Consider the following 52,500-nt stretch of genomic DNA (forward strand, 5'->3'; position numbering starts at 1 on the left):
CGGACCATTGTCCCGTCGGCTATAAGTGTGTCGGAGAAAAGACCTGCACTCGATACAAGCGCGAGACCCACACAGGGCGCATCTCTCTCTCTCTCTCTCTCTCTCTCTCTCTCTCGTGCACGCCACACACACAGGAATAGCCTAGCCAGGCTACACAGTACACAGGGCGACATGTTTGTGATAGCAGCGCTATAGCGAGACAGGACCTTATAATCTTGAGTTTCATTAAATAACTCTGTCTCGAGCGAGCGAAGTGAGCGAGCGAACACACACACACACACACACACACACACACACACACACACACACACACACACTGCACTGTTGATTCCGATGCGGTTTGATCAACATTATTCAAGTGAAATGCGTAACGGCAATATTGGGCTAATATAGGCTACCAATATGTACGACACAGGGATTTACCGACGGAATGAAGGTTATATATCTTATCATCTGATCAGCTATCGATACAGTCGACATACAGACAGACAGACAGATAGACAGCAGTGCTGTGAGCAGTGTGCTCTCATTGGCTGTAATACAGGCCTTATCGGGGCGCAGTCGCAACCCAGTTCATACTGTATGATATCCAGTCGGCGACAGAGTGAAATATCAAACATGCTAGATATTCAGAAATGGTCGGGGAGGCGTCGGCGAGCGCTTTTATCGGCGCTGGTTCTTCTCGCAGCTCCTTTCACACACAGCGAGCAAAACCTCGCCGATCAAAGCCCGATCTTGAGTCAGATCGGGGGTTTTGTCGGCAAGCGCCAAAATGCTCCCCGACAGCATAATCGGAGCAAATATCGGGCAGTGTGTCCGAGCCATAAGTCTACTCTGCACCCCTACACCAGCATGCCTATAAGAGCATGTAGACCAGACTGGTATAGTGTCGTTATTTATTTGCGGAGCTTTGTACAGGTGATTAGGACATGGTGATGAATGTAATGGTGGAATTGATGGTTGAACTGAACAGGAAAGGAAAGGTAGTAACAATCAATACCAAACAAAGGCGTAAATATAGCTAGGGAATGAACAAATTTTATGTATATCATTTTTGCACCATTGCATTATCGTAGGCCTAGGCTTATTTACAAACCGACACTGTTTATTATTCAATCTATTAAAGGACAGCGAAGGAGGTAAAAAAAATAATGGAGTGATTTAAAACTGGATTGCAAGCGGAGGCTGACCAGGCAGCGCCAGTCCATGAGTGCTACCGGGGGGGGGGAGGCGACGCACCACCACCTTCGCCCATGGACGAGCGAATCCGTGGCATAATTGGTACCAGGCACAATAAATAATTGTAAATAATTTTTAATGGGGGAAAAAGGCACATCAAATGATAATCTTATTTTTTTTAACAGATGATGATGGTGCTTCCGTGGCGTCCGCGTCCTCGCGACGCTCCAGTGCCTCCACCACCTCGCAGGCAGCTCGGTGCCGCACTCTGTCCTCGACCACCATCCACCACCACCTCCCAGGCCTCGTCTGCAGGGCCATCCGCTCAGCCTCGGGCTCAGCGCTCCACCACCACCACCACCTCCCAGGCCTCGTCTGCAGGGCCATCCGCTCAGGCTCAGCGCTCCACCACCACCTCCCAGGCCTCGTCTGCAGGGCCATCCGCTCAGCCTCGGGCTCAGCGCTCCACCACCACCACCACCACCGGCTCTGCCCCTGCTGCTCGCAGGCCTCCACCAGACAACGAGGTGCCCTCTACCTCGGCTTCTGCTCCTGGTTTTGCAAGAACCAGAGTTAGGCGAGCCTCGGAGTCTGCCCCCGTGGCTGACCGGGACGCCCGGGTGGAAGTGGTATCAGCCGAGGTCTTGCAGAACCAGGAGAATTTGCTAAGGGCGGTGGAGAGGGTTGCGTCTGTCGTGGAGGAGGGTGTGAGGGCGGTGGAGAGGGTCGCGTCTGTCGTGGAGGAGGGTGTGAGGGCGGTGGAGAGGGTCGCGTCTGTCGTGGAGGAGGGTGTGGGGATATCAAATCCGCTAAACTATTTAAAACTAACTGAATTAGAGGGTCGAAAAAAACGTAAACTAAAATGATAAATTAAATTAAACTATATTCATCCTTACTTCAAAAACGAGCGATCAGTTGTCGGCGCAGGGCCAGTCCTGGCCTGTCGGCCTCTGCGCCAATGGGTGGGTCCACCGGCATGTCTGCAGGTGGAGGCAGTGCCAGTCCCTCTGGAAGGGGCACACCATGCCGTTCGGCGATGTTGTGGAGCACGCAGCAGGCCATCGTGATCTTGCAAACCTATAGATGGGAACAAATTAATAGACTGAACAAAACCTGTTCTGTTATAGCATGCCTTAATGCCTACCGTTTTCAGCTCATGATGGTCTAATGTGTGTGTGTGGTTCTTTCTTTAATACCTTATCTGGCTTGTAGAGGAGCGTCCCTCCTGCCGTGTCCAGAGTCAGACATAGCCAACGGACCTTCAGCCTCCCGATGGCACGCTCCACAACTGCTCTTGTTCTGACATGGCAGTCATTATATGCCCTCTCCTGTCGGGTCTCGGGCGTGAAAAGTGGCGTCATGAGCCATGTTGCCACGGCATATCCTTTATCACCTGGTATAGAGATAGATATGGTTAGCCATACAATCCTGTCAATTTAATTTCCATGAGCCAAGTGGGGGAATGGCACTAAATACAATTGGAAAAACACTCACCAATGAGCCATGCGTCTCCAGCAGCCCCCTGTGCGAGACGCATGCCCACACTGCTGTTTTGCAGGATGAAGGAGTCATGGCTTCCGCCAAAACGGGCAACTGCATTTAAAATAATCATTTGTGCATCACAAATCAACTGCACATTGATGGAATGGTATCCTTTTCTATTTAAAAAGGGATATGGTTCCACAGGCGCCCTGATGCGCACATGTGTACAGTCTATTGCACCGATGACATTGGGAAATCCTGCTGTGAAATGGAAGTCCTGTTTTATTGGTTGCTGTTGTTCGGCTGTGTAGGGGAATGTAATATATTTGGGAACCATATGGCGGATGATGCCATCCAGCACCTTGGGGAGCGTGCGGCTGAGGGATGGCTGAGAGATCCCGGATCGATCGGCTACCAATCACTGGAAGGATCCGGTGGCCAGGAACCCAAGCGTGCAGAAAACCTGCACATGTGCAGGGATGGGATGTGACCTATAATAATAATAATAATAATTAATAATTAATAACTGTAACAGGCTTCATTTATTTTATATAATGCATTGTAAACAAATAACTGCTGCATGGCATAGGTCTAAATCTGGGCAAAAAGAATCCAATTGAAACCATTTTTCTAAACATTTTAATTTGTTTGTCTGGTCAGCTCTGGCTCCAGTGCATCGCAGAGCTCGACCAAACAGTGTCTTGGCAACCGAAAACGGCACCGTAGCCATTCGTCATCCTCCTCAAAAAAATTAGCCCGGTCCCTGAAGATTCGTTCTCTCCTCATAGCTCGGTTGGCCAAATAATCCAGCAGCAATAAATCAGCCATTGTTGATTGTTCACACAGGTTTGATGCTGCTCCCCAGGGTCCTTATATAGTGCCATTGATCACTTAGAACAAGCTGGTCCTGATTAGCGGCACATTTTTTATTTATTTTTTATTTTGAGAGCGGCTTCTGAGAGTGATGCTTACTCTCAGAAGCCGCTCTCAAAATAATAAAATCACACCCGTGTGAACTGAGTGGTGTAAGGTTTTATATAGCCTGATCAGCTCTGATCTGACGTAATGAAATCACACCCGGATGTGATTTCACAACTGGCTTTTTTTGTGCAGAAAAAATGAGCATGGTTGCTACGGTCATCCAGTTCACCCGGGTGTGATTTAATTACGTCAGAAATTATTTTGAACATAGCAACCATGCTCATTTTTTTCTGCACACAAAAGCCAGTTGTAGGAGTGGTTTACACCACTCAAAAAAGAAAGAAATATCCTAATAAATAAATAAAAAGGTGTCGAGCTTGCGGGGGCAGTTTCTGTATAGGATCATAGGTTAACTTGACCAATATGCCTCTAGAATGCATGTATATAGGCATACAAGTGCATACAACTGATACTCGGCTTTTATATATAGGCTATCATTTTTGTATGTGCTGACCAATGTTGAGGACACATGCCTACATATTTTATCTGAGGTTTGGGGACTTTTAATTGATTCAGCATGTAGACTAAAGCCTTCTTAATAAATCTACGCAAGCCGTACACGACCATGAGAGCTGGCGCAGCTTTTTGCAGAGTTTCCGACTAACCAATGTCACCGTCAAGTTCACGTTCAAGTTCATGAAATCCCACGTAATGTGGGAATCCACGTAAATGCCTGTCCGCTCACGCTCCGCTCACGTTACGTACCGTTATGAGCGTAAACTCCGTTGTGAATGAGGACCCTTGAGACCAAATGTTTGCTCTGAGGGTACACCTGAGCCTTTATAGTCTTACCGCAGGTGTGGTGAATTAGTAGCCCCACCCATCACCAGATGAGGCAATCTCTTCCCACTCCACCCCACTCTCAGCCAGAGAGTGGTGGGGTTTTCTACAGCCGCCCCATCAAAATATAATTTTGATTATTAGCAAAATAATCGTTGTCCTTAATGTCATGTTGGGGCTAGCTATAAGTGGTGAAGGGCACGGCCTGTCTTCAGCCGCCCCATGAGAGGCACACAACCCCCGGCCGTGTGGGAGGGTGGAACGAGTCTGATGGTTGGCCTGAGGGCTGGAGCCACTCGGTTGGCTGCATCTGTTTGGGAAGGGGGTTGGTGGCTGACCAGGAGGGTTGAGCTACACAGTGGTCCACCGACGCCGGTAGGGCCACCTCGGATGAAGGTCTGGAGGCTAACCAAGGGGGTGGAGCCGTTCGTGGGACTGGTGTGGGTGGGTTGCCTGGTGGGGAGCTGGGGACCACATCTGCTGCAGAGATGCAGGATGTGCCTGGATGTGCTCTGAGGGAGGTGTTGCTTGTTACGCTTGGCTGTGCAGCCAAGATGGCGGTGCCTGGAGATAAACTGCTTGCTGGTTGGGGAAGTGGTGGAGGGTGCACTGGGCTGCATCCGGCTGGGCTGGGGGCGGGGGGTTCAACTGCTGGGGGGCGCAATGCTGGGGGCGGGGAGGAGGCCGGCCTCTGGGTGGAGGCGGGCTGCTGTAAGGAGGCGGGCTGCTGTAAGGGATTGTACTGGGAGGAGGCCAGTGGCGGGGGGGAGGACCTGTACTGGTAGGAGGCCGGCGACTGGGCGGAGGAGCTGTACTGGTAGGCCGGTTGCGGGGGGGAGGAGCTGTACTGGTAGGATGCTGGCGACTGGGAGGAGGAGCTGTACTGGTAGGAGGCCGGTTGCAGGGGGGAGGAGCTGTACTGGCAGGAGGCTGGTGACTGGGAGGGGGAGCTGTACTGGTAGGAGGCCGGTTGCAGGGGGGAGGAGCTGTACTGGTAGGAGGCTGGTGACTGGGAGGAGGAGCTGTACTGGTAGGAGGCCGGTTGCGGGGGGGAGGAGCTGTACTGGTAGGCTGGCGGCGGGGGGGAGGAGCTGTACTGGTAGGAGGCCGGTTGCGGGGGGGAGGAGCTGTACTGGTAGGAGGCCGGTGGCGGGGGGGAGGAGTAGTACTGGAAGGGGGCCGGCTGCTGGGAGGAGGCGTACTGCTGGGCCAGGTACGGTTGATGGGAGGCGTACTGCTGGGGGGCCGGCTGGTGGAGGGCATACCGCTGGGGGGCTGGCTGGTGGAGGGCATACCGCTGGGAGGCCGGCTGGTGGAGGGCATACCGCTGGGGGGCCGGCTGGTGGAGGGCATACCGCTGGGGGGCCGGCTGGTGGAGGGCATACCGCTGGGGGGCCGGCTGGTGGAGGGCATACTGCTGGGGGGCCGGCTGGTGGAGGGCATACCGCTGGGAGGCCGGCTGGTGGAGGGCATACCGCTGGGGGGGGGGGGGCGGCTGGTGGAGGGCATACCGCTGGGGGGGGGGCTGGCTGGTGGAGGGCATACCGCTGGGGGGCCGGCTGGTGGAGGGCATACTGCTGGGGGGCTGGCTGGTGGAGGGCATACCGCTGGGGGGGCGGCTGGTGGAGGGCATACTGCTGGGGGGCCGGCTGGTGGAGGGCATACCGCTGGGGGGCCGGCTGGTGGAGGGCATACCGCTGGGGGGCCGGCTGGTGGAGGGCATACTGCTGGGGGGCTGGCTGGTGGAGGGCATACCGCTGGGGGGGCGGCTGGTGGAGGGCATACTGCTGGGGGGCCGGCTGGTGGAGGGCATACCGCTGGGGGGCCGGCTGGTGGAGGGCATACCGCTGGGGGGCCGGCTGGTGGAGGGCATACCGCTGGGGGGCCGGCTGGTTGAGGGCATACTGCTGGGGGGCCGGCTGGTGGAGGGCATACCGCTGGGGGGCCGGCTGGTGGAGGGCATACCGCTGGGGGGCCGGCTGGTGGAGGGCATACCGGTAGGCCGGCTTGGCTGGAAGGTGCTGCTGGGCTACTGGCTGGGTTGGTAGCCTACCTCATTACTCTGAAAAAAGAGAGACAGACGGACAGACACAGAAAGAAAGAAAGAAAGAAAGAAAGAAAGAGGTACCATTCGGAATTTGAGAAGTTTTACACTCGTATACAAGTATGTTAATGAACAAGCTGGAGATCTATAATCCTGTTGTCATCCAAGTTGAGCATTGAGTAAGACCCACACTTGGCACAATGTCCTACAGTTAAAATAAAGACAGTGTTTCATAGGTGTCATTGACATATTAATTCAAAATCAATGCAATGCACAAATAAAAGTTGAGCTGAATGAAGAATTGCACTGAACCAAATGTTAGATGAATGCATGACCTGACAGAGATGCAAGATGTTTGCTGAATCACTTCAGTATATACACACACAGTATACTGTACACTGTATATCATGTGATATTTCTCCAAATTTACAGAATTTGTATCGTAGCCGAATGTGGGATTGTAGACTGTCATATTGGCATATTTTAACTACTGTCATAGCCTATATTTATTTAAATTGTTAATCTGCTCATAATCACTTGTACAAACCTGGTGAATCAGCTCTCATGTCACCACCTAAAGTGATAGGCTTTCCGGACTGCTTTGCCCTCTCAATGACCTGCTGCTGCTCCACCCTCCATTGCCAGAGTATGGCTGGCTGTAGGAAAGCCTGCTGGTGGTTGTAGAAGGTACGGGGACAAATGCATTCAACACGCAGCGATGACAGCACCTGGAAAACACCACCACACAAAAAATATTTATGCTACCATAATATATATAAAAAACGTGCAGGCAGGCAGGCAGACACACACACACACACACGCACGCACGCACACACACACACACACACACACACACACACACACACACACACACACACACACACACGATGAGGTCATTCGAAAAGCAAATGTCTTGTTATTTGCTCTTCTGAGCATGTCTTCATTGAAGTCTGTCCTACACTATGCTATGGTGTGTCATGACACATGAGCCACGGAATGCCCCACTGCCTGTAGCTCTTGATCTTGTGTTCATTGTTCATACCCCGTTTGACAAATTTGTTCAGGATCTGGTCCTTGAGGAGAATTTCCTCTTCAAAGGGTGTAAGATCAGTTTGGGCGGATCGCAGAGCCACAAGTATGTCCAAGTCCCAAGAGGCTCTCTGGCCGGCTTTCTTGGGAATCTCCTCAAGCCTAGTTCCCTGAACCCTTCCACCAGGACATGTGTCACGTCCCTGCCCATACGATCCACCATATCCGTTGCACTGAGCGGGTAATTGAACAGTCCCAGTACACCGCGCTTGTGGTTTACGTGGTTTCGGTCTGTAGGGCTGGTCCCCAGCCAGTCTGTACGCGCAGCGTCATGCAAATCAAATCTGATTAGGGTCTTCATTATCCTGCACCCTGCTGGCAATTCCACATCCTCTATAGCCCTGTCCAACAATCCAAGTATGAACTGTTGGTCCCCCGGTTTGATGTTGAAGTCCCAGAGCTTCGAAACATTGCTCAAGTTGGACGCTTGAATGGTTGGCCGAGTGATGTCTCTGGGTTCAAGGGCCTTGAACTTCATCTCCCACTTGCACACAATGTCCAGCATGACATCTCGTGTTATCTCTTCAGTGAGCAGGGGCGCCCACTCATTGCCTATGGGAACAAGGGTCAGGTTCAAGTGGAACCCTGCGTCCACTGTCCCCAGGTCACATCCGTGTACACTCTGCCACGACCTCATGGCTTCCTCGAGGCAACCTTTGAGGTCAATGTGTTTTTTGAGTAAATGCCAGTGTGGTTTGGCCCTGCCCTTACTATGAGGCAAGAGGAACTGACTGATTTCTGACACAAGGCTTCCCAACTGGCTGAATTCCAACACAGCTCCGTCTATGTCCGGGAGGTATCCTGCATGGCACAAGAAAGTACAATCAATTACATTTTCAGAGGTACATATTTAGGTATAGCAGTTATTACATGACACCATGACACACAACACCCACAGCCCAGCAAATCATGCATGCGTGTACATACAAACTGTAGTTAACATCAAATAAATAAAACTATTCTTACCTGAGATCTGCTGCGATTTCACACTTGGCGCTGTGAAGAGCCACATAAAGATTATCGTCTTACAAGTACTGGGCCACATCGACATAAGACTCAATCCCGTCAAATACTGCCGCTGTGTTTCCATTTGTGTTTCCGTTTCCTTGAAGGTCTGGCTCGGATCCTCGCTTCCATCGCTTTCGGATGACAGGTTTTCAAACATGTCCACGAGGTCCATGTCGTCTATGTCAAAATCAGACATCTTTAGAACACTGCAAATGAAATAAAATATTGTTAGGATGGCAGTCTAGAAGCAATAACTTGTTCCATCAGTGCATCAAGAACACAGCTGGTCTTTTACTGTAATGCAATTAAGTTTTACAGAGTGTGGCAACTGTTGTTGAAAATACAATAGTCTGCACAAGTGACAAGTATACAAATGAGATCCTTAAGACAAATATGTAATGCAAAGCAAAGTGTACTTACCAGGGTCAGAGTGTAGTTAGGTATTAGGTAGTACTCCCCACACACACACACACACACACACACACACACACACACACACACACACACACACACACACACACACACACACACACACACACACACACACACTAGTGTTCTGATCAGCTATTTAAATAGCTACTGTCTTTTAAAGAACATGTTGGCCAATGAAAATAAGGGTGGTGTGTCAATGCACATGCCCTCCCTTGTGATTGGCCAAAGCTGATCACAGTAGAACAATGGATGGCAACAACCATGATGGCTCTGTAACGACCCATCCGCTGGAATGAGTGCCTTGATTGACATCTCAGCTTTAATGCTCACATATGGGCCTAGGGTTTATGTAAGTTTTAATTTTTAAATCATCTGCCACTGTGAGCTGTTCTCAAAGTTTGTCTCTGTGCGGACCCTTGTGCATTGGTTTGTCAAGCGCTGCCATCTAAATATCATGACAATCCGACAAGTATACACACACGCACGCGCGCACACACACACACACACACACACACACACACACACACACACACACACACACACACACACACACACACACACACACACACACACACACACAAATATATTAACCTTGTGAATCTGAACATAAGAAATATGCACCATTGAAGGCCACTGCAGCTGACAGCTGAATATTTCCAGCTGAGGTATTCCCAATGTAGGGCTGGCTGTGCCACTGTGGCAGTGAGAACACACCTGTGTATAATAATTCAAAACTATATATAAACAACAGCTGATGATGAATTACCTGTGTGATGGATATAAGTGTCCCAACAACAAAGGTGTTTATCTGGCACGTTCGGCTGCATGTTGGGCACGTCCTCCATCAGGTTGTCATGGTACACAATGTACTTGGTGGAGTTGTACAGTGGTATGGGCAAGCAATGTACAGGAAAATGATATATTGTATATTGTTCTCCCCCCCCCCCCCCCCCCCACACCCTACCTTTGCTGTTCCTCATGTTCCTCTGGTGTCACATCAGGCACATATGTTGAATCCTGAGGTTCTACTGTGCAGCAGGATTCACTTGAGGACTACTGGCTGCTGTCCAGCACCACTCGTGGCCTCTTGGCAGGTGTCGACATTAGCATTGGTGCCCCAACACCATGGAGCAGCCAGCGGCTAGAGAGTGCCCTGCTGGTTTTACTTGAACCCCTAAGAAGACATACAAATAAAACATGTGCACTTGTAAATCAATATCCTTAAACATATTCACCATTGTTCATCCAATAACTTATAATGTAACATTACCTTTACTCCGTCTTTTTGCCCTCGGAGCTGGAAAAGACACTCGGGATGCAATTGTCTTCATACATGGTGTATGTTGGCAACCTACATCTCGTGTCTTTGGCTGGTGGATAATGTAGAGTCATAAAATAGTAGTCATGTTAGCATTTGTTTTACTAGCAAAGATCAAAGATCTTGTTAGATTATGAACATTTCATCATTATTGATGAGGTTATATAACATTTACTATTCAGATCTGGAACTCGCTCTGAAAAAGAGCTTGTGAGGTCTAATAAATGCTTACTGTAATTTGTTGTTGTACTCACTCACATGCATGATGCACCTCGTAAGCACACCCACGCACACACTAATTGTACAATGTATGTATGTAGGCGTAGACCTACTCGCTAACAAACCTACGCATGCGCACATGCTTATGTTTGGGAACATATGCACGCACGTGCTTGTTTGCAAAAATACGCACGCATGTGCTTATGCTTGTATACACACACACACACACACACACACACACACACACACACACACACACACACACACACACACACACACACACACACACATTTGAATTATTTTATTTGGATCTGCACAAGAGGCGCAATACAATAGACCCAAACACTGATCAGAATTAGGTTGCATTATATGGTCCAACCAGATATAGCTGCTGCACATGCTTAACACACAGAGGAAAAAAAGATAGCACAATGATGACATACTATTACTTGACACTACTAGACAGGATGTTTTTATTTTTATTTTTTTAAGCCACCTAGGGATAAATGAAACAACGCCTTCTCCAGATAGACAGACTGCCCATAATAGCTGAGACAGAACAGTATTTAGCCAGCTTTTTTGCATTTGTCTTTTGCAATCCACCCAATTGCAGACCCCTGAGCACAAGTTTATGGACATGGCCCAGACTTCCAAATACAAGGACAATAAGTTGACAGTTATATCCCAAGGCCATAATACGTTCCACCAGAAGCTGATATTTGTGATATAAGTGTCCATATACAAATCAAATGAGCAGCCAATTTCAAATATAGTGACAGTTTTTCTAATTTCATTGATGAACACAATATCTGGGGTATTTGGAATATCTTGTAGTGAATTGACATGTGTGTCATTGTGATCAAACCAGTCAATTTTTACAGTGCTGTGTTTATACATTATTGTTGTCCTGTCCTGTACTCTTCTGATCTTGTCTGAGACCAGGTCCACCAGACGGTCATGTCTGGCAATGGTGGTCCTTTATAGTGGCTGCAGCCATTTAAGATGTGTGCAACTGTTTCTTTGGCATGTGGTACTGGATGTAGGATGCAGTGTGGGTCATGTGCTGATGGGTACCAGGTTGCCAAGTTGAACTTGGTCAGCAACACCTGTAAACAGGCTTTAATAGTGAAAATAAGAATGTCCTCACCTATGGTGTTATTTGACAGTACAGAGTGTGATAATGAGTGGTTTGCAAAGGGAAGAAGAGCCAGTTTTCCCTGCAGCCTCAGACTGGTCCAGTGTTGTGCACTTTCTGATCGCTTCATTCCTAGAATGGTGGATCTTGCGGTCACGGATTTGATTGACAGTTCATGGTGTGTACCGTCCTGCTCGTAGGTCGCACATGCACGGACACACGGACCTATGATGATGCTGTTGTTGAGCGCAGCAGTTTTTGAATCAGGCGCCACCCATTTTAACTGTAATCCTGATCGCTGGCATAGATCATTAAGATCCATCCAGTCGGACCGCACACCGAATCCAGCGGCTTTAATGTCCGATTTACCATTCGCCTTAGTCTTGAATCCAAGGAACTGCGTCTCATTCTCCAGCGCGGGTGGTACTTTACGTCGCTGCATGTGTTGAATGAGTGACTCGCGAGCCATTTCCCTGACCGTGGGGTCGTCGCTGTTGAGCATATTTATAAGGTGACTGGTTCTGGTGGCGGTGTAAACCCATTCAATATTCGGTACACCCAGACCACCATCTCTGATGGGCTGAAACAGTATGGCACGGGTGGAGTGAGTATTGAGACAGAACCGGCCCCTCACCAAGCGCACTGCCTTGTTATTCAGTTCTGTAAGGGTGTTCTGTGGCAAATGGATATTCGAGAATAGATGTTGAATTTTGGCGAGTGCCAATTCTCGATCAAGTCCAGTCTGACAGAGTAGTCATTATACAGTTCTCTGACTTGCTCTTCCCAGTCACCTGCAACATTAAATTTATGCCCTAGGTATTGATAAGTTTCATGTCTTGAATACACTCTGATGGGTTTTTGCATTAGTGAAAAGGATGGGGGCTTGTCGGTTTTAGATTTGTACCACCGATTACCACCGCTGCGCCTTTCATAAAACGCAGCACACACACGCACACACACACACACACACACACTACAGTTGACATCGCCATAATGCTCCGTGTAGCTCTTGAATTGGTAACGTCACAAACAGTGCAACTTGACGACTGTATTGCATTTGCATGTAGCCTAGTAAGTAGTAAGACGAAATATATTTGTAAGTTTGCCAAGGTACTTGGCTCTCAAACGCGGAGTTGACTCCGGTGAGGCTCCAACCTTGAACACAGTCGGGATGGCATGTAACTGCAAGCGCAACCCGGAGGGAGCTACGAAACCCATGCTGACCTGCATGAAGTTGCGGAAACTGTCCTCCGTAAAATGTCGGGCGCACAACCTGGACCTCTCAAAAATGCCACCCGAAAAATGGATAAATTCCAGCCAGCGAGCACGTAACCACAGAGTTTTGGGGAAAGAGAAAAGGGTGTTTGATGAGGAACAACCCAAAACACAGTGTGGCTTATTCATGGTTGCAGGGGAATGAATGGAGGTAAATACCAAGCTAGCTAATTCATTATTCAACAGACAACCTGCCTAGTAGTTGAAGATTGATTAGTCACCGGTCAATCACAATGTGTATGTCTACACGTCGTCACGCAGCACGTTTTCAGGAAGTAATTAAAAAATACTTTTGATATAAAAACACACAAAAATGAGAATTTGCCCATTTTTTTGGCATCCATTGTTAGGTATGCCCACATGATGACCACGGATATGGTCTAAAAGTGTGAAAAACGTATTTTTTATTTCACTACGCCTTTAAACGCTGGCCTCATTATTATTATTATTATTATGATTTTATTTTTTTACTAGAACGGTGCCCGTGGGGCCTCTACAGCGGTGCCCGTTGGGCACTGGCCTACTTGGAACGATGCAAGTCGGAAATGAATGTCCCATCCATATATTATGTCTCCCTTGTATGCCCATATATGGAGTTATTTGCAGCCAGCTTATATGGAGTACGTGTTGTGAGGTCAGAACAGGCCAGCTCCATATATGGACACTGGGCAGGGGCCTGGTCCAGAGCCCGGGCAGAGGCTTTTTTGGGGCGGTTCTGGACAACCGTGGGTCCGACCGACTCGACACCAGGCACTGCACGCCCTGCCGTGGTGTGGAAAGCGTGTCAAATTTGAAGTCGGTGGGGCTAACGGTTCTCTAGTTACGTGGATTACACACACACACACACACACACACACAGACATATATAGACAGAGACTTGGTGCATTTTTAGATAGATTAATATTCAAATTATTATTATTTTCTAAAATCCATAATACAATGAACTTCAGCTTTGACAATGTAGCGCTGTTAAATAAATTAAAATATACTAGTGACGATGCTTTGTTGTGTTATGCCGTGCCCTCTGCCCCGATGGGTGCTGTGAAAGATGACATAATTGCATGAGTTGGCACAGGGGAGATGGCACAGCACTGTGCATAAAACATAGCAAGTGGAGTCTGGACAAACAACTTGGGAGAGGGCGATAAACAGAGGACAGTCATGGGGGCTTCTCTAGACACACACTTGCTTCCATGCCTGTATTTAACCTTGATATTGTTCTCTTCGTTCTCTACTTTGTCGTCCTTAAATTCCTCTTGTCAGTTACAGGCACAGTTTAATCTCAACCGAATTGCCAAGGACGGGGACTTTATTCTGGGCGGCTTATTTCATATCCACCTCTACTCTGCGTTCCCCGAGCTGTCTTTCATCTCCAAGCGACAAGACCCCACTTGTTACGGGTGAGTATCTCAAATACAATAGCAAGCAAGACAAAAGGGAACCTGGATTAGTTGATGTATATTTCCACACCGATAAATATGCAAGGTTACAGTGGGCATGTTGTGTGTTAGTTTTGACACGCAAAGGTTCAGATGGGCCCAGATCATGGCTTTTGCAATTACTGAGATCAACAGAGATGTCAGCCTACTGCCCAATGTGACTTTGGGCTATAGTATCTATGATACATGTCACTCAGTTGGAGTTGCATTCCGTTCAACACTATCATTGGTCAGTGGCAGAGAGGAGCGGGTTCAACTGGATGAGAGCTGCGTTGGGTCTCCTCCAGTGCTGGGAGTTGTGGGTGCTGATTCCTCAGCTAATTCCATTGCCATCTCCAGTATATTAGGTTTGTACAGAGTGCCAATGGTAAGTTTCTTACACTTGGACCCACATTTACCATCAACCAATTAATATTGAATATATATTTAATTACATTTTGATTTGATTAGGTTTATTTAGAATTATTACATGTGCAATGTCTATAGATTTTTTAAGCTTGAAAATGTTCTTTCAAGTGTTAGAGGTTTGAATCACCTGGACCTTAGAGTAGGATCCCTATGGCCCTACGGCCCTACTGTAGTGTGTATATATATATATATATATATATATATATACATGTGTGTGAGTGCGTGCGTGTGTGCGTGCGTGCGTGCATGTGAGCGAAATGGGGTCGGGGAGTAAACTATTTATTTTTATATTAATTTTGATTTATACACTGTGATTCATACATAATGAGGTTACATGGACATTTTGGCTTTTAGCTGCCCATGCATCCAGGTGCTTCAGGGAGAGAATGAAAAGGGAGATGACTACCCCACAGGAATATTGTCCGTCTCTTAGTAAAACGTATAGCCCTGTTAGGCTAAGGTTAACACTAAGACAATGATGATGCTTATTATTACAAGTAAGATGCGCGGACGCGGGAAGCGAACGCAGCTCGTAAATTGCAATAACAACAATTAGAATAAATTACGTACTTTTTTAAGGTTTTTTTAAGTTATCTTAGATTTTTTTTAAGTTAAGTTATTTTTTTAGTGTGTGTGTATGTGTGTGCGTGCGTGCGTGTGTGTTTTTTTTGTTTTAAGTTTTCTTTACGTTTTTTTTTAAGTTAAGTTAAGTGTGTGTGTGTGTGTGTGTGTGTGTGTTTTTGTGTGTGATACAGCTGCGCCCTCTGGTGGCGGGCCCGTGGTGTTACAGCGTGACACACACACACAGACAAACAGACACACAGACAGTTTATTATTATTATATTTTTGTACAGATCCACAAGCTCACAGTGTGGTGACAGAGTGGCATTCCGACAGTGACACATCACCATTCCAAGGGTTAGGGTTAGGCCCGGGATAGTGTTAGGGATAGGGATAGGGTTAGTAATGAGCGAGACAGAATGGCAGTGCATCGGAATAGCGGGCTTCGGAATGCCGGTGTGTAACCGTCACACAGTGAGTTTATAGTTTGCAAATGTTTTTGAAATCCCAAAGTATATTGTACTTTTATATATCAAAGTGTATTTTTGATCCGGGAGGCACAGAGGAGGAGTGAGGACGACCTTGTGAATGAGGAGAGGGATTTCTCCCCAATCTGCTCTGTGCTCCTGCTTGCAGGAGACATTTGTCAAACGCAATGTATAACTGAACAGCTTAATTGTGTGTCTTTCAGGTCAGTTACTATGCCACCTGCTCCTGTCTGAGTGACTGGAATCAGTTCCCTTCCTTCTTTAGAACAGTCCCAAGCGATGCCTACCAGGTGAACAATAGATGTGTTGGTATCAAGTAGCACATTGACTTGACAAACTTGACAAAAACATTTCTCTAGTGCAGACAGGGGGTCCGGGACCCCTAGAGGGTCCTCAGAGTTACTGCAGGGGGCCCGCCAAATATTGTGTGATAGGAACTTTTTTACATTAACCATCTAGGTAACCATCTATTAACCCTAGGATCCCTATTCTGAGGAGAACCTTAGCCAAAAATAGCACACACGGCTATTTTCGGCAAAGAGGTTTGTACAGCGTGAAAGCAACAGGCAAGTATACTAACTATTGACAATGTAAGTGGTTAAGTGACTGGAAATTCACATTAACAACATGAATCCAACATGACAGTGCTGTCTTTGAAATCTATGAAAAAGTTGAATCTGCAACACAATTGTATACCTACAATAATATGGGGGTCATCTCTCTCTCTCTCTCAGTCTCAGCTGGTCTGAAAAACGTTGAAGACCCCTGCTTTAGTGAGTGGAATTTATACTGTGTTCTTCAGGGTGAAGAAAAGCTTTTACTCTGTCGAAACGTTGGTAAACGCTGATATAGTGCTACCTCCATTCTTTGAAACAGTTAATCTCTCGTGGTCAGCACCTCCTCAGTAGTGTGCGCTCCTGTTCCATTTGTTGAATAATTGAACAGTACTAGTACAGGTCGTAGGAGGGGTCCACACACAGCCCCCTTATTATTATTTATCTAGTCTGATAATTTGAATTTCCTCATATTGTAAAAACGAGACCACTTTAGCGTATGAGGCCACTTTACATAGCTATGCGGGACAACTGTACTGTGTGTGTGTGTGTGTGTGTGTGTGTGCGTGTGTGTGTGTGTGAAAAAGATGTATCCCATTTTTCGTTCTATACTTATTGATCGTTGAATTCAGCTTGGTCCCAGCAAGACTGTACTGTACTGTACTGTACTGTACTGTACTGTACTGTACTGTACTGTACTGTACTGTACTGTACTGTACTGTACGCCAGTGTACTCCAGTGTACTGTGCTGCACTGCACTGTACTCTGCTGTACTGTACTGTACTGTACTGTACTGTACTGTACTGTACTGTACTGTATGGTTACGTACCATAATGTACCGTACTGTACCATATTGTAGCATACTGGATCGTACTGTATCATACTGAACTGTGCCATACTGTACTATACGGTACTGTACAATACTGTACGCTACTGTACAGTTCCATACTGTGCTGTACTGTGCTGTGCCTTACCATACTGTGCTGTACTGTACCTGTGTATGTGTGTGCGCAACTGCGCACGTGCGTGTGCAGTGAAAAGGGGAGGTTCCGGTGAATGAGGAAGTTGTGATGTAATTTGCATCACAGCGAAATGTTGCGCAATAACAGTGTCTGACAAAAGTAATATTTGTACAGTAAATATGACAGTTGTGTGGATGCAATGTAGTGCAGCTGGATTCGGGTGGCGTGCAGATTTTTGTATGGAGAGATGTGTGCTAACAGTGTGGTTTGGTAGGAGAAGGAGCACGGATAAACGGCCATGTGCTTGTGTACCCCCTGTCCATTAGGGTAGAAGGATAAATTCTAGAGCTATATTGGCACTGCATACCTCAAACAATAGAATAGAATCTCTACTGTCTATAATCCAAAAAAAGTGAGTTTTTCCCCATCTTCCGTTCTGTATTCATCGATAGTTCGATACAGCTTTGTTTGTTACCAAACGGCCGAGCAATAAACAGACTCATGCATGTCATGTCAACCTTTTATTTGTGTTCTTCGTGAGCACATGTCGTAAGTTACGGCTATAATTATGGATCTATGAGACTGAACGATGACCGTCACTACGGTCATAACAACGAATGATGCCCTCATCTTCCTCTTCTCGAGACCAATATATCAAAAATGTCATGCCCACATGACCCGGGGAGGCGGTCTCACCGTATAAGTTATGCCCGGTGAGGGCGGCTCCGCCTCCAGCCTCGAACGCCTCATAACGTTCCGAGCGACAGGAGATAGTGACGGTCATCGTTCGGTCTCATAGATCCATAGTTATAGCCATAACTTACGATCTATATCGACCTCACTCTGACCGTCACTACGGTCATAACAACGGATGACTTATACCAACCGGGTCGCGAGGAACAGGGTACTCAGCCCCATCACCATCTCGCTGGGCAGCTGCAAGCAGGACGGTGGAACCCAGCGATAGCTGGGATTCCACGTTCAGTCTGTAGAACCTCGCAAATGTGCAAGGCACAGTCCATGAAGCCGCTGCACAAATGTCCTCCATGGACACTCCACTTAGTGGCCACCCCCCTTGTGGAGTGGGCCACCACATTCTCAGGGACCGGCTGGCCTAGATCAACATAGGCCGCCGAGATTGTGTCCACAAGCCAATGCGACAGCCATTGCTTGGACAAGGGAAGCCCCAACCTCTTGCCCCCATAGCAGACAAACAGCTGCGTGCCTGTGCCTCGTATGGCCTGTGTGCGATCCACATAAGCACGAAGTGCTCGGACTGGACACAATGTAGAAAGGCCCTCCACAGTTTCCTGGGGGCCCAGAGCAGAACGCAATGCCGTAATTTCCAGCACCCGGTTCACCGATTGCGGAGTAATTACCTTGGGCAGAAATGCCGGGTTGGGTTTCCACCTCATGCAGTCTTGGCTGACTGACAAGGCCTGCAGCTCACCGACGCGTTTGGCAGAGGAAAGCGCCAAAAGAAGTGCCGTCTTACGAGAGAGGGATTTCAGATCGGACTGATCCATCGGCTCATACGGGGCTACCATCAAGGACCGCAGTACCAGAGGGAGATCCCAAGCAGGGGCCCTCAAGGCCCGTCCGGGGCGTAGCCGCTTGACACCAGCCATGAACTGAGTGACAAAACTATGCCTACCAACTGGTAGCCCATCAACCTCCTCATGCCGGAGGGAAATAGCGGCGGAATACACCCTGATGGTGCTGGCTGCTCTGCCAGCATCCAAGAGGGACTGGAGAAAACGTAAAACCAGGGATACGTTGCAGGTGACAGGATTCGCCTGCTGGGCAGCACACCAGGCAGAGAAGCACTTCCACTTGTGGTCGTAATTGGCCCGGGTGGAAGGCGCCCTGGCATTACGCATTGTGTCAAGGACGGCCTCATCTAGCCCTTGAGGGAGGGGCTCAGAAGAGGCCAGGCACAGAGCTGCAGAGTCATCGGCTTGGGGTGCCAAATCTGACCCTCTGCCTGGAGACCCCTGAACCAGCTGAAGGAGGTCTGGAAACCAATGTCTCCCTGGCCATCGGGGTGCAATCAACAGAATCCTGTAGCAACCCAGCCTCACCCGATGCAACACCTGAGGAATCAGGGGCAGTGGAGGGAAAGCGTACATCAAGCCGTCCGGCCACTCTCCTGACAGCATCCAGGCCCAAGGGGCCCCCCTGGCCCGTCAGGGAGAACCATAGCTCGCAGTGAGCCTTCTCTCGAGAGGCGAACAGGTCTGCTCGGGCCCGGCCGAAGCGGGTCCATATCTGCGAGATCACCTGTGGGTGAAGTCTCCACTCGCCGGAGAGGGGGCCGGACCTGGACAGAAGGTCTGCTGCCGTGTTCACTACTCCCGGCACATAGATTGCCCTGAGGGAGGCCAAGCAAGGCGCGGCCCACCACAACAGTTCCTGAGCCACCTGTAGGCAACGAAGTGACTTCGTGCCCACCTGGTGATTTATATGATAGACCGCTGAAGTGTTGTCTGACCTCACCAGGACATGCTTGTCGCGGATAAAGTGGAGGAGATTCCTGAGGCCGAGGTGAACAGCCCTCAGCTCCAACACATTGATGTGTTCGGACGTCCAAGGAAGCGCCCACTGACCTCTCGCTGTCCTGCCTTCCCATACGGCTCCCCAGCCGGTCTGGGAGGCATCCGTCGTCACCACAGTCCTCCTGAACGGAAGGTCCCGAATCGGGACCCCTCGTGTCAGCATCGTGCAGTCCCTCCACGGCCGTAGAGCGTGAAGGCAAGGCCTTGTCACCACCAGCTTCACATGCCGGTCCCGCTTGGGATCGAGGTCGAATGAATTCAGCCACCTCTGGAGAGGTCTGGCCCTGAGCAGGCCGAGTGGGACGACTGCTGTGGCGGATGCGATCATCCCCAACAGCCGCTGGACGAGAACCATCTCGACACGCGTGCCGAGACGGAAGTGGCGCAGGAGTGTTTGGATCCGTAGAACCCTCTCCGGGGACAGAGAGACCACCATGGTCACTGCATTGAGACACAGGCCGAGAAACCCTGTCTGTTGCCTGGGTTCGAGGTTGCTTTTCTTTACGTTCACTCGGAAACCCAAGGACCGGACATGAGACAACACCTGCTCTGTGTCTGCCGCAACCTGGCTGCGAGACGGTGCGACGATCAGCCAGTCGTCGAGATAAGGGAGGACCTTCATGCCTGAAAGCTGAAGAGGGTACAGAGCGGCCGCCACTACCCTTGTGAACACCCTCGGAGACAATGACAGCCCGAATGGGAGCACTCGGACATTCCCGGTGGCCATCACGGGGGTTCATGGCTGCCTGACAACAGCAGCAGACGTAGGAAGCCATAGTAGCTCAATTACCGCCCTACTCACAGTACGCGAACGCACCCGAGGGATATGCAGGAACCCCACCAGCTGCGAACAGCAGTATCAGGGGCCGCAATATACAAGGAAAACAACCCTACTCACCGTACGCGCACGTACTTGAGGGAACCGAAAAACGCAAACCCCAACCCGCTGCGAACAGTGTGGTAACAGGGGTAATAATATGCGAAACTCAAAACACCCACTCACTACACATAAACGTATGAGAGGGGATTAGCATAACAAAAACAACCCTGCCAGCTGCGGACAGCGTAGCACCAGGGATAGCGAATAGCAGTATGCACAAATGTATAACAGTATTAATCAAAAACATCCACTCACTATACGCGAACGTATGAGAGGGAATAATTAGCATAACAAAAACAACCCTGCCAGCTGCGGACAGCGTAGCACCAGGGTAGCAGATATCCGTATGCAACACTTTATAAGAATATTAACCAAAAACGTCTATTCACTATACGCGCACGTATGAGAGGGAATAATTAACGCAACAAAAATAAACCCTGCCAGCTGCGGACAGCGTAGCACCAGAGGTAGTAAATAGCAGTAGGCCTATGCACAAAATAATAACAATGTTAATCAAAACGTCTACTCACTATACGCGCACGTATGAGAGGGAATAATTAACGCAACAAAAAGAAACCCTGCCAGCTGCGGACAGAATAGCACCAGGGGTAGTAAATAGCAGTAGGCCTATGCACAAAATAATAACAATGTTAATCAAAACGTCTACTCACTATACGCGAACGTATGAGAGGGAATAGCAGAATAGTTACAGTAACAAAAACAAATCCCACCTGCTGCGCACAGCGGTCTGAGGGAACTCACGTGACTGAAGCAAACAGCTTCTTCTCACCTACTCACAACACACTCGGTATGGAGGGAGGACACGTTAAAGAAAAATATCACTTTGTGACTCTACTAGAAATACTAGTGTGGATAACTACATCGCATGCGAACCCACGCGGAATTGACAGGACTACCACCAACTTGGATGGAGCCTCCACTTAACCCCCGCAGCTGCGGACAGCACAACAATGGGTACAAACAATAACACAAAAATAAGTAGCCGTATCCCGGCCGTTCCGCAACAAACGGAACTCTTAAGGCAGCCTAACTGAAGGGAAAAACCCTGTAGGCCAAACAACACAAGTATATACAACAACAACGTGTTTAGCTTTAGCAAACAATCACAGTAGGCTATAAAGTCACACAACACTGCAACCCACAGGGACGCAAGGCGCCTGCACCGAAGTGTACGGGTTACCAAAGCAGTGAGTGTGGAAAAGACTACTAGCGAAAACCAAGCAGTCCGCATTAACAGTATATATATATATCTCAACAGATACGATACCATTCACCTACCGTACAGGTCTCATGAGGCGAGAGAGGCAAAGAGGCGGAGCCGCCCTCACCGGGCATAACTTATACGGTGAGACCGCCTCCCCGGGTCATGTGGGCATGACATTTTTGATATATTGGTCTCGAGAAGAGGAAGATGAGGGCATCATTCGTTGTTATGACCGTAGTGACGGTCAGAGTGAGGTCGATATAGATCTCAGCATGCAAGCAAATAGCATCTACAAGCTCACAACGCATCACACTGCGACATGTTATGTGAGCAAGTCTAGAATCAGCCATTACGACACCATCAACGCCCACCAAAATACATTTCAGTCGACTAAATCAACTGTAGATTTAATCTACTAAAATCGTATGATATTTAGTCGACTAAAACTAGACCAACACTAAAACATTTCAGGTGACTAAAATGTGACTAGAAATAAATGAACATTTATTCAAAAGACTATGACTAAATCTACGATCACAACATGTAAACACACATAATGCAGTGTCTAGTGTCTACACTGAAGTGTAAACAGTCACATCATCATCATCATCATCATCATCATCATCATCATCATAATCACCACAGCACATGCATATAGTAAAGGGAGAGGACATTATCACCTCCCTTCCATTTTCACCTCCTTGTATTTACAGTGTTTTTCCTGCATATATTTTTTGAGTGGTGTAAACCACTCCTACAACTGGCTTTGTTGTGCAGAAAAAATGAGCATGGTTGCTATGTTGAAATGAAATGAAATGAAATGAAATCTATATTTACCCAGGGTATCTGGGCTAAGCTCAAGAACTTGTTTCCAGCCAGGCCCTGCTCATAGAACACATTTCATCGTAGTGGTTGATGCCTTGTTCAAGGGCATTTCAGCGGTGGTAATTTTAACGTGTCGGACGGCTGGTTCGAACTGGGAACCTTCCGGTATCTAGACCGCGCCGCTATCCGTTCGGCCACCCTGTTCACCCGGGTGTGATTTCATTACACTCCTACAACTGGCCTTGTTAGTGCAAAAAAAATGAGCATGGTTGCTACGGTCACCCAGTTCACCCGGGTGTGATTTCATTACGTCAGAAATTATTGTTGAGTGGTGTAAACCACTCCTACAACTGGCTTTGTTAGTCTGTGCAAAAAAAAATGAGCATGGTTGCTACGGTCACCCAGTTCACCCGGGTGTGATTTCATTACGTCAGACATTACGTCAGACCACAGCTGATCATGCTATATAAAACCTTACACCACTCAGTTCACACGGGTGTGATTTTTTTATATTGATTGATTATATTGAATTGTGTTATTGTTCATGTCGTGTCTATGAATTGATTGCATAGGGTCTAAATGGAAACATGACCGCAAGGACAGTACAGTACAGTATTGTGTATTTTTTATGGTAGGACTTACAGTAGCCAACTTTTGTTGCAATCGAGGTTCTTCTTCTTGTTGTCCCCTTTCCTCCTCCTCCATGAAACAACAGCATGCCATGAAGCAGCCTCTGCCTTGCATAGTCCCCAGTGAATAGGCATGTTGCCTTTCACTGGTAACCTTACTTTGGATTTTTAATATATGAAGGTATTGTAGGCTGGGATTTTACAAAAAGCCCCCCTTTTAAATACATACACATACATACATACGTGCATACGTGCATACGTACATACGTACATACATACATACATACATACATACATACATACATACATACATACATACATACATACATACATTATACATACATGCATTTTTTGGCCACCTCAAACATGTTGCATGCCACAGTCTCTGACTGAAAGACTGTCTCATCAAAATCCTTATTTTAAAGGTCCCATGGATGAACATTAAATAAGTGCACGTGGACCCCTCCTAGGGCCCTCTACTAAACCTACTGTGAACACTCATCCCTACCCTACCACACTGCTTCAAGGTACCTCAAGGTACCAAAAGTTAACTCTGAACTTGGTAGATCTGGTTTTAGCTTCTGTGGCCCTAATACATGGAATGACCTGCAAACTACATTAAAATTGACCACATTGGTACCCCTGAGTCGTTTTAAAACCTTGGTGAGCATACAGATCCCCACAATATGTAACTGTTTTTAGATTGTTTTGACATTTGTCTTAGCTTCTATTTGTAACCTATGTAATTCATACCGTTTGTTTTCCTTTTCCTGATCTTCTGATGTATTGTGATGTTTTTTATATGATATTGTATTACTCGACAACACTGAAAATGAGTTTAATTACTCCGTGTAATTTTGAGAATAAATAAAACTTGAATGAATGAATGACATTCTCTATTCAATCAGGTGGAATCTATGCTCCAGATTATGAGACGGTTTTGGTGGACCTGGGTAGGACTGCTGTTTACCGATGACGCCTATGGCCGCAATAATGCCAGATCCTTCCAGTCTGCGCTGACCCAGTCTGGCTCGGGGTGTTTGGCGTACATCAAGGCTCTGCCCTGGGACCACGACCCGGAGGAACTTCAGAGGATTGTCGCTGTGATGAAGGACTCCACGGCCCGTGTGGTCATTTCATTTGTATATGGGAGCTATATGGTTGATCTCATAGAGGAGGTTGGGTTATGATCCATGTTCATTTAGGGATGCATAAGTAAGCGAAATTACACTCAAGGGTGACACTCGAGAGTTCCTACGGCACCGCAGGCGTGCATTACAGTTTAAGGGCCCATGACATAGATGTCCGTCATGGTACTTAGTACGGTCATGTGCCCGAGACGGAGATTGATTAATCTCCGTCAAATTAGTGATATCAAAACCGGTCGCATCGCTCTACAGCCTAGGAGCGCTGTGAGACATTCCCCCCCTGTTTAGCCGATGACAACGAAAATCTTAAAACGTTAATAACTTGCGATCTAAATCATCCCGCCTAATTATAAAAAAAAGGTTATGTGTCCAGCTGTCCAGTCGCTAGTCGCGTTAGATTTAATCTTACCTCCCATTGTTGTCGATCGCCTCTAGAGTGTTTTGGCTACACTTAGCTGCTACAGCCACATCCGGAACAACATCCGGTCCGTCGGTAAAAGTGCTCCGTGTTTATATATATCGCTGGGCACATTTTATTAATGGATTAAATAACCCTGGGCAATAAATGTGTTAACAGTTAACCTTAAAACTTTTTTAATGACATGTCACTACGACCACAGATGTCCCAAGAAACTAGCTAGCCTAGCCACCGAGTCTGCTGCGCTCTGGGAGAAAATCACAGCTGAAATCTTTGTTTTGAGTAGGTGTTCCTTTGCACTGGTCATTTAGACCTGAGGACGATTCTACAAATGCCTTCTAAATCCTGACAGTTTTCTAGGTCAGTGGTTCTCAAACATTTTCTCCTCCAAAAATATATGTAATTGGCCGCCGACCCCCATCTGGAAATATGTTGTTCCAGCTTCTGGTCCCCCACAAGCAAAGATTTGAGTTAAAAACGTTTGCTCTGAACGACACATTTTCACGATTTTTCAAAAATATCAGATCTACAAGCTCGTAGCGCGACACTCAGTGCCGCACTATGAGCTTGTACTGTAGATCTGCTATTTTTCAAAAGCTAAAGCATGACACAATGCTTTTTAACACCAAAAGGGGTTCCCGTCCAGAATGGATTAAGGAATGGCTAGAAGCTGTTTCAACCAATCAATCAGATTGCTTCCTCGAAACAACCTGTATAATTAGAAGTCATTTGAAATTAGTTACAATGAAGTGAATACATCGTTTCATATGGGGTGCATATGTCTGTATGTCCGACAACACCATCGCTCCCGACATGCGTTGCTGGTTACAAATCACCCGTGGCTTCCGCGTGTATATAGGGTTAGATTAGGGTTTTGGGTAGGGTGTCGGACTCATGACTGTTGGTGTGTCTAACACATGCACCACCAGCTATGTCCAAAATAATAACTATTCAATTGCCTCTATCAAACGCAGATAGCAAGATGCATAATGTGTAGGGCTGTCACGATTCGCCTAATCCACGATTCAATAAAATTTTCGATTTGAAGCTCACGATTCGATTCGATACGATGTTCGATTTGATTTTTTTCAATCTATTTTTTAAAAACCTCCTTTTTTCAGCATTGGCTATATAATTAAAAACACTTGTTTCTCTGCAATAAGTAACTTTTATTTGACTAATAACAAATGAGAATGAGAATAGCATCAACAATATACACTTTGGGTTTTATGTCCTCACATCATTTTGAGATGTTTCTTTAAGATGAGATAAATGACATTATTGTCAAGCTCTACTCTTAGTAACTAAATAAAATAAAAAGTAAATAATAGGGATGGGACATGTTAATCTAATTAGAGGCCTTATAATTAATTAATCTCGATTAATCACATTTTAATCGCATATCAATATTCAATATAACAGTGAGAATTATTTTTTCAAAGTTATGCCAGTGAATCAATGAATACTACAAACTACAAAAGATTAAGCAATAAAACATTGTTTTTGAGGGGCGGCTGGGCGCTAGCCACTAGCTTTTGTTTTTGCCTCTAGTTGTTTTTGAGGGGCGCTAGCTGGTAACTCCTATACTAGCCATGGTTCACAGTCATGTTTCCTATACTTGGAGTCGGGACTCGGGACTAACACTATATAAACAGCGATATAAACGGCTTCTTCCTTTGGGTGAATTTGGGTGTGTTGTTGTTGTCTGCTCTGATGATAGCAACGCATTGAGCAGAGCTACAAGCTGGGTTGTGCCCGGCATATAATGTCCGACACTGACAGGCTGAAACTCGTCCTGTGAGAAACGTTCCGGGGTGAATAAACGGACGGCCGCGCATGCAATGAAATATCGCGAGTCGGCTGGTGATTTCGATACACTGTATCGAACGTCAGGCCGGGAACCCATTTTGGGGTTCTATATAAATATTTTAAGTTTTTCAGAAAACTTAGGTCAGGATTTAGAGGCGTTTTTAGAATCGGCCTCAGGCCTAAATGGGTTAAGTGTAGGCACTGATTTTTGGGTTAAGCACTGATTTATTTAAAATATATATAAAAAAGTTGAACAATAGAGCGGCTGCAATTAGGGTTAACTAGTGCGATGCAATGTAATCACTTTCCTAGGGTCATCAATTTAAATGACCAACAATTGTGTATGTGCCTCAGTACTAACTGACATCTAACTAACATGACTAACTGTTGCTTAGCTGACTAATCTTCATAGTTGTTAGAACAATGTTTTAGCCGTGGTCATTTGCCTTTAAATGTACAATAGATACATCTTTACAATCAACAGGTGGTAAGGCAGAATGTGACAGATCTGCAATGGATAACAAGTGAGGCATGGACAACAGATCCTATATTCCAGACTCCTCGCTACATGCCATACCTGAGAGGCACCCTGGGTATTGCCTTCCGTCATGGAGATATGCCAGGACTCAAGGACTTCTTGTTAAAAATACATCCCAATGACCCCGGCAACAACCATGGAAAGACCATAGTGCGTCTTTGGCTTAGATTAGTATTCAAGTTGCATTTTCAAACTGATGTCTGCTGTCATTCACAAGTGTATTTATGCTTAAGTCTTCATTGTGTTTCTTCAGGTGAAACAGTTTTGGGAGGACACATTTCAGTGTAAGTTTGCACCCCTTCCTTCAGAGTGGGTGGATGCTGGTGGAAGTGTGTGTACTGGACAAGAGGACTTGGAAACAGCAGAAAGTACCCTTTTGGATATGTCTAACCTCAGGGAAGAGTATTGTGTGTACAAGGCTGTGTATGCTCTGGCCCATGCCCTCCATGACATGTTGCAGTGTGTGCCAGGAACAGGGCCTTTCACTGGGCACAGCTGTACCAATTTGCAGACAATACAACCATGGCAGGTGTGTAGCCTATATAAATTGAATTCACAGAGTACATGCTTCAAGTTGGATTTTAGTTCAGAATGCAATTAATGTCAATTGCATTGGAAAAGCATGAAAAAACTAAATTTTAGGGGTAATGAGTTACAAATGTAACTAGTTAGTGGTAACGAGTATAACGAATATAACACCCGTCGTGTGAATTGAATTATTATTATGCTAGTAATTGGCAATTAAATAGGCAAATGCATGGTGGTCTGTCAGATCACATAACGTTGCGCCACGTGACTCATGCCACGTAACGTTGTGCCACATCAGAAACACAGAACTCACCAGCATCAGTGTCACACAGTTATCTATACAAGTATCTCCCAATACAGTATATGGATCTGGTTCTGAATCAGTTAAAAGGAACCCTGGCTAATATGTCAAATTTGCCTTAAAACATTATACTTGCCCTCTATAACTAAAATTAAAAACACTTTAAATATTTTATTTCTTTCATAAATAGAGAATATTTCACTCAATAGGAACTGCTCCTGTCGCAAGTTGATGATTTAATATGTCCATACGTGGTTCCACCCCTATGGAATATATGGAATGCACATGCCAATAAAAAGTATTTCAAATATTGCTTTGATGCTCATATTATCCTTAGGAAGCATGTTTTTTATTAGCTATGCACTCCATACATTCCATAGGGCTGTAGACCACATGTATGGACATATGACATAATCAACTTGCGACAGCAGCAGCTCCTATTGAGTGAAAGATTCTCTATGCATGAAAAAAAATACAATATTTAAGCTATTTTTATTATTTTTATTTTAGTTGTAGAGGGCAAGTATAATGTTTTAAGGCATATGTGTCTTATTAGCCAGGGATCCTTTTAAGGACTTCTCCTTAACGCTCAACAAGCCAGTCGACTGCTGCAAAAATAAAAACAACACTTTCACTACTGACCAATACAAGACGGCATTGTGGAGTACAAAGCCTACTTTCCTTCTGAGCCCCCCACCATACATACAGCCCTCTGAGCCCCCCACCATACATACAGCCCTCTGAGCCCCCCACCATACATACAGCCCTCTGAGCCCCCCACCATACATACAGCCCTCTGAGCCCCCCACCATACATACAGCCCTCTGAGCCCCCCACCATACATACAGCCCTCTGAGCCCCCCACCATACATACAGCCCTCTGAGCCCCCCACCATACATACAGCCCTCTGAGCCCCCCACCATACATACAGCCCTATGAGCCCCCCACCATACATACAGCCCTATGAGCCCCCCACCATACATACAGCCCTCTGAGCCCCCCACCATACGATAAGATCATACCCGTGTGAAGTGAGGGGTGATACTATATTAAAGTCTAACTCATAGACTTGGAACAATATTAGTAAACACAGAAGTCTAAATACATTGTTTATATTGTGTTGTAAATAGTCTTAAGTGTGTATATACCAAAACTGTTTATGTCAAAGATACTATTGTTTAAATTCTATATGTTACCCTTTTGTTAAAAATGTTGCTGATCACTATTTCTAGCTTGTGTATTACCTGGAAAAGATCAACTTTACAACAGCATTTGGTGATCAAGTATCTTTTGATGCGAATGGTGATGCTTTACCAATCTATGATGTCATGAACTGGGTGTGGCTCCCTGATGGAAGCACAAAGGTTCACAATGTAGGCATGTTTAAGAAGTCATCCTCTGCAGGTGAAGAACTCATCCTTGATGAAGACACAATCTTCTGGAGCTTTGAATCCACACAGGTCACTTTGGATTTTTAAAATAGCTAATACTCATGATGTGATTGTAATTTAGTTTGGACTGAGATTAATTAATTTCCTGTATAGCCACCTCAGTCTGTGTGCAGTGAGAGCTGTTCCCCTGGAACCCGTCTGGCCAGAAGGAAAGGACAACCTGTCTGCTGCTTTGACTGCATTGCTTGTTCTGAGGGTGAAATCAGCAACGAGACTGGTATGTTTACATTATGTATATATGTGATTATCTTTAGATACGATCCTTGTCTGTCCCTTTAATCTTCTCCTGTTTGTTAGACTCTACAGAGTGCACCAGTTGTCCAGAGGACTTCTGGTCCAGTCCCCAGCGTGACCACTGTGTCCCTAAAAGGATAGAGTTCCTCTCCTACCATGAGGCCCTGGGAATCTCCTTGACAATCATCTCATTGTTTGGCACAGTTATCTGTGCCATTGTCCTGGGAATCTTTATCTATCATCGAAGCACACCCATGGTACGCGCCAACAACTCAGAACTCAGCTTCCTTCTCTTGTTGTCACTTAAACTATGTTTCTTGTGCTCACTTCTGTTCATTGGACGTCCAAGACTCTGGACTTGTCAACTGAGGCATGCTGTATTTGGGATTAGCTTTGTGCTGTCTGTTTCCTGTATCCTGGTAAAGACTGTGGTGGTGTTGGCCGTGTTCAAGGCCTCCAAGCCTGGGGGTGCAGACATCATGAAGTATTTTGGTGCTATGCAGCAGAGGGGAACCGTTCTGTTTCTTACTTGTATCCAGGTGACAATCTGCACAGCCTGGCTTGTGTCTGCCTCTCCAACTCCTCATAAAAATACACAATACCACAGTGATAAGATAGTATATGAGTGTGCTGTGGGGTCAACAGTTGGTTTTGCGGTGTTGTTAGGTTATATTGGTTTACTGGCACTAATAAGCTTCCTACTAGCATTCATGGCAAGGAATCTTCCAGACAACTTCAATGAAGCCAAGTTAATCACTTTCAGCATGTTGATCTTCTGTGCCGTGTGGATAGCCTTCATCCCAGCATATATCAGCTCTCCAGGCAAATATGCAGATGTAGTGGAGGTATTTGCTATTTTAGCATCTAGTTTTGGACTTTTGGTGGCACTGTTTGGACCAAAGTGTTATATAATCCTTTTGAAACCTGAGAAAAACACTAAGAAGTCAATCATGGGCCGAGGCACCAAGATGTAGACAACAATGACAATATTTTTGCTGTCTGTATTTTAAAATAATAAATATATATGAATATTGCTCTAGATGTCTATGTTAGAGGACATATAACGTTCTTACAAATAGAATGAGCTGACAGTGAGTTGTCTTTGCTGTGCATGATTTATCAAACAGTAGTATATATTAGGAAAAGAGGAACTAACCAGGTGCTCAACGGAGATGTCAAAAAGTAATGATGATAAAAGGTGCTCACACAGACCAAAACGGGATCAAGGCATAGATAAAAAAAGAGCCAATCCAGGCAACACAAGTTAAAAAGAGGAGGAAAGCCTCTATCAAATTAAAAAGGCGGCTGCCAACATGTTTCGACCATTAACTGGTTGCCCTGATAAAGAACCACCAAACACACTCATTATATAGCAACAAGAAACACAGCTTTGAAATGAGATAATTAGCAAGTCAGAGGCACATGAGTGCCAATCAGTTAATACATCAGTAATTACATAGACATGCCATTAAGCAACCCGACGCCACACATGTGTATGGCAGCCAGAGGAATGAAATAGCAAAAGCTAAGCATAAAATATTCAGCAAAAGATAAAGGACACTTTTATTACAAATAATGAAACACATTATAATAATCAATAGAAAGTATTGAGTAATAGTAGTATAGTAGTATATATTATTCGTTGCCACCGGCACCAACACCAGTATCCACAAAACATCTTACGTGCTTACGCAACTACGTCGCGCAAGACATGCACATTCTGTTTAGCACTTAACACTAGCAAGTCGGAGCGGTCTGGCTGACCGATTTTGAAATTTTGAAGTGGATTTTCTTTGCCCATGAAGTCCTGAGAAAGTTCCCCTTGCATGACTTTTTCTAAATGTTCGATTCAAACCATCTCTGTTTTTTTTTTTCATCTGAAACGTTTTGGAAATATGATTTTAGACATAATTCTACTACTGAGTCTGCTCTTTTTCGGTCCGTGGGACCGCTCTTAGACCCTTTCTCCCCCGCAAGCAGTGCTGTTCACACCTCCCTCCTGGCTGGAGACGGGCATTGTTCAAGCTAATGTGTAATTTGCATTCCAACTGCAACATGTAGGCAAACTTACATTACGAATGTACTGTCTCACAGAATAGACTAAATGTTGTTTAATAATAAAGTTTATAGCATGGTCTGTTTGACCCGACCGACATTTCCTTTCCTTGGAGCGAGAATGCTTGCCGTGGAACTGATTTTCATGCATCACGTCTCTCTTTTTTTTCTCTCTCCCCGCAGAGAGAGGGAGAGAATATGTTCATGGATCCAAGTAACTGCCGGTGAGGTATGCGGAAGTGCATTTTAGATAACGCTGTAGCACTATTTGTGGCGGCGATGCGTCACATGACTTATTCTATCCTATGGTGTATATATAAACCGTGCTGCTATAAACCTGAATATATAGCGCTCACATCGTCACTATAATTATAGTTTGGTAAACTGAAATTAAAAAGAAAAAATAACTTGAGTTGTCCTGTCAGTTGAAACTGCTGCCTTGAATTAGTTGGAATGTAACATTTAGAAGACAATGGCAAGCCGTCAACGGGTGCAGGCTGGTGTGAAAATCATTAGACGAGTGGGGGAGATAATGGCCAATCAAATCACACGAAAAACACGGTCAGCCCGACCGTTAGCCGTCTTACTAGTAGAGATTTTAAATCAGGCATGCTAGTGTTAAAGTGACAAGACTTAGTAACTTACAAATATATTTGATTGCTGATAACCTTGGCATCTGGTTAGGATGCCTCTCGGGCGTCTCCCTAGGGAGGTCCTCGACGCACGTCCCACTGGTAGGATACCCCGGGGCAGACCAAGGCGCAGTTGGAGGAAACGCATCGACTCACTGGCCTTGGAACGTCTCGGGATCCCCCAGGAGGAAGTCACTAATGTTGCTCTGGAGAGGGAAGTCTGGAGCACTCTGGTGGAGCTGTTGCCCCCGCGACCCGACTACGGATAAGCGGTGGAAGATGGATGGATGGATGGATGCAGATAACCTTGTTGGCAGAAGATTAAGTTTGCTACCAGAGTACCAGTTTCCTGTCAGCCTACTGTCTCTCCCTCCCATAAAAAATATAAAATAAAGGCGAAAGCCAAAAAAAAAACCAATAAAAAAAAAAGTTACTTTTGTCCTATAGCCCAGGGGTTCTCAACCCGTGGGTCGCGACCCCTCGGGGGGTCGCCAAATTATTTTGGGGGGTCCCCAAATAATAATTTAAAAATATTTTTACGTGGTGCATGCATAAACTTTCCTTATCTGTTTTCAGTATTAATTTATGATACATTTTCTCGATTATTAAGGTTATTTTTGCAGTCAGTTTGTATTGGTGGTGGGGAGGGGGGCAGGGCGGGGGTCGCGAGACATGGCCAAAGCATTTCCGGGGGTCCCCAGCCAAAAAGGTTGAGAACCCCTGCTATAGCCTACCTATATATAATATTATTTCCAACTTAAGGAAATAAATGAAAACAACTTCAAGGGGGTGGGGTTTACCACCAGGCTACCAAATCACCTCAACACTCACTGACTGACTGCACAACAAAGATACCCGCTCCGATGCTTGCACATTCCCAAGTATCTCTACAGTGCACCGTGCAAGTTCAGCTGTCTGTTTAAGTGTGGAATAGAAAATAGAAGTAGAACTTTGTTTCTTTTTTACAATATGGTCATGTGATAAATCCGTCAAGTCCTTTTTACTCAACACCAAACCCTTTGCCTACCGACTTTGATTTGCAAGTTTTATTTAAATCAAAGTAGACATTACTTGAAAACATGGAAAGGGTGACACCTAGGGAGTCAGGATTATTATTAGCTCAGAGTTCCTTCAAGGATTGATTGATTGAATATGCAACGGCAAATGTTCTCCTTCCAGTTCCAATTGTCTCCTTTTGCTCGTCACTTTCACATGCAGGCATGGTGGGACTCCTGCATAGGACACGCAGTACATGCAGAAACATAACATATGGATGTCCAGTCGTTCAGTCATTTTATTGAATACAGTTGAGCAGTTGAAATGAACATACTGTAGCATGTAATTGTGTAGCAATTCTCTCTTCTCCTGTATGTCTGTCTCTGTCTGCTGGTAAGAACGCATGTGCTCCCATTCCCCATGGTGTTCTGATCACTGTGACTGCACCTGTGTGACCCTCTAAAATAAATACACGCCCAGCACTGTCACAAGCCCGCCACCAAGTGTTATATATTGCTAACAGATATAACTAGTCCATACCGTTCGGGGTATCGGGTATCGGAGTCGTATGACATACACAACAATTTACAATTTAGGCATTTTGAAGACACTCTTAATCCAGAGTGATTTACAGTAAGCAAGAACAAAAACATGGTAATAGGCTACATCATATACATCAAAAATAGTCATCATGAATCATACGTAAGCTAAGAACGTAACAGTGGAATATCTATAAAATGAAACTATGCATATATAATAATAACTAGAAACAAAATTTCAAGAAATGTTACTGGGTGCCTGGCAGCTTGCCAAGTCTGTGCAGCATTTGAGCCACGGACCACCATTTGATGACATTTGGCCTCTCAGACTCATTTGAGCCACGGACCACCATTTGATGAAATTGGACTCTGTAAAGTCATGCACCTTATTTTTCAATAAAGGCACTGCCATAAAGAAAAACTAAAAAAATAACACCAGCCCCAGGGCTCTCCGAAGCAGTGAGACGGGACCTACGCCCTGTGGCGGTGCCGTGTCGTTAGTCAGAAGGTTCCTTGTTCCGAATTACTATCCCTATCTCTAATCCTAACCTAAACATAACCGCAAGCACGGGAGCAGTGCATGTTCGGACCAACGGGACTTCGGATCTATGGGCAGTTCCCCCTGTGGCGGGCTTAAATGCCACTAGCAAGACGGGTCATGCCAAAGTTGTCTCTGGTCCACCCCTACACAGGTGTGCTCTCCCCAAGTGATGGAGAATCCTCAGAGACTCAGCGCCTAACACCGGATCACAGGGACCTGAAGGATCGCTCTTGATCAATCAAGCAACGATGTACATACATACATTCAGAGGAGCTTGAGTGAAAGTGTAATTTTTAATTTTGTTTGGTTTTAATTTTCTATGTTGCATGTCCTTAACTATGTCCAGTTTGTTCATGTCGAGTAAATGCTATTTCCGTCATCCATAGGAAACCAGTACCAGCGGGAGTGACGCTGGACCCCTCATGTCCTGTGAAATCTGTGGAGAGGAATTTCCCTTTACACAGATACGGGGTCATGTTGATGTCTGTTCTAGGTAATGCAAAACTTTTTATTTCTTTACCAACTCGTATGCTTCCATTTTTACTAACTCGCACTGACTCCTCACTTCATTCTTTTTAAGTCCAGTGCAGCTGGAACTGGTCAGAGGGAAACTGCCGTTGGAGCTGGCATCGGTGGTGCCTCCACCTCACAGCCAATGGAGACAATTGATTTGTGTGAGGAGGAGGTTGGAGCTGGCGCCTCAGAGGGCCTCCTGGTGTGTTGTGTTGGCTGGTGGATCCAGCTCAAGGTCTGTACTTTTTACTACCGTAATATAAAGCGCACCTGAATATAAGCCGCACCAGCTAAATTTAGGGAAAAAAACAAATGTGTACATATACAAGCCGCACTGGACTATAAGTCGCAGGTGGCCATAGATAGATTTAGAAGGTCCCCTAGTGGCAGTTAGCTGTAAAAATCCATAGACCGTTGTATAGGCCGCAGGGTTCAAAGCATGGGAAAAAAGCAGCGGCTTATAGTCCGGAAATTACGGTATGTACTTTTGAATGACCTTTGTAAAATTTGGTTCTGGCAACACTCACATCTCAGATAACATTGGACCAAATTTGGAACAAAAGAACCAATCATTAACTTGGCTCCTACAAAGTTCTCACAATTTATTATTATTATTATTATTCACAACAATAATTATCCTGATTCTAGATTACTGACTGAAAGTGATGCTTGGATTCTCTCAATTAATTATTTACATTTTATCTGCCTGTTTTATATATGCTCATTTATGTTGACATGCTTTGTTAACCCATTCTGGGTGGGAACCCCTTTTGTTTTTTTAAGCATTATGTTATACCCATAGACTGTAAAAAAAAATATGGACAAAGCGTTCTCCGGATCTGATATTGACGTAAGATGAAGCCTGTCAGTCGCCATCTTTCTAGATCCGTTTGGGCAGCTGGCCCAGCTGCTGCCATTGGCTGGCCCAGACACAGAGGCGGGACTTCTTCTTCGTGGGTTTTTATTTTGACTCGAGCGGGGGTGGATCCAGGGGGGCAGTCACTCACTCAGTACCAAAATCACGCCCCCCAAGCCCCCAAGCTCTGCAAAATAGAGTCTCCCTTCAAGCCCTTACAGTCTATGTCCAAGCCTTATTTCAGCGCCGTACGTAAACTACACAAACTAAGAAAGACCTTGTGTGTCAAGAGGTAAATATATATTTAGACTTGGCCTACGTGTTAATCCTAGTAGTGTGTAGAAATGAATACCAGCACTCACGTTGTATCCTTGTATGCTTTTGCTTTCTTCTTCAAATCCTAGTAGTGTAACGTTAACTTTAACTTTGAATCTCTTCACTGTTTTCACGTAATACATTTAATTTGCCTCTTAGCTGCTTCTCTTTTATCGTCACGTCAGATAGTCTCAACCATGATTAAAAAGACTTGCCGTAATAAAAGCAGCGTGATATACTATAATCTGATTGTATTAGACATGCAGCAATAATAGTCATCAATAGTCATCATAATAGTCAACTTTCTGTGAATAATCTCCGTGCAGTCTTGATTTCTAATAGTTGGATTGGATAGTCGTTTTATCACTGTTTAATACGATTATATAGGACTTATCTCTTTCATGAATGGCATATCATTAATATTAGGTTACATTGAAGATGTGAAATGAGTGTGAGAGTGAAATCATATCCATGAGTGGCACCCAAGTTGACTTGGTTCCAGCTTTCTCAGGTCTTGTTGAGATATTTATGTAAAGGTGACTTGAAGGATTTGGTTCTTATTCCCATTTGATTTGGTGTTTGGAACAGGTTAAAATGTACTGATATTATATAACTTCTTAAGCATGCCCCTATTGTGATTAAGCTCAACAATAATAATTCATGAAGTAATAATAACCGTCCGTCCGTCCGTCTGGGCGTACATACTTAGTTTAGACTAGTCATTGGTTAGACATAAGGATGGTGAGGGGTGCGTTAAAAACACAAAGAGGAAGAAGTGAAAAATGGAAAGAGAGAAAGAGCGACACAGACGGACGGACGGACGGACGGACGGACGGACGGACGGACAGACAGACAGACAGACAGACAGACAGACAGACAGGGGTGCAGTACGTAGTTCAGACTAGTCATTGGTCCGACAAACGACAACCCACCTCAAACCCTAACCTAACCATAACCGCAAGCACGGGAGCAGCGCATGGGACTAATGCTCCGTCGGAATTACATGCGGTCCCCCTTTACCTTACTACTAAGGTTTTTCAAAGACGGCTGGATGGCAAAGTGTTGTTCTACAGACCGTGGGATGATTATAAGAGAGGTTTTGGCAGCGCTGATGGAGAATACTGGCTAGGTGAGAAATACAGTAAGGAATGTGCTAACAATAGAATCAGCGATGTGGTCATACACTACATTGACATTAAATGTTTTATAGACACAAACACTGTATCTGGCAGAAAGTGTGACAGCTTCCTAAGGTGTGATATTGTCTATGAACAAACATATAGTTGCATGACTCGTATGCCTAATGCCTAATTTATGCTCCGTCATACAACCGCGTCGGTTGATGCCATTTACTGCGATCAGCACTGTCTGGCGATGAAGTATATGTCCTTGTGTGAACGGCAGGGCTGGAGAACCTCTTCTATCTGACTGTACGGAGAAGATACGAGCTGAGAGTGGACATGGAGGACTTCAGCGGGATCAACAACAGGGCATTTGCTCTGTACACCTTGTTTCACATCGACTCCAAGGACAGCGGGTACATGCTGCACGTCGGCGGCTTCAAAGATGGAGGAGCAGGTGAGTTTCAGAGACCTAGCCTACAGTAACTAACTTGAATCCTTCACCACATAATCATGACGAGTGTTCATTTAAAGGAGAATTCCATACTAGAAGGCTTTCTTACCTTTATTTGTAGTTGTTACGTCCCCACCAAAGAGGTCCAGGTGTTATTTTGTGCAAAAGCGCATTATTGGCTATGTCACCTACCATAAGCCCTCAATGAATTACATTGATTGATTGATTGAAAATTGTATTAACAGTTTGCAGAATTACAGTACATTTCAAGCACAAACTCAATACAAAGGCTGTTAACTGTGAGTGGACGACCCAATTAAGCATTACACTTGTTTACAACAGGGTCCACCATGTTCAATTCATCAAAACATTTAGAGACGTACAAATAGACACTTCTATATAGACAAAGAACAGTACAGGAATTCATCATAATCATAATTCATTGCATTGAATGGGGCTATGTGGTGTTGTACTAATTCGTTTATTTCCATCGCTCAAAAAACAAATTTTTGTTGTATATATCCTCTCTTCATAATGTAAATAGTATCTCAAACGGCACACTTTACTACTTATTTCGATGGAAATAAGCGAATTAGCACAAAAACCCAACCCCCATTGAGGGCTTATGGTAGGGGAAATAGCCAATAATGCACTCTTGCACAAAATAACACCTGGACCTCTTTGGTGGGGACGTAACAACTACAAATAAAGGTAAGAAAGCTCTTGAATGAGAAATGGACCCATAAGGGTCCACTCATGCACCCTCACAGTTTACTGTGGAGGCAATAAGCACACGTGTGGTGACAATGTGTGACAATGTGACAAAGTGATACATGAAATTGTCTATTACATTCAGTGCACGAAGGCCTACATCTTGTGCCACCTTACTCCTTATCCCTAAACCTATTTTCCATGTTTTACTATTTTGAAAAACCGTTTAAAATAGTTCAAATAGCCGATCTACAAGCTCACAACATGTCGATGTAGACCGTATCTCGTCATAAAAAACAAAATATAATCATTATCAGTGCAATGCCAATCAAAAAAAGTGTCCATTTGGCCAGTGCAAACGTGTGAGAAGTGAAGGTGCTCACCGCGAAAAAGCGGCACAAAGAAGCCAGCCCGCCTGCCCGTCATAATCTCAAAACGTCTATTATTCCAAGTTAAATTACGGTTGACCATGGCCAAGTGACCATTGTGTGTCTCGAACATTGTAGATCGGATGATGATGATGATGATGATGATGATGAGGTTGCTCATTGTTGTACTGTAGGCTACTTACTTTCCCTTTTGAACCCACTCCACACAGGTGACTCTCTAAGCTATCACAGTGGATTCAGATTCTCCACTCTGGACAGAGACCAGGACACCCATAGTACACTACACATTGTGCTAGAGTATATCTGGGTGCATTCTGGTATGGTGGTTGTTATGATGCAAATTGATGTGGCAGTTTTGTACACACTAAACGCGTGAGGAATCATGAGGCAAGCTTGATGATGGTTTATTTAACGTGCACAGGAAATACACGGATGCTGCAGCACACACTGGTCTCAAGGCAGGCATGTGTCACAATCCAGAGGTACAGTTTATATACACAGTTAGTCCCACCCACAAGGTGGACCCCGAGAGAAGGGTTTCAGAGACAGGATGCAAAGGGTTTTAGGAGACAGGATGCAGACAGGAATACAAGCTCACAAAGATGAAAGAACCATTTGCTTATAGACAAAAGGAAGAGAGGGGGATGGGGGGGGGGAACAGGTGAGAAGGGGGTTCCAGGTCACCAGAGCCAAAGTGTCAGACACACTGTGTTCTCACAGCATGGTTCAGAGCTTCACAGTCAGGGTGTATAGACTAACTTCAATACATTGAAATGTCCTTTTGGTGATGGGGAAGCAGTAGAGATGGTCACAGGTGACAAGAAGGCATTGTGTTTGGACAGGCCTTGGCGTTATCACACCATGGGTGGGAACTGTGTGAAGACCGTATTTGAGTGAATGCATGATGGGAAATTCCTCGTCAAATCCCTCCTTTTGTTAATTAAACAACAACTTAATTAAACAATAATTGTGAATTTTCCATCAATATCAAAATAATACATCATAATATCACATTTGAAGAAAATACATAAAAAATAGAAGCACTAGTAGCTAATAATTGAGCATACTGCAATAACAATCGTGGTTAGATAACCAAATAAACCAAAAACCCTAAAAATGATACTAATACAGTACCCTGTTGAATTCATTTGACCTGTATTAGCACAGCAAAATATAACAACAGATAAAACAGAAAACAAAATCATATATTTCAAACAATATTTTCTTTCCAGATGAGAAACGATTTTCCCATGACGCAAACTGTCCAACACGCGTTAAGAGTCCACCGTCAAGTGACACTCCTACACTTTTTTTTTTATTATTTTTTATATGTGGTCAGTCCGGGCTGTCAGGTGCCTTTGTGGTACTCGGCTGAACGTTTGGCGCGTCCAATGGGTGCGAGGCGTGTGTGAGACGCGCGCGCGCGCGTGTGTCTGGTCAGTGGTCGTACAGTCCTCCTAGCAGGCATATGAACCGCATGCACTGAAGACCGTATGGTGTGACTGTGGCATTTTCTTTGGGCTCAGGCTGTGCTCCTTTCCTGTACCGAGGTGCACGTGGTGAAAGCCTGATGATGATTGCTTCCCCGTTCTCCATCCGCTGGGCAGGTATAACAGCACGCTGTCTGCTGCCGCTGGTAGACAGTAGCATGTATCACCTGCTTGTTGGCTTGACTGCGGCACGCAGCTCCTGGGCGCCATTGTTCGTCGCTGTGTAGACGCGCCACTGCACACCGGATCTGGTCCTGTGTCCTTGCAATGAGGTCACCGGGCTAAACAGTTAGGGGGCAGGGCTTGCTGTCCTGTGCTGTGGGGGGTTTCTGTTAAAGCAGGAGATGAGACTGCACAAGTCCTTTGAAGTCATAATATGTATATTCCCTAAGGTAGGTCCCCCCTTGTAACTATGAAATACATCCAGTCATTCATTCACACATTCATTACTGTCTAATAGCAAACATTTCACTCACACCACGCAATACGCCAGGCATGTGATCGTCTCATTGAAACCTCCTGGCTCCCCTTACCCCAAACTCAGGCTTTGACGGCAGGGCGAACTAAGTTCCTCCCGACACTGGACGTGTACCCAGCCATTCCCACCACCAAAATAAGAAAATTTGGTATAAGACTGCGTCTAATACCACTATGCCTATTTCAATGAGTCGATTCCATGCCTGTACAAACACACATTTACAGAATTGATTTAAATGCTACCATAAGTTGTATTAGTAGGAGTATCAATTATCCAAGTCTTCAACCATAAAACTCTTTTTATGGGAATACTGAGCTAAACTTTTCATGTTATTTACGGAAAAATAAATCTACTTTTAGACAATCATGAGACGATCATATGATCCTAGTTCTGTTTACTTATCTCTTTTATTCATTAACCTCTCCGATAAATTTATAGAATTACAATTTTAATTTACAAACATAACCTATTTTAACCACTTTAATCCTATAAATCCTATTATTTTTGGCCATTGTAAAATAGTCAATCTACAAGCTCAAAATCACAATGAGTCTTGATGTGAGACATCCTACATAATGAGTACTTTTACTTAACCTGGATGATGATTGAATCCTCGTCTGGACGTGCAGCCCCGCATCGGCCCAGCTCTCCTGTCCGCCACCCCCCGCCAGTCAATCCGGCTTCTTCATCCCTCTGGTCTCTGTTTCCTTGGAGTTGCTTGGCCCCTCTCTGACCTCTAGTCCTTTTTGGCTGTGGGCAGGCCGGTCTCCAATGGTCTGGGCTGTTGCAGTTGAAACAGCGCCCATCATTCAGCTGAGTTTGCTTGGTCACTCTCTGACCTCTAGTCTTTTTCAGCTGTGGGCAAGCTGGTCTTATTGGCTGTGTGCAGGCCGGATCATTCAGCTGAGTTTGCTTGGTCACTCTCTGACCTCTAGTCTTTTCCAGCTGTGGGCAAGCTGGTCTTCTTGGCTGTGTGCAGGCCGGTCTCCAATGGTCTGGGCTGTTGCAGTTGAAACAGCGGCCATCATTCAACTGTTGGTGGTGGTTCATTCCACGTCCCCTGCCATCATGGTTTGAAGATGGCTCAGGTGATGGGCAACGGGGTTGAACGTCACTGTTGCTGCTGACTTTGTCACTGTCAGCCAGCACTGGGTTGGAAATGTCAATGCAGGATGAGCACTGGCTGCTGTCAGCGTCACTGAATTGTCCTTTCTGCGTTTCTTCTAATAGGCTGAGAGCAGCAAACATCTGTGCTCCTTCCAGAATGGATAGAACTGAGGAGTAGGCTGTGCGGTTGCAGAGGCTGCAGGCATGTGTCACTCCAGGAGCATCCTCCTTGTCGTTGGAGAGGGCAGAGGGCTGAGGTGTTGCCTGCTGCTTCGGCAGGCTGGTATGGAGAGTGGATGGGACAGCTGTCTGTAGAGAGGGGGTTTGCATGTTCTGTGGCAGGCGACATGACAATCACGTGCTGGAATGCTGGCTGTTTTGCTGGACGGGTTTGGATGGCTGGCTTGGGGTGGGGGCAGTCAAGGCCTGGGCCGATCCGTGGCAACACCTGCAGACAGGAGGAAAACGCAGGCGAGTAGGAAAAACTACATATGCAGGGGGGAGTCTATCACTTTTCTAATACTTTTCCAATAGTTTATCACAATCACTGAGACAGTAAATGCTCCTAGACTATTTTGCTAGTAGAGCATATTTTCCCACCATGTTAATCTGCAACTTGACTTTATGCAACACGCCGGTGTCACAACTTGACTTTATGCAACACGCCGGTGTCACAACTTTACTTTATGCAACACGCCGGTGTCACAACTTTACTTTATGCAACACGCCGGTGTCACAACTTTACTTTATGCAACACGCCGGTGTCACAACTTTACTTTATGCAACACGCCGGTGTCACAACTTTACTTTATGCAACACGGTCAAAATGTCTTTCTTCTGTGATGTTCTTCCCACAGAGTAACAACAATAGATAGGTTGGCAAAATATGGTCTTAGAATATGGTCTTTCTCACCGTTTTTAGTGTAGCCACAGGTTTTTTTTAAATCCAGGCGCTGAACTCCGTAGATGCAGCCACGGATCTCCTGTTGATCTCTGTCCTTTTTGAGCGTTGACGTGATGGACAATCGTGGCTTGATCTCCCGGAGCTCAGACGTCACTGGATCCCACTTCTAGAAACCAAATTGATGTGGCAGTTTTGTACACACTAAACGCGTGAGGAATCATGAGGCAAGCTTGATGATGGTTTATTTAACGTGCACAGGAAATACACGGATGCTGCAGCACACACTGGTCTCAAGGCAGGCATGTGTCACAATCCAGAGGTACAGTTTATATACACAGTTAGTCCCACCCACAAGGTGGACCCCGAGAGAAGGGTTTCAGAGACAGGATGCAAAGGGTTTTAGGAGACAGGATGCAGACAGGAATACAAGCTCACAAAGATGAAAGAACCATTTGCTTATAGACAAAAGGAAGAGAGGGGGGGGGGGGGGGGGGGCAGGTGAGAAGGGGGTTCCAGGTCACCAGAGCCAAAGTGTCAGACACACTGTGTTCTCACAGCATGGTTCAGAGCTTCAAAGTCAGGGTGTATAGACTAACTTCAATACATTGAAATGTCCTTTTGGTGATGGGGAAGCAGTAGAGATGGTCACAGGTGACAAGAAGGCATTGTGTTTGGACAGGCCTTGGCGTTATCACACCATGGGTGGGAACTGTGTGAAGACCGTATTTGAGTGAATGCATGATGGGAAATTCCTCGTCAAAATCCCAACGGCCTTTATCTGTGGGGAGCTGATGAAACTCACTATGGTATTGGTGTTACATGGGAAACATGGAAAACTGAAAGATATTCCTTGAAATCTATTAGTATGAAGATCAGACCACTAGTTCCGAGAGAATAGCGTTGAGCTGGATGAAATAATTACAGATGTCTAGGTTCATGGTTCAATGTAACAGAACAGTTCTGTCTGAGGAAGTACATGATCTCAAGCTGTTGAAACCCAATTGATATATTGCCATACCCGTATATCATATCGTATCGTATGGATCACTTACACTAAATACACAGCACAGGCCAAGGACACGTCAAGGACCCCCAGAATTATCTGTATTTGGCCGGACTACCATCTGAAAATATGTTGTTCCAGCGACCCCCAGAAGCAAACATTTGAGTTAAAAACCTTCACTGTGAAAAAAATATATTCAAAGATTTGCACCACATTTTCACGATTTTATTTTCAAAAAATAGCAGATCAACAGAGTGCCGCGCTATGAGCTTGTATATCTGCTATTTTGCGATAGCTAAAGCGTAACATAATGCTTAAAACACCAAAATGGGTTAATGTGTCACATTGCTTGTGATCAGGTCTGATCTCCTGGTCTTGACTGTAATCTGGATTAAACCATGTGAACTTTGAACTCTTGCCTGATTGTTTCTGTGTTATTGCCTGCCCTGACTAAAGAGTATTTCGTACAGTATACAACAAATGTGTTGACAATCCACTTTTATAGTATTTTAAAAACCATGATTATATCACGAGTCAAACTAATTGTGGGGTCGCCACAACAGCAGGACACCAGTCAGTGTAATGTCTTAAAGGGCCACTTCACCCCTTTTGCAACCAGATCTTATTTTAATGATGTTTGGGAGACAAGAAACACTTTCCTGGGGTTTTCTGTGTAGTTAGGTAAAGTTGTGGCAAATCTGCAAAAAAAATGCTTACCACTAGCTTTCTTCACAGATGTGTTCATAAAGGTGTCTACTATCACAGAAATAATTGTTCCAACCCAACTCCCTTGGGAAACTTTGTGACAGCTGCTGAAAGTTGGGGTACCATTAACAAGTTGCGTGCGGGAGAAGGATTTCTACGTGGTTCAAATCTCAAACGTCACGTGCGGGAAAGGGATTTCTACGTTTACAGCATGTTTTTATTGATTACTTTCAATCGTCTTTCTACACACTTTATCAACTAGCATTGGATGATAGCACAACACTCCGATCACGTGATCCCAAAAAAAAGAAAAAAATGCCTCTCCCCCTCCCTTCCTGTAAACAGCACGAGAGGCAGCCCCAGCCCCCGTATTGTCACGTAAAGGCTGCTCGCGCTCGGAGACTCATGCAACTCGGGGCTTCATAACCAAGCCAATCGTGTCGCTGCAGTCTTCTGTTTCTCTTTGTTTCAGGGAGGGGAGGGCTCTCTCCTCTCATGTGACTTTCAACGGAGGGGTTGTGTGTGTAATCTGATCCGAGTGTGACTTCAGTGTCTCTCCGTCAGATTTCTCTCCTTTTTTCTTCATATTCAAACAAAAAACGCACGGATTGTATCGCCTGTGCGAGCGGTTATTTCTTTATCATGATGATCAACGCCGGTCAGATAGAACATGGCAAATGTGTTGTGTTGTTTGGCAGTAATACTAACCGCCTCAAAACAGTCGTTCCACCTCGGAGGGAACTCACAGCGCGAGCACGGCTTTCCGAGTTTTTATGTCAGACAGCGTCTGACATAAAACCGCTTCTAATTAGGCTTTCTGTTCACGAAGAGTACGCTACTACAAAAGCAGGTGTTACATAAAGGTGCATATCATATATATGGAAGATGGTAAAATCACAATTTTTGTTTTAAATTAGAGTGGACAAGTTACACTTTCTTTTGAGGTATGCTGTGTGATTCTCGCTATAAGAACATTTACTGTGGGCCTCACATCCACATTTCATTATGCTTTTAAGTAGCATGTGACATGTCAAACTAGGGGGTTTTCATGATGCTGAATCCATTCCAAGCAAGAGTTTTGCACGGAAATACTCCTTGGGCTAAATTCGGCCATAGCCACTTGCCCAAATGTGCCCAAATGTGCTGACCTCATCACATTTGTGATGACGGCTATGGGCATTTTTAGGCAAAGGAGTGTTTTTTGTGCAAAACTAATGCTTGCAATAGATTCAGAATCATTAAAAAACCCTAGTTTGACATGTCACGTGCTACTTAAAGTATAATGACATTTTAATTTATTTGCCTTATAGGCCTATTGGTTGTTAATGGTACCCCAACTTTCAGCAGCTGTCACAAAGTTTCCCAAGGGAGTTGGGTTGGAACATTTTTCTCTGTGATAGTAGACACCTTTATGAATCTGTGAAGAAAGCTAGTGGTAAGCATTTTTTTTTTGCAGATTTGCCACAACTTAAGCTGTGTGTCCATGATGTCATGGACATTGGGCCTCACTTACTTCACTTACTTCCTGGACTACATGCTGTCTCAGTAAGACAGCCCGCCCCCTATCCACAAGGAGGAGCAGTGCACCAAAGCATTATGGTAATTGCTTGGGAGTCCAGGAAGGAAGTGAGCCCAGTGTCCATGACGCGTATATCTATTCTACGTCCGAGCATAGACATGGTAACGCCCCGCCTGCCTCTGATTGGCCTACCGACACTGCCCGTCTTGCCTGTCCTCCGAGATGGAAGGGTAATCCATGGTGGGAAATAATACAAGTACAATGGCAGCTTGGCACGTGCAACATTAACTTGTAACTTTCTTTTTTGTATAAGAGGCAAACTAATATTGTTTGTGTCGTTTGCTTTGATTGAATAAAGTGTTAGTGTTGATTATCGTGTATTAATCTAATTATAGTAAACTAATACTATTATACTAAAAAAGATAAAGATCAGGTATTAATCTAATTATAGTAAACTAATACTGTAAAAAAGATAAAGATCAAGGGAAAAGATAGCTTTTTACTATAAATCGAATTTGTTTCCATATATAAATTGGCTATACATTTCAACAACAACAACCAAAATCGAGGTGTGTTAAAGATTTATAAAATAAAAAAATAACTCATCTCCCCGCAAATCACGTGTCACCAGTGTCACCAGTGAAATGCATGTTGGGCCGGACACAGATTAATACTGGGACACAGTTTTCCGCGCAACATTCCCCTTGCATTCTCCAACGCACCTCCCCTTCCTCACACCGCCCCCAGGCAGGCAAAACAACTCGGACCCATAGTACAGCCACTCTTGCGTCAGTCCACATAACTTCTTCTTTGGGGAAGCATCGCGGCCAACGCGGGGGTTGCGTGGCACAGGCACATGAAAGCCAGCTCTGACAGTTGTACGGGGGGGCATGTTAACGTGACGTCGTGAACACACGTGCTGTTTCGAGACCACACTGTCCGCCCCCTCTTCTACCACCTCCTTCGCCGTGCCATATACACATGGGCTACAGCCTACATGCACGCTTAAAGCCGGGACACTGACAACGACAGGTTCACTTCAACTTCAACTTCAAAGAACTTTATTTTTCCTTTCGGAAACTTCTTTTGTGCAGTGGTAAAAAGACAACAGAAATCACAGTACACACAAACACAGTCACTATATAAAAGATCATAAAACCATTTTTCAGAGAGACTACTTAAAAGCATAATATAAGTAATATAAGTACTAATAATTAAAAATCTAAATATTTACTGTATGCAACCTGTGCGTTCACTATATAGTCCATCAGGTGGGAAGGGGGGGGGGGGGGTTGTTTGTTAGGGATTCCAACGAGGGGGGGGGGTTCAGCCTAGGCGTTCAAGAGTCTGATGGAGGTGGGCACAAAGCTAGCTGAGCCCCTTTTTGTGAGTTTTGATGCTCTGTATCGCCGGCCTGAGGGCATTAGTTCGTAGTGGTTATGGAGGGTGTGTGTGTTGTCCTCAACTATTTGAGAGGCCTTCTTTATTGTCCGTTTTTTATGGATGCTGCTGAGTGACTCCTGGTCCCTCCCAATGATCTTGCCGCTGATCCTAACCACCCTATCGAGAGGGTTCCGGTTGATGGCACGCATCACACCAAACCATGATGTGATGTTGAAGGTCATTATTGATTCTACAAAGGACTTGTAGAAGGCCTGCAGGATCGATGGTCGGACCTGAAGCTTCCTCATCTTCCTGAGGAAGAACAGCCTTTGTTGACACTTGGAGTGAATGTTCTCCGCGTTGGTCTTAAATGTAAGCTTATGGTCGATGGTGGTGCCAAGGTATTTGTATTCTTCGACACGTTCTATTGCCTGGCCATTTATCTCTAGGACCGGAGGTGGAGTGGGCGGGCCCTGCCTGAAGTCCACCAGCAGCTCCTTAGTTTTGCTGGGGTTTAGGTCCAGGAAATTGTTATTGCACCACTCAGCAAATCCGCCCATTACCCCAATGATGCGGTTATTGGTGTTGGTGGTATCGACAATAACCGTGTCATCTGAATATTTTATGAATAGCATGTCAGGGTCTGGGCTGCTGCAGTCATCTGTATACAGGGTGAACAGGACTGGTGAGATGACAGATCCTTGTGGTGCCCCGGTGGACACAGTCCTGTTAGAGCTGTAGTTGCCATTGAATCTAACGGTCTGGTGTCTGTCTGTGAGGAAAGACAGAATGAGCAGTATGAGGTGGGAGTTGACATTCATCCGGAGGAGTTTCTGTCCCATCAGGTGAGGCTGCACCGTGTTAAATGCACTCGAGAAGTCCACAAATACCATCCTGACAAAGGACTTGGGCTTCTCCAGCTGTGCGTAGGTGTGATGCAGCAGGGTTATCACTGCATCATCCGTACCTCTCTGCTGTTTGTATGCAAACTGGAGTGGGTCTGTGAACCCACTAACCTCCCTCTGTAGCTGGGGTAGAATGAGCCTCTCAAAGCTCTTCATCACCAGAGATGTTAAAGCTACAGGGCGGTAATCATTATTGCAGGTGGGGTTAGTTTTCTTAGGGACTGGGCAGATGATGGAGGACTTCCATATGGTTGGTTACAGCCCTGCGCGCACCCAGCGTGGCTGCGTGACCCACTGAACAACACCATCACAACGGAATGCTTATCTGTCGTACTCGGGGTGGCCAAATGGAGACGTTTTCTTAACCGCCTACCGTTAGCACGAAACAACAGGGTTTAAGTCCAAACGTGAAAATACGTAAAAATATTCAATAACTTCCATTTATAGGCAGAATATCAGCACCAAATTCACATCACGCATCAATGGTGTACTTATGATTGTACTACAGCATTTACTTGCACAAGAAACGTTTAATTAGCCTACTTTTGGGCCCAACCCAACTTCCCAAGACCATCTGTAAACAATTCCCCCCCTAAAGTTCAACTGGGTTGAACTTTAAGTTGACGCGTGCAGTGATTAATTCAATATTCAGTCGTTGAATCTCTTTGGGATATGTCAATCCATTTATTGAAAACATCCATAGTCGCAGCAGTAGTATTCAAACGTAAATAAACTGTGTAAACTTACAAACAAACAATAAACTGAACCATCGACCACGCACGGTCGAAAACTGTGTCGTCTTCCCCTGTCGCACCTGAGTGCCATCACAGTGACAGGTAATAATGGTTTCAATGACAACCACCCATCACTGATTGACATGACGTCATCATATAAGAAGGACACATACTACTCATCATTAATTCCTTTAAATAAATAAAACAAAATAAACAAAAAGCATTTTGGCTCCAACAGTATCACTATTACTAGTAGTTTCAGTGCAGTTGTTTCTGGTCTTGATGTAGTGTTTGAGTGGTTTGGAGAGCATCTATGTGTTGTTGATGTAAGTGTATTGTGCTGTGTCGACATGTTTAATGTATTGTTTTGTCTACCTGTATGTACTGTATTCATTGTGTTGTGCCCGAGGACCCCCTCTAAAACGAGTTGATACAACTCAAGGGGCTATCCTCTAAAATAAATAAAATTTCAATATAATAAAAATCAGCTTACTCTGGACACACAGGCCTGAACTTTTACTTTTGTCATTTAACTTTTAAAACGTAAGTGATAACACTTTGGACCCTTCCTTCATACTTTCACTGAGAAGCTCAATTCACAATTTAAAAAAAATTCACTTTAATGTGGACATTGAAATAATTTTCAGTTTTCGAAATATTTAACCTCAACCTCACTACTCACTATACATCATGCTTTGACTAAAAACTGATCTACAATGTGATGCGTTGTGATCTGCTGGAAAAGCTTGAGTATATCCATTTTCATTACTTTTTATCCACTCCACTACATGTTAGATATTAGTTACATTTTGAGTTAAGAAAGACCATTCATATCACCCCATGTCACTCTGCACTCTTGCAATTAATGCAGCTGGTTATTTCTAGCATGCCGGCCATGGGAGGCATACTATGGTCCGACGGAGCATTGGTTCGATATGCGTCCGCACCTCGGACTAGCGCCTGCTCCCGTGCTTGCGGTTATGGTTAGGTTAGGGGTTAGGGGTATCGGATCAATGAATCGTCGGACCAAACACATGTACCCGCCGGCCATTGGCTGCTCGGTCAGTGCAGTGCAGGTGCAAAGTAAGTTACTATGTACATTTACTCAAGTACTTGCCTATACAAGCACAGTACCGTTTGGAGGTAACTTGAACAGCGAGCAGAGTTATGGATGGTTTAAAGTCAGAGACATTGACAGGCAGATATAAAATTGAACCCAATAAATATCCTATACATCCTATACACCGAATGAAAGCCCTGAATGTGTACTTTTACGGGGAAAACAGTACACATTGATCCCATCTACAGTTAGACAGTAATTGGTTATTGAATGGAGCTTGTGCCCACCAGATAACTTCAGAGAAGACATGGACGTGAACTCCTCAATATTCACAAAATAAGGCCTATAGCGACATATAAATACTATATACCGTATGAAACAGAAGACTCTCTGCTTTCATAATGAAAAAAATTCTACTGTAATAATACAAAATCACACCCCTGTGAAGTGAGCGATGCAACTCTACTTCTCTACTTATTCACTACAGCTCGCTATATACGGACTGAGACAGAAAGTCATGTAAAGCTTTTATTTACAGTTTGGTCTGTAAACTTCTACTGTAATAATAAAAATCACACCCCTGTGAAGTGAGCGGTGCAACTGTTCTCTACAGTTGCGCGGTGCAACTGTAGAGAACAGTTGCACCGCTCACTTCACATACTTATAGTATTTATATGTCGCAATAGGCCTTATTTTGTGAATCTTGAGTTCGGGTCCATGTCTTCTCTGCAGTTATATCTGGTGGGCGCAATGTGCATCCAGTAACAAATGTATGACAAACTGTACATGGGATCAATGTTTACTCTTTTCCTCGTACAAGTACACATTCAGGGCTTTCATTCGGTGTATAGGATGTATAGCATATTTATTGTGTGTATTGTTATATCTGCCTGTCAATGTCTGACTATAAACCTTCATAACTCTGCTTTCTTTAGATGAGGATGATGATGATGATGATTGCCTCGCCTCGCCTAATCTATCTCACTGCTTTCATTGTCTTGATCGCAGAAACATTGGGGGGGGTCTTGATCCGTACGGCTATAAAAAGTCCCATTCCACCGTTCGGTTCAGAACTATAGTATAACGGTGAGACGCGTTGTCATCATCAGCTGATTTTGTTTTTCAAGCTAGTATAGGGGAACATGCCTGGGCATGCAGCTTGGGGGCGATGGAGAAAAAAAAAGCTTCACCGGGAGTGTCCAGAGAGGTGCTAAGCCCGGCTGTGATGTCGACGACAAGGAAAAAATGACTTCCACAGATCACAACACCACGGTTTAGGACGCGGGGATCGTTTGGTCGCTACAGTATGAAGAAGGAAACATGCATCTGTCCATGTGTGTTGCAGACGTTATGCAATGCCGATCCGGTGCATATGTGTTTAGGCAGCGTTCCGTTCATCATGTTTTTTTCCGAGAGACAGAGCCCCCATCTCGCAAGATCCTCCTCCTGGAGAAACAGGAGGGGAGGGGGGAATCGAGTATTATAGTGTTGGGTGAAATGTCCGAGGTGGGGGAAAGCCTGGTGAGGCGAGGTTAGGTGAAATTTTATTCTTTTCACACACCGACTAGATCATTGCATGGGCGCGTCCATTTTACACTGGCTTCTACACGTAAAGCGGCCCGCCCTCCTGTTTTCAGGAGGGGAGGGTTTTTTTTTCTTTTTTTCTGATCACGTGAGCGGGACTAAGCAGCAATGACAGGGGGATGGTTCTTCATTGTCCGGGTGGGTGATTAAAACGTATGGATACGTGGTTAGCACCGGACGTTTGATTAATTAATAACGTACGGATACGTAGTTCGCGTTCGCTGTGTTAAAAAGCCAAAGTAGTTTCGGGATAAGGGGACGAAAACAGAGCCCTGGTAACTAAAAGCCATCATTGCAAAGGTATACATATCGAATATTCCTACTTCTCCAGGTATTGGTACCCCTCTCAGCCTGATGACCAAGGACGCCATTTTTTATCCCGAAGAAGACTGTATTGAGTTCCACAATGGGGCTGATATCAGAACAAGAGGATGGAACGACTTATCATGTTATGAAAATAACCAGTAACCACTCTCCACATTATTGTTTTCTCCTGCTCACGTAGAAAATAACAGTTTTTATAGCCTTTGTCTCCTTCCTAAAGGAATGAATGAGGTCTTTCCTATCAACCACTTTCTATAACCATTTGTTGCCTATAAGATGAAGTACC

General features: G+C 45.2%; 2 protein-coding genes across 3 annotated transcripts; one reads left to right on the plus strand and one right to left on the minus strand.

Moving 5' to 3' along the window:
• Nucleotides 1-1,536: 1,536 nt before the first annotated feature.
• Nucleotides 1,537-3,141, minus strand: LOC306927758 (putative nuclease HARBI1). 2 transcript variants are annotated; one of them, XM_079507604.1, is made up of 4 exons: nt 2,674-3,141; nt 2,376-2,572; nt 2,076-2,256; nt 1,537-1,953 (listed from the first exon to the last, which is right to left on the minus strand). In XM_079507604.1, the coding sequence occupies exons 1-3, from the start codon at nt 2,996-2,998 to the stop codon at nt 2,077-2,079; spliced, it is 702 nt and encodes a 233-aa protein (XP_079363730.1). In that variant the 5' UTR covers nt 2,999-3,141; the 3' UTR covers nt 1,537-1,953; nt 2,076. The 2 variants fall into 2 exon arrangements, with proteins under 2 accessions (XP_079363730.1, XP_079363731.1); XM_079507605.1 differs by having other exon boundaries at nt 1,537-1,993.
• A 9,697-nt stretch (nt 3,142-12,838) lies between these two features.
• Nucleotides 12,839-30,870, plus strand: LOC306928806 (extracellular calcium-sensing receptor-like; the record flags this gene model as incomplete). Its single annotated transcript, XM_079509077.1, has 10 exons — nt 12,839-12,919; nt 14,206-14,342; nt 16,047-16,128; nt 19,854-20,042; nt 24,377-24,598; nt 27,400-27,531; nt 27,635-27,910; nt 29,444-29,671; nt 29,756-29,879; nt 29,960-30,870. The coding sequence occupies 10 exons, from the start codon at nt 12,839-12,841 to the stop codon at nt 30,868-30,870; spliced, it is 2,382 nt and encodes a 793-aa protein (XP_079365203.1).
• Nucleotides 30,871-52,500: the final 21,630 nt, after the last annotated feature.

The sequence above is a fragment of the Electrona antarctica genome (genome assembly GCF_951216825.1).
Source record: "Electrona antarctica genome assembly, chromosome: 8".
NCBI classification, from domain to species: Eukaryota; Metazoa; Chordata; class Actinopteri; order Myctophiformes; family Myctophidae; genus Electrona; species Electrona antarctica.

Bases quoted from the DNA above. Each gene is read 5' to 3' on its own strand.
- LOC306927758 (XM_079507604.1), bottom strand. From the start codon at position 2,998: ATGGTTCCCAAATATATTACATTCCCCTACACAGCCGAACAACAGCAA. The intron at 2,573-2,673 runs GTGAGTGTTTTT...TCTCTATACCAG, and splicing joins TGGAGACGCATGGCTCATTG to GTGATAAAGGATATGCCGTG. The intron at 2,257-2,375 runs GTATTAAAGAAA...TCCCATCTATAG, and splicing joins TCCTCTACAAGCCAGATAAG to GTTTGCAAGATCACGATGGC.